At 45.1% G+C, this 72,089-nt stretch overlaps 1 protein-coding gene across 1 annotated transcript; it reads right to left on the bottom strand.

Moving 5' to 3' along the window:
- Positions 1-12,118: 12,118 nt before the first annotated feature.
- SPMIP7 (sperm microtubule inner protein 7) lies at positions 12,119-68,617 on the bottom strand. The gene is made up of 7 exons (XM_075589087.1): positions 67,925-68,617; positions 67,003-67,100; positions 64,633-64,709; positions 40,307-40,445; positions 36,565-36,632; positions 31,532-31,573; positions 12,119-13,417 (listed from the first exon to the last, which is right to left on the bottom strand). The coding sequence occupies exons 1-7, from the start codon at positions 68,331-68,333 to the stop codon at positions 13,306-13,308; spliced, it is 945 nt and encodes a 314-aa protein (XP_075445202.1). The 5' UTR covers positions 68,334-68,617; the 3' UTR covers positions 12,119-13,305.
- Between the last annotated feature and the right edge of the window lie 3,472 nt (positions 68,618-72,089).

The raw sequence follows: 72,089 nt of genomic DNA, 5'->3' as shown, positions 1-72,089 counted from the left end.
AGGGGAGGGGAGGGGAGGGGGGGGGGAGGGAAAGAGGGGAGGGGGGGGGGAATGGGGGGAGGGGGGGAGGGAGGGGGGGAAGGGGGGAAGGAGGGGGGGAGGGGGGGGGGGAGGGGGGGAGGGAGGGGGGGGAAGGGGGGGGAGAGGGGGGAGGGGAAGGGTTTGGAGGGGGGAGGGGGGGAAGGGGGGGAGGGGAGGGGAAAGGGGGGGAGGGGAGAGGGGTGGGGAGGGGGAGGAGGGTCTAGGTGCAATTAAAACATTTCAAATATTTCACTTCACATTTTTGTGTAACATAACTCTTATACAACTCTGCGCCGAAAACATATTTTATACAATTCTGTGACCATACAAGATAAGTTCGACTTTCTTTCGTATGTTTGTTTTCTCCTTAGTGTTTTTCCCTCTTATTTATCTTTGCGTTTAGGTGAGGTACTAGGTAGGCTTGTTAGCAGGGGTAGGAGGGGAGGGGCCTAGGTGCGGCTCAAGCATTTCACATTTCTGTATAGCACAACTATTATGTAACTCTACACAGGGAGTATAGGGAGGGGAGGGGGGGGGGAGGGAAAGAGGGGAGGGAGAGAGGGGAGGGGGGGGGGGTAGGAGGTGGGCCTGGTTGCAGTTCAAACATTTCAGACATCTCCCATTTCTGTATAACACAGCTATTATGTAACTCTGCGCTAAAGATATATTGTGAATCGTTTTGTGACTAAATAAGATTAATACAACTTTATTTTATATATTCGTTTCCTCTTAGTATGTTTCTCCCATTGTTTTTGTGCTTAAGTAGGGTGCTAGGTGGGTTTGCTAGTAAGGGTGGGGAGGGGAGGTGGAAGAGAAGGGGAGATGAGGGGGGGGTGGGGGAATAGGGGGGAGAGGGAGGGGGAGAAAAAGGGGGGGGGGAGGGGGGGAAAAGAGGGGGGGGACACGTGGGACATGCGAGTGTGTGGGGGGAGGGGTGGAAGAGGGGGGGGTATGCATGGGGAAGGGGGGAAGGGGGAGGGGGGGGGCGATTGCGTGTCTGGGTTACAGGGGGGGGGGGGGAAGGATAGAGGGGAAGCAAGGTGTTAATTGAGATATAACAGTTATATTATTTTAATCTACTCACGACCTCCGGATCATCACTATTAACTTATGATTTTAAGTTCTTTGATTCAGTCTGGGTGGTCCGTCTTCCTGGTATCCTAGCCGCCCCTAGTCCCACAGACTGGGGAGTCCTCTGTGGCAACGGGGTCCATGGATCGTTGGCGGAAAGGCTGGATGCCGACACCGACTCCCCCCCTCCCCCCAATCCAGAGCCCCGCTCCACGGGACCGGAGAAACCGGCAAAAGGAGGGGGAGGGAGATCATATTTAAAGCGGGACCGAAAAGCCGGAGATTGAGGCTGGTGGGGGCAAAACCGGGATCTAAATTCCTCTTATGCTCCGGAGTTAGAAGATCAGCGATCCTACTGCTCCGGGTTGAGTCAGTCGGTTTCCCGGTCTTACCGTCGGCGGACGGGATCCTCTTCTGAGTCATCGCAGGAGTAGGCGGTGTTCTGTGTCAGCTCATCCTAGAAGTTGGCGGCTTACTTCTTGGTGCTGTTCTGGTCTGGTAAGATGATTTTAACGATGAGCAGAGGCGTCCCCCCTCCTCGAAGTCTCCTCAGAGCCATCTCGAGAACAGGCGCCTCGTGACTTCACATTGGGAGTGGAGGTTGGCGCCGGATTACCATGGGGGTCCGCAGCCCGCGCTCCAGTGCGGCCCCGGACCAACAAGGTAAGTGGGGGCACTCTTCCCCCTCCGGGTCTGTCCGGGGGGATTTCTCTGAGTGCCGCGGCGGTTGTCATTTTTCTCTAGGGTGTTGGGCCGCAATTCTCTCCGATGTTCGGGGGGGGTCTCCTGATGTATTTTCAGCGGTAGGATTGGTCGTTATCCACGTTTGAGGTGGAGTTAGACCTAATGCTTTTGCGAAGGGGGCCATGTCCACGGGGTATTTCATGGACAGGAACTTTCCATTCCTGTTAACTGTGAGTTTGAAAGGGAATCCCCATCTGTATTGGATTCCTTTCTCGCGGAGTAGGTTGGTTAAAGGTTTTAATTCACGTCTGCGGTCTCTCGTTGCCTTTGACAAGTCGTTATAGACTTGGAGAGTTTCGTTTTGAAAGGTTATTTCCCCCAGGTCCCGGCAGGCCGCAATTATTTTTTCTTTTGATGTGTATTTATGCATCTTTATTATAATGTCCCTACGCCGCCTCGGGTCGTCTGATTTAGGTCCTAGGGCACGATGAGCCCTATCCATTTCGAGCTCTTTCTCCTCCAGCTCCCCGCATACTAAGTTAAAGAGCTCCATGAGGTATGGTCGGAGTTGATCCTGTGCGACCGACTCCGGTACGTTCCGGACGCGGATGTTTTGGCGCCGGTCACGATTTTCTTGCTCCTCCATAGCTTCTTTAAGGAGGGTGATCTCTTCTCCTAGACGGCCTATCTCTTCCTCCGCTTCACTCTGTCTTTGTTGAGACTCAGTGAGTTTTTTCTCCAGGGTAGTTGTTTTCTCTGTCAGCCCTGAGATTTCCTTCCTTATGTCGCTCACTGCGGTTCTGAGCTCAGTCTGAAAGGAGGATTGGAGCGTCGTTGCCATAGCCCCCAGGAGTTCTTCCAAGTATGCCCTGGTTATGGGTTGATCAGGGCTTGCTGGGGTGCGATCTTTTGGCTGGGTTTTTTTCCCTGAAAGCGCCGTGGCGCCATGCGGTCCGCCGCCATCTTGAGGCTCCATCGTGCTGTCCCTGGCCCGTTGCGACGGAGAAAAGTATTTGGCAACTCCCTGATTGCTCGCTTTTTTGGTTTTTGACATCGCCTAGTTCTTTAGCTATCCGGGGGTGTAAGTGTTACCCGGCAATTTTGGGGAAAAATGTGGGTTTTTGCGTCTTTTAATGCGCGGGTCTATGGAGCTCCTCTTCTACCCGTCCATACCGGGTGACGTCTCCGGAAGTCCCCCCATTAGGTTTTATTTTAAATCATGCATGTCCCCTTTAATTATGGGGGGGGGGGTGGGCTGTGTACATTTGTTAAAGCCCTCTCCTCTGTAGGCTCTTTGTGCACTTCTGCAAAAGTGCTCTTTCCCCAGGGGATGTCTCTTCTGGGTCTTCCCAATCTCCTGGAGTCCCTGGTCTGTGGTTTTTGGGGAGTGGGGAGGGGGGAGGGGGGTGGAGGGGGCCGGGGTAGTCCGCACACTCTGCAGGCACTTCTGCAGAGTGCCGGGTCAAAATGGCCGCCCCCGCTCCTCTCAACTCTCTGCCCCACCAACCTCCAGTCGCACACTTGCAGCCGCGCGGGGACTAACGGCAGACAGCCTCTCGTCCCGCTTCTTACCCGGCCACCCACGCACTGTGGGGTCAAGGAGGAGCGCCGCTCTCAGCCGCGTCCGGGCCGTCCCCTGGGGAAAATGGCTGCTGCACCGCGTCTCCCGGCTCCTACTTGCTCTCCGCCGGCTGGTTGGTGTTTTTTTTTAAATATTTTATTATTTATTTAATAGCTCCGCCGCCCGCGCCTTCCGCTGGTATAATTCCCTGTGGGTTTGCAGGGGAAAGGCTGCTTTACGGGGCTTTGGGGCCCGGAGCTCTTGAGCTGCACGTCTTCTCGGCTCTGCAGTTGGCCACGCCCCTATTTCTTATAATATAGATTAGAGAAGCCATAGGGCCCCGGCGCCTTGGCCGGTTTTAATGCTTTGATGACTTCCAATATTTCCTCTAGAGTAAAGTCCGCCTGCAACGCCTCTCTCTCATCCCTTCCCAAGGTTGGTAAATTTGCCTCTTTTAGGAAGGTGTTCAGTAACTCTCCCGTTTTAGTGTTGTGAGTGACCTTATCTCCATTATATAGTTCTTCGTAGTAGGTTTTAAATTCCTCTACGATTTTCCCAGGTATGGAGGTAAGGTCCCCCTGTTGGTTCCGAATTGCGTGAATAGAGTAATTTTGAAGCTTCTTTTTTAGCTTATTGGCAAGTAGTGTATCAGGTTTGTTTGCTTTTTCATAAAATTTACGCTTAGACCAAGCCATTTCCTTCTCAGCCTGGGAGGTAAGGAGGAGGTTGAGTTTAATTTTGGTGTCTAAAAGTTGTTTAAGCGTACTTTCCTGCTTATTAGATTTGTGCAGAGCGGAGAGCTCAGCTATTTGAGTTTCTAGTTCCTTAGTTTTTTTTTCTCTTTCCCGTTTCCGTTTGGAGGCCAGATTCATCAATATTCCCCTGAGGGTTGCCTTATGGGCTTCCCACAGTGTGGCTTGTGATGCCACGCTTCCCTTGTTCTCCTCAAAATATTCTTTAATTTTTTCCCCCACTTCCCGCCCAAGGTCCGGGACCTTTAAAAGGATCTCATTTAGTTTCCAATTCGCTCTAGGTCTGTCCAGCGGAGCCAATGTGCACCGCAGCTCTATAGGTGCATGGTCAGACCATGAAATATCATGGATCTCTGATCGAGAGACCCCAGGGACCAGTCTATTGGACACTAGGAAGTAGTCTATCCGGCTGTATGTGTTATGGGGGTGGGAGTAGAACGTGTACTCGCGTACTCCTTGATGTTGCTCTCTCCAGATGTCTATAAGCTGACAACCTGTGAGGCTTTTCGTCAAAGTTAATACGTCCTGTCTGTGTGGCTTGTTAGTGGACGTGCATCGGTCTAGGCTAGGGTTAAGAACTCTGTTCAGGTCACCTGCTACTATGATGTTCCCCTTCGCGACTTTACTTAACTTCTCAAAGAAACTATTGAAAAAAGGTGTCGCGTTGTCATTCGGGGCATATATTGTGGCCAATGTTATTGGATTCTCTCTAATGGAGCCTGTAATTATCAGATATCTCCCCTCTCCATCTCTGTATGTATTGTCATGTCTGAATGGTATGTGATTGTGGATTAGGATGGCGACTCCTCTTTTTTTAACCCGAGCTGAGGCTAGGAAATGTGTCCGAAAGTCTTTATCAAAATACTTGGGGAAGTTGGTTTGGGAAAAGTGGGTCTCCTGTAAGAAGAGCACCTCTGCACCTTTGCGTCTGTAGTCTCTGAATGCGACCCTCCTTTTAGCAGGACTAGTAAGGCCCTTAACATTATGGGATACTAACACTATGTCCTTACTCATCAGTAGATCTGTGCCGGGCCGTCTGACGTAGCTTCATCATGTCTTTCCGGGTTTGTCTGTTCGTGGGTCTCCAGCTTTTTCCGCCCGCCCGACTCTCTCCGGGCCCCTCTGAAAGGACAAGGGAAAGGGAACATACACCAAGGGACGGGGGGTAGACAAATACACAACACAACACGCAGTAACAATTAACATTTCTCGACGCTCTCTTGCATCTCTCCTCTCGCCGAGACGTCCGCCTCTGGGTTCGTGGCTCTTGTGCCGGATGTCCAGTCTTGGGGCGTGGTGTTTAACACCCCTCCCTGACCATCTAACCCAAAGGGTTGCGCCAGTGCGCCTCGGGGCTTTTCTCCCCCACCCTAGCGCCAGGCCCATGCAGACTTCGGAGTAGGCTTCCCCCCGCCGCTCCCCCCTGCTTCCCTTTAACAACTAAAACTTCCTACCCACCGAATTTTGGCTAAACCAACCAGGTCCCATTCGTCCCATTGCCTCTTCTATAGTAGCTTCGTTGTTGCCCTCTTGAAGAGACCCCCTGATGTGTCTCTAATTTGTCTCTCCCCATAACGTCCCCTTTTGATACTCCTCTATACTATTGCTCCTCCCAGCTTCGGGCCCTACATCTGTCTTTCTCCACTTCCTAGTCACGTTTCTCTCTTTGTCACATTTTCCTCCTTAGCTCACGCTTCCTTAGCCACTCTATCACTTACTTTGTTCCCACCGCTCCTGGTTCCACCCTCTCTACCTTTCCTTATACTACCTGCTTGTACCTTCCGCTTCCCTCCATCCCTCTGCGTCTCTCTTATCTACCTCCCCCTTCCTGCTCTATCACTTTCATCCCTCCTTCCTCCTTTGGTGCCCCCCTCGGATGTCTCCCCCCTCTACCCACGTGCTTTATCCTTCTACTCCCTTCGTTATCCTAATCACTTCCCTAGGCTCCATCTATTCCTCTTCCTTTCTCCCTGCTCCCTCCATCTATCCCATCTCATCCCACCTAATTCCTACCTTCCTCTTCCCCTCTATTATCTTGTAACCTCCTGTCTTCCCTTTCTGATCCCACCTACTTCCACCTTCTTCTCCGCTGCCTCTGTACTGCCCTCCTCATCTCCCCCCTTCCTTGAGTCGAACTGGGACCTCCATCTTCCACTCCTTCCCTTTCCCCTTAGGCCCCTGTCCCCTTCTCCACCCTCCTACTTCGCCCCGCTACCTCGCAGACCTTCTCCTCCTGCCTGTTGCCGTCTGTACCTCTCCTCCGCAACCGAGTCCCGTTTGAATTTGCCCGCCGTTAGATAATGCTGTCCGATTCATGCCGGCGACGGCCTTTTTGCGTGCCCCGCTCCAGCGCGCTTCGGCCACCTCTCGTATCCTTCCGTCGCTCATTGCCTCCTCCAAGATGGCGTCTGTTTTGCCGGTTCCGCCCCCTTCCTGCTGACGTCTTTCCGGGCCGCCGCCATTTTGGATCCAGCTTTCTCCCTAGGCGGAGGTGCGTGCGCGCTCTCCCGGCTCCTGCCCGAACCTGCCATCCGGCTCCTGCGTGTCACCTTGGGCTCCATCTGCCTCGTGCTTCGCCGCCATCTTTCGCATCGGGATCCATCTTGAACGCCATGGGGGAATCAGCTATTCCTTCTTCGCCGTGATCTGGACTCTCAGGGGGTAAGTGAGTTCAATATTCATTGACTAGCAACTTTGATCAGTCTATTAGGGCACAGTTCCGCGAAGTCTCCTTCGTCAGTGAACGTTGGGACCTGGTATACTTAACTTAGCAGCACAACCAAACAGCTGCTTAACTTGTAACTTTATCTCCCTTTCCTCGGCTTTATCCTTCTGCGTTCGGGGGGACTTTGGGGTCTGTGACCATATGGGGTCCGGGGTTGGGCTCGCAGGGTCAGCAGCTACGGGGTCTTCTCCAAGTCCCAGCTTGCTCAGGAAAGAAGGTCCATCTTCCAGGACCTTGATGGTGAAGGTTCTGCCTCCCCGAGCTACTAGTAAGCCGAAGGGGAAGGTCCACCGGTACCTGACTCCCTTCTCCCTCAGGGTTCTGGTAATGGGCAGCAGGTTTCTCCGGCGGGCCAGCGTCATTGGGGACAGGTCCTGGAACACCGAGAGCCGCACTCCTTCATGCTCCACTACAGGTAGGGGCCTGGTTTTATTAAGGATAGACTCTTTTGTTCTATAGTAATGTAGACGTATTACTATGTCTCTCGGTTGCTCATTTTGTAGTGGTTTAGCCCTGAGCGCCCTGTGGCATCTGTCCATTGCCAGGGTGTCTTTAGGGGTCTCAGGGAGCAGTGTCTCCATCCAGTGCATGATGTACTCCTCACAGTCCAATACACTCTCCGGGACCCCTCTTATCCTGAGGTTATTCCGCCTTTTGCGGTTTTCAGCGTCTTCTTGACGCTCTTTTAGTTCATTTATTTGCTCTTGTAGGTCTGTAGATTTTTTGTCTTGTCTCCGAATGGCTCTTATGGATTGGTCCACTTTTGTTTCCAAAACTGCTGTCCTTTCTCCCAGCCCGGACACTTCCCTTTTCAGCTCTCTTATTTCTGCTTGAAAGAATGCTTTAAGTTCCATGCAAAGTCTGGTTATGTCACATTGCCTTGCCGGCAATTGTTCCTGCAGGGTTAATTCCTCCTCCTCTCCGTCGGGCTCAGTCTCTGCGCCATTTCTGAGCCTGCACCGCGCGGTCCTGTTCTGCCAAAATATTCCGGTAGCCCTCGTTTTTTCATCGTTTTGGGGGTCTTCTGCGACATCCTGGGTATCTGCTTAATCTTTGTATGTGTTTGTGTGCTGTTTGGTGGGAAATTCGGTGGGTTTTGCGCGATATACTGGGAAGCGAGGCAGGGAGCTATCAGACTAGGCTGCCATACTCCTTGCCATCGTGCATGCCAAAGTCTCTCCTCCTCACTTTTAAAGCTTTACATTCTTCTGCCCCTCCTTACATCTCAGCCCTAATTTCTCGCTATGCACCATCCCGACTCTTGCGTTCTTCTCAAGGATGTCTTCTTTCTACCCCCTTTGTATCTAAAGCTCTCTCCCGCCTTAAACCTTTCTCACTTTCTGCCCCACACCTCTGGAATGCCCTTCCCCTCAATACCCGACTAGCACCCTCTCTATCCACCTTTAAGACCCACCTCAAGACACATCTGCTCAAAGAAGCATATGAATAGCACTGGATAATCATGGACACATGATACATAAAGCTTGGCCCCCAGCAGACGCACTTACTAGAATTCCCTCCTACTGTCTCTGTACGTTCTCCATATCTACCAATTAGATTGTAAGCTCCTCAGAGCAGAGACTCCTCTTCCTTAATGTTACTTTTATGTCTGAAGCACTTATTCCCATGATCTGTTATTTATATTATTTGTTATTTATATGATATGTATAAATAAAGACATACAATACAATACAATACTTAGGTTCTACTTCGATCTTTATTATATTATCTATGTATCAATATTTGTGTATATATATATTTTTATTATATAAATCTTATGTACATGTACCACTATACCTTATTTGTACCATTTGTGTCCATTTTATATTTGGCTGCTATCTATATGTTTACAGTTCTGCATAGTGGGCATGGCCTGTGCTATGATGTTATTGCACCGCCCCTTCCCCTCCCCTTTTGGGGACTATTTAATGTTGTGAGATTAGTCTGTATCCATACACCCCTGAAGAAGTCCGAATACCCGGATGAAACGCGTAGGGTTATTTGTAATTGCGCAGTGATTCGTGAGCTGTGTGGAGCCGTGTGGAGCCTCTTGCCGTTTCCTGTGAACCAGCTGTTCTCCCGCTGTGAACACCACAATGCTGACGGTGACTCCATAGCCTGCTACCTCCCTTACCATTGGAGGAGAGCCGAGGAAGTCCCGTGACGTCAGACGCTGTTCGGATGCGGAGGAGACTGTTCCTATCCAGAGGATTCGTTTGTAGCTGTGTGTGCTGTATTCCCGGCGTCGCTCCTAACCCTGAGTTGGTTAAACCGCTTTTTATGATCGTGGAGCATGCGAGTGTACTGGAGCTCACTGCTCTAAGGATATTTTGTTTATTAAATTGTATTGTACCATGATTTTCTCTTTTCTTTTAACACATGTTGATCTGATTCCTGTGAACTACCATTCACCTACGAGAGGAGTTCTTGCGCTCTGTGTACTCCTCCGATCATCCACCACTGTTGTCTTCCATGGACATCCAGGCCTTATTGTGTTGCAGAGCTCACCAGTGCGTTCTTTTTTTTCTCAGAATGTACCAAACTGTTGATTTGGCCACACCTAATGTTCCTGCTATCTCTCTGATGGATTTTCTTTTTTTTTGCAGCCTAAGGATGCCCTGTTTCACTTGCATTGAGAGCTCCTTTGACCGTATGTTGTGGGTTCACAGCAACAGCTTCCAAATGTGAATGCCACACCTGGAATCAACTCCAGACCTTTTACCTGCTTAATTGATCATGAAATAACCAAGGAATAGCCCACACCTGTCCATGAAACAGCTTTTGAGTCAATTGTCCAATTACTTTTGGTCCCTTGAAAAAGAGGGGGCTACATATTAAAGAGATGTAATTCATAAACCCTCAAATTAAAGCTGATAGACTGCACTTTAAGCCCATATTCATTATTTAACTGTAACTGGAATTTATTTTGGTACACAGCCGAAATAACAAAAGTTATTATTATTATTTCTGAACCCCACTGTGTGTGTGTGTGTGTGTGTGTGTGTGTGTGTGTGTGTGTGTGTGTGTGTGTGTGTGTGTGTGTGTGTGTGTGTGTGTGTGTGTGTGTGTGTGTGTGTGTGTGTGTGTGTATATATATATATATAGCCTATAGGGAACCATGTTAAAAATGGTTTTTGAAGCAAAAAGTGGCACTGTGTGCTCATTTGCATGTCATTTCCCAGAATCCCTTGCTGCAGTGGAAGTGCTGTGTGCTGAGTGATAATGGGGAAAGGTGGGGTTGCAGACCTGCCTAAAACATGCAGATGAGCATACAGTTATATTTACATTTGCATATATATATATATATAGTGCAGAATAAATGAGTTCTTCAGTATTAGGTGATACCTTTTTTATTGGACTAACAATTTATGTCATAGGACAAGCTTTCGAGAGTTATCCTCTCTTCTTCAGGTCAAGCAGAGGATAACTCTCGAAAGCTTGTCCTATGACATAAATTGTTAGTCCAATAAAAAAGGTATCACCGAATACTGAAGAACTAATTTATTCTGCACTATCGCAACTGGACTAACACGGCTATTTAGGTGATAACTTTTTTATTTGGACTAACAATTTATGTCATAGGACAAGCTTTCGAAAGTTCTCCGCTCTTCTTCAGGTCAACAATACTGATATACAAAGGTTTCTACGACTTAGACAGGGATTGGGGGAAGAAAAAAAAAAGGAAGAATAAAGAACAGAGAGGCACTGGAAGGGTGTTAAAACTGAGATAAGGAAGGTGAGAATTAGGGATGGTTGGGCTGTACATCCACAGCAGCACAGCGGGGAAGAGCATGCTGGGAGGGGGGGGGGGGGGTTGGGGGAGAAGGTATGGGATGGCACAATGGCAGGGCGGTCCATTACAAAAAGTTATGGTAGTGTGTTAGAAATATATATATTAGTCTACTGTATGTGCAATGATCTCTACAGTATATGTCTAACTAGTGGCATCTTGTGGTAAAAGGTGGTAACTGCATTGTATGTTTGATAAATTGACTATACAGTATGCTTTCAAGGCACATGGTTGGTTTATACTGTAAACATTGTAATCCCTTCTCGAGCAAAGTAGCCTACAACATACTGTATTTCAGAGCTGTTATTTCAAATAAGACACTGGTCCATTTCTTTAAGGGCTCTAAGCAAAATTATGTTTGATGACTTCTCAAATGTCCCTATTTATTTAGTAAGTAATGTAATGCTAATGATGACTCTGCACTATAAGTCTTGGTTTGTTGTGGAAAGGGAGCGATCCAGTCAGGGATACATCATGTAAATAAAAACATATAAAACAATAATTGTGCAGTATTGTGGTTATATATTGGCTTGTTTATGAATCTTGGCTCTAATAGAGAACCTACTTACAGCAACAGTAAAAAATATTCGCTTTTGTCTGACTCAGTCAGGTAGTGAGGAATTGGTGGTGTTTCTTTAAGGTAAACGTTAGCCTCATCCGGTCCTCGCACAGGTAGACTATTCCAGTGGATATTAATGCTTGAATCCCAGTATGGTATATGTGGACAGAAAGCCAGACCCTCTCCCAGCGCGTCATAATCTACCTCCACCGGATGCGGATAGACGCGAGAGGGAAGTGACGTCAGACGCCATTGCCGGCGGCACGTCTGGTGATAGAGGGAGACGGGGAGTCACCACTACAGTGAGCGCAACTCATCCAGCGCCAAAGAAACCTTTATGTACACGTTTTTATTGCACAAAGTGTGAGTACATGCCTTACCCTTACCGTTCATAAACCCTGTTTTTCTGCAACCTACACCATTGGGCTGTTTCTGCTTTCTGTCCACATATACCATACTGGGATTCAAGCATTAATATCCACTGGAATAGTCTACCTGTGCGAGGACCGGATGAGGCTAACGTTTACCTTAAAGAAACACCACCAATTCCTCACTACCTGACTGAGTCAGACAAAAGCGAATATTTTTTACTGTTGCTGTAAGTAGGTTCTCTATTAGAGCCACGATTCATAAACAAGCCAATATATAACCACAATACTGCACAATTATTGTTTTATATGTTTTTATTTACATGATGTATCCCTGACTGGATCGCTCCCTTTCCACAACAAACCAAGACTGCATCCGTGGAAAATCTTAGCACATTTTCCTGGAAAGGTTTGAGAAGTATCCTGTTGGGTAACATCTTTTCATTTTATTTTATTTTTTATTTTTTTATATAGAATTTATTATTTCAAAAGGAAATTGTGGCGCCTAGGCAAGTCTTATAAGTATATTCTGCACTATAAGTAACAGGGATTTGAGTTTAACCTTCATAACTCTACATAACTGGCCCAGAACTAAATGAACTGGTGCTATAATGCAGTGGTGCTCAACTGAGCAACTGATTGAGCCACCTGTGCTGATGCTGAGATTTCTTCAAAACCTGACCTGTTGGGGGGTCTTGAGGACGAGTTGAGCCCCCCTGCTCTAATCTATTGCCTTATTCATTTCTGCCCCAGCATTGCTCTTGATGCTGCGTTCTGTTACCCAATAGAATTCAATACCAAGGCCTTATTTTGAAATCTGTGGTTGTAGTACATTGCATTGTAATTCCATCCATTTTAACATTTACTGTGCCAGTGTCTGCGGCAACACATTGCCATGGGCTTTCTGGCACCAGAACCACATGATACAGCAGCTAGTGTAGCACAATGTTCCCACTCCCGTCCCCTAAGAACGCGTACAGGGTGAAGCTAAGCGTGCATGAGCGCTCGTGCTCAGCACGATCAAACACATTGCGACAATGTGTTTGTCCGGAGTGCGCGCGGGTGCCCGTGAGCGCTCTACGCTCAGCTGCTTGCCGAGACAAATGCTTTTGAAATTGTACACAATTTGCAAACGTGTGTAAGCGTAGGTCTTAGGGAATTTTAAAATTCGCCCGCTTGCCGGCGCGACAGGCCGGTCACGTGAGCGGTTCGCCCAATGAGGGCGAACCAGCTCCGTGACGCCACTGGCCCACCCCCAGCCTGCCCCCTGACGGCGCGCAGGGCAAGCAACCGCAAGGCCAGGGAAAGCACTAGCTTTCCCTGAGCCTCAGCGTGCCTCAGCACGCCAGCGGTAAGCATGTCCGAGGCCTAAGTCATCACTGGAAGAGGAAGTCCATCTCTTCCATACTTATCACTGTTGCATTTATCCCCAAACACACCCTAAAAAGAGAAAACACCCACTAAATATCATAAGGCTCCTAGATTGCTGGCCCAACATTCTTTTGACGTAAAAAAGGGCACAGTATGGCGGTTATAAATTATACTGTGATAGCGCTGATCTGGACTCTATCACACAGAAACTCCCACTCCCACATGTTCATTTCCACGCAATAGCGCCCCAATGAGCAATATCACATTTGAATAAATAACCCCCTATAGTTGTGCTGCACACAACACATTTGTGAATAATCCTTTGTATAGTATAATAGCCAATCAAGCTCTATCTTACTACTGTACTCCTCATGTCACTTTTTTCAAGAAAAGGTATGAAAACTTACTGTGCAGTATTTGTATAGCGAGGTTGTGAAGTTCGAACTTTGGTGAATGGAATGAAGTGTGCAGTGTGATTGTCCACATCCTCTATATTCACGGAGCCTGTACAGCCACTGTATAGGCGAAAAAAATAGGGAATCACAATCCTTAGCAATTTGTAAAATAAAGTATGTGTTACTAATTTTCACACAGAATGAAATAAGCAAGATGAGCCTTTGCACAGTAGGAGTAACGGTACTTCTACCCCATAGAGAAAATCCCATACTTACATAGCTCTTGCCAGTCAGTTATATCAAGTTTTTCAGGCACCAAAGCAGTATAATTGTGCTAACAGAAAAGCTGTGGTAAGTTTTATTTTCTGGAAAATAACAAAATTCCTAGAGGCCTTGGATTGGGAAATGTTTGTCAATCAAGTGTTTCCCACCATATCCTTATCAAACTTTCAATAAGAGAGGGGGGAGGGCTCTAGCTGTGTAAATACTTCCTGAACACACAGTGACATCAGACAGAACAGACTAGCTATATTAAATCAACTTTCACCCCCCGTCCCCCAAGTCTTAGCTCCCTATGTTAAGCTTGCTGCATGGTCACAGCTTTGAGCACAAACAGGGTTAAGATGCATAGCCAGAAAACCCACCCACAGACAGCCGTTTCGACCTTAATGGGTCTCATCAGTGTGGGGTTGGTTAACTGACTATGCAATGGAGCAATGAGGATGGGGTTTACCATACTTAGTTAAGTTATGGTGAGAAAAAAAAGTGACAAAAACCCTCAACAGCTCAAAGCTGTGACCATGCAGCAAGCTTAAGCCTATAGGGAACCATGTTAAAAATGGTTTTTGAAGCAAAAAGTGGCACTGTGTGCTCATTTGCATGTCATTTCCCAGAATCCCTTGCTGCAGTGGAAGTGCTGTGTGCTGGGTGACAATGGTGAAAGGTGGGGTTGCAGACCTGCCTAAGACATGCAAATGAGCATACAGTTGTATTTCCATTTGCTATATGCTTTGCTGTGGAGGGTTTTTGTCACTTTTTTTACTCACCAAAACTCACCATAACTTAACTAAGTATATATATATATATATATATATATATATATATATATATATGTGCTTCCCTTGTACCACCCTTTAACCTTCCTCCTGATATCCTGGCCACCCTATATGCTCCCTGGCGTCACATGGTCTCGCTGTGCCTACTGGGACTCGTAGTCCCGAACGCTCCACCCTATAGGAGCCGTCCCTCCTTCGCGGGCTTTGCAACCTGTGGCCACGCATGCACGACCTCGGCTTCCTAGCCACCTCCGCGACCCACTGCGCCTGCGCGAGCATTAAACATGGCGGTGCCCAGATCACGTTCTGATACTGCGGAGCCTCCAGTACGCCGGAGCGCTCACTGCACGGCTGCAACCTTCCAACACATATACAATAGAGTGAGTCATGGGATGTGACTTCCCGGTGTTGAGCTGCTGGATCTCCAGGGACACCGTCACGATACCATCGATGGGGTAGTCTTCATTGCTCAGGCACCTCACTTTAATGTGTTCGGCCGACTTCAGTGGCCTATTCTGAAGATGTTGATCATAGAACCCTCGATATATGATGGTCACTTGGGATCCCGTGTCCAGTAAGGCGGATGAGTAGATGCCGTCCACCAGTACACATATAAGAGCCACCGGTCCCACCCGATTGTTCCAGTCCCGGGGACATTCACCACCTTGGTTAGAGGTCAGGTCTGGATCAGTGACCTCCTGGGGTCCGGTTAGAGTTGGTGTCGCTCCGGCTTCTCCGTTTGCGGCGTAGACTCCACAGACCATGGCGTTAGGCGTGAACTTCTTAGGGGAGGGGCTCCGGTCCCGAGGTTCTCCCATCCGGCAAAAATATGATATGTGCTCTTTCTTCCCACATTTATAACAGGACAGGTCCCGCAGCGGGGTGCGGCGGTTGTAAAGAGGCGAGGTTCGCCCAGAGTACTTCGACCGCTCGGGCCCGGGTTTATCCGGAGGGTCTTCCTTCTTCTCACTAATTCCCTTACTCTTGGGAGTGACGGTTCCTTTTATTTTCTGCGGAGAATGAAGCATTAGGTGAGCCTCATGTTCCTTGACTTGCTGTAAAAACTTGGTGAACGAGGGGGGGCTCCCCCGGGTGAGGTTATCGCAGATCATGTTGGCAATGGGATGGTTGGGGCTGGACCCTCGCAGATATTGTTTACGGAGGTACTCATCCATTTGAGAAGCCATAACATACTTGTGGTGAAGTAAGGGGCCTAATGCTATCTGTACCCGATGGATCAACAGAGAAGGGAAAATCCCTAATTGGGTGCTCTAAAAATCACCTGTAAATGCTATGCAACGTTAATACTGTTGCACTGTGACATAGTTATTGGTCCGATATTTTAAATGTAATCAATGAGCCTGGTTTCTTATCCCCATAAGGCAAGATAGTCCACAATAAAGTAACAGCTTCAGACATTGAGAACGCTGTGGAATATCAGTCACTATGGGGAGAGGGGTCTTCTAACCTGTCCGGTGCACTGTTGATGCACCCGGTGGTCCCTCCTTGGGTGGGCCTCACACTCCCAGTGACTCTTCATGGCGGCAGGTGAGCATACTCACAAACTTGCTCCAACTCAGGTATGCTGTAGTGGGGGAGAAACTCTGCTGCTCCGTCGCGTGCGTCCGTCCCGGCGGCAGGATCCAGGTAAGCAAGTGAAAGGGCTCAGAGCAAGTGAAAGGGCTCAGAACACTGCTGGATAATATCAGGCTGGAGGCACTGTGCAGTAAAAAAAAGCAGTGCTCTGAGCCCTTTCACTTGTGTACCCGATGGATGTAGGCGGCTAAGTCTTCTCCGTCCTTTTGATTGATGGCATAATACAGCTGTACCCCGTTATAGCGCGCCCCTATATAACGCGAAACCGCATATAACGCGGTTTTCACGTGGCTCCCGTTTTTTTTGTACATTTTTTTTTATATTTTTTTTGCACACTGCACACTGCACACACTGCTCACTGCACACACTCTCACTGCACACACTCTCACTGCACACTGCACAATCACTGCACACTGCTCACAGCACACACTGCACACTGCACACACTCTCATTGCACACACTACCAGCACTCACTGCACACACTCCCAGCACTCACTGCTCACAGCACACAGCACACTCTCACAGCACTCACAGCACTCACAGCACACTCACAGCACTCACTTCACACTGCTCACAGCACACACTCTCACTGCACACACTCTCACTGCACACACTCCCAGCACTCACTGCACACTGCTCACAGCACACACTCACACTACACACTGTACACACTACCAGCACACACTACCAGCACTCACTGCACACTGCTCACAGCACACACTCACACTGCACACACTCACTGCACACACTACCAGCACTCACTGCACACACTCCCAGCACTCACTGCTCACAGCACACAGAACTCACAGCACACAGCACTCACAGCACTCACTGCACACTGCTCACAGCACACACTCACACTGCACACTGCACACACTCACTGCATAAATATATATATTTATTTATTTACAGTATTTTGATCCAGAGGAAGACAAACAAAAACCCCCAGTGAAACATTATCAAATGAAGTCGCATAAGGGAAAAATATATTCATTTCTGAGTCCAAATAATGGCAATCAGATTCCCCCTGGATCAACATCCGTCCCATGTTTACTTATTTGGAATATCCCTGTATACTCTTTCTTACTAAAAAAGATGTCCAACCTTTTTCGAAGAAATTTTTTGTATCTGTCATTACATTCTCCATGGGTAATGAATTCCACATTTTAACTGCCCTTACTGTAAAGAACCCTTTCCTTTCCTCCAACCTTAAGGGATGACCCCGAGTCCTTTGTACTGCCCTTGGGACGAATAGATTTTTTGAAAGCTCCTTGTATTGTCCCTGAATATATTTGTATATAGTTATCATATCCCCTCTTAGATGCCTCTTTTCTAATGTAAACAAATCAAAATTAGCTAGACTCTCCTCATAAGTCAGATTTTCCATCCCCTTTATTCATTTTGCTGGCTCTTCTCTGCACTTTTTCTAGTTCCATAATGTCTTTTTATGAAGTGGTACCCAAAACTGTACTTCATATTCAAGGTGTGATCTTACTAATGCCTTATAGAGGGGCACAATTATGCTTACTTCCCTTCCATCCATTCCTTGTTTAATGCAAGATAAGATCTTCTTTGCCTTTGCAGCTACTGCATGACATTGGGCACTATTGCTTGGTATCAAAAGTCAATTGATCCAATTCCTTGAAGGCTTTAATAATCTTTGCCTTATCATTGAAATTGAGGATCTTTGCTATTATCGGTCTGTGTTTACTTTCTTGGTCTTGCCTTGAAGCTCCCATTGTGTGTACTCTTTCGATCTTTATTGGATGCTCTGTGGAGAACTCGAGGTGCTCGGGGATCCATTTTTCACAGAAATCTATCAGTTGATTCTATTTTATTGATTCAGGCACCCCAATAAGTCTGCTATTATTGTGTCTGGACCTGTTTTCAAGGTCATCCACTTTTCCCTCTAGTATGGAGATTTTTTTCCTCAGTTCTTCTACTTATTGGTGTGTGACATTTCATCCTCCACAGTGCTGATTCTAGCTTCTGCCACTTCTACCCTTGAGGTGTGTGCTATAAGTTCGTTTTTCAGCTCATCTATAGACTTTTTTTTATCTTGTCAGTATTTTGCTCTAATTGTGGAAGGAGCTCCCTAGCTACAGCCTTAGCAATGTAATCATAGTCTGACCTTGTATGTAGCTGATTGTCTGCTTCTTCGTTCTGGGCTGATTCTCCTGCAGCTGCCTCATGGCTGTCGGCCATTTTGGGAGTTTCTTTCCTTTTCTCTCCCTTGTCCTGCCGCTGCTGCTGTTTTGGAGCCATCTACCTGGTCCTGGAGAGGAATTTCTCCATGCACTGGGCACCGCTTGGTAAGAGGCTTCTCCCTTTAAAGTTTGAAGGTGTTTTTTTTGGTTGGCTATGGCGATTTTCCCCGTCGGACAAACGGAGCTCCTGTCAGTGGGACTTCACTGCACTAGCACCATACCGGAAATCGGGCACTATTGCTAAGCCTGCTATCTACAAGCACTCCTAAACTCGTCTCCGTCAAAGATTCACCTATTCTTTCCCCATTTAATTTGTAAGTCGCCTGTATATTCATGTTACCCAAATGCATAACCTGATATTTATCTGTTTTAAACCTCTTCTGCCATTTACCTGTCCAAGTTTTCAGTCTATCCAAGTCTGGAGAGAAATTACATCCTGCTCTGATTCTACTACCTTTACACAATTTAATATCATCAGCAAAGATGGAGATTTTGCTCTCGGTGTCAACCTCAAGGTCATTAATAAACAAGTTAAAAAGCAAGGGTCCCAGTACCGATCCATGAGGTACTCCACTCACAACTTTAGTCCAACCTGAAAAGATTGAATTTATGACAACTCTGCTGTCTGTCCTTCAACCAGTTTTCAATCCTGGTGCAAATATTTTTACTGAGTCCAATTTTCTTTATTTTGTACATTAACCTCTTGTGTGCATTGTATGAAAAGACTTTGCAAAATAGACCACATCTACTGCATTACCCTGATCTAAATTCCTACTTACCTCCTCAAAGAAACTAATAAGGTTAGTTTGGCACAACCTATCCTTCATTAATCCATGCTGACTATTACTTATAATTGTATTATCCATTAGGAATTCCTGAATATTATTCCATACAATACCTTCAAGTAGCTTCCCCACTATTGATGTTAGGCTTACAGGTCTGTAATTCCCTGGTTGTGATCTAGCTCCCTTTTAAAACTAGACCACCTATCTACTCTATGCCAATCTTGTGGTACTGAGCCAGTGGAAATGGAGTACTTGAATATTAAATGTAATGTTTGAGCTATTACTGAACTTAGCTGCTTAAGAACACTTGAGTGCATGCCTTCGGGCCACGTGCCTTATTTACTTTAATTTTTTTTTTTTTCAACAAAAAAGGTTTTTTTATTGGGACAAGGTACAGTTCACAAAATAGCTGACAACCCATTATCTTATATGAGTGCCCTCGTGCCCAACATTTTGTTTTACAGTATCGACTGCAAGAAAAATAAAATTAACTGACTTACAAGACGTACAAGACAAACTCAGGGGGAGAGGGGGGGGGAGGGGGGGAGGGCAGCTAGGTAAGACGGCCAGGTAAGACGGCCAGGTGAGACGTGTCTCCAGACTGTGTTCTTGAACCACCGGCACTCTGTTTGTTCTGAGGGAGCCGACTGCCAGTCCCTTCGCGATCATCGTGGGTCTGCCCTATCGGTGCTCTAACCTGTCATTGTCCGTGCCGCTGCCCCGGAGGAGCATTATCTATTATCACAGCAGAATGTTGGTGGCATTCACCCCAGGGATGTCAGATTGGTCTAGCCAAGGGGCCCATGTTTTTAGGAAATTTGTGCCGGTGTCATTGACCAGACTCGTCAATTGTTCCATCCGCCAAACGTACCAGATTCTGTTCCGAATTTTCATCATTGTGGGTAAGTCTGGTTGCTTCCACAGTGCTGCGAGTTCGCACCTCATGGCTGTTGCAAAGTGTGCAATTAATTTTTGCGCCGGTCTGCCTAGCCCCCGCCTGCGCCTGCCCAGCAGGAACAGCCAGGGGTCCAGGGGGACCGGCTGTCCAAGAATTCTCTCTAGCCAATTTTGGATTTCCTCCCATAAAGGTGCCACTTTGGTGCAACCTCACAGCATGTGCAGCAAGTCTGCTTGTTCCCCACACTGTTTGGGACACAGTGGGGGGTAGCCTTTCACAAACTTTGCTAATCGTGTTGGGGTGAGGTACCACCTCATGAGGACTTTATATGCGTTCTCCTTCAGGGTCGTGCAGATCGAGCTTTTAGCCGCTGCCAGCACTATAGAGTCCCAGTCTTTGTCTTCTAAGGTCTCCCCTAAGTCCGTTTCCCACGCCCGTCTATAGTTCAGTTTGGTATCGTCTGTGGTCTCAGGGCAGACTACCGCTCTGTAGATCGTAGAAGTAAGTCCCGAGGTGTCCGTTCCTCTAGAACACAGCTGCTCGAAATTGGTACGCTTCGGGCGTTTAGGGATTTTATTGTAGAAGGCTCTAATCTGAAGGTATCTAAATTCGGAATTTGGTATCCCCGTTTCAGATTTAATTTGGTCGAATGATTTTAATAGTGGGCTACCTTTCAGATGTAGAAGCCTCGTGAGGCCCTTTGTTTTCCAGGCCCCCAGGTGTCCACCCGGCATGCCCGGAGCGAAATCAGGGTTCCCTACAAACGGGGTCATATATGTGTGCTGGGTGGTAAGCGCACATCTGAGTCTGGTGTCCCTCCAAACTGCCAACGAGCTCCTCATAGTCGCAAGCGGTATCCCTAAGGATTTTTCTACTCTCTGCGGAAGCCAGATTAAGTCCTGTAACTCCACCGGGAAGCTACATTCACGTTCCAGTTCTACCCACCTTCGGAGAACCGTCGGCAAGTGCCACTGTACGATTTGAGTCAATTGTGCTGCTCGGAAGTAGGCCATCAAGCAAGGTACCCCTAGTCCTCCTCTTAGTGTTGGGCGGATTAATATACTAGCTTTGATACGGGGCTTCTTATTACCCCAGACGAATTTCACCATTGAGGACTGCAAGCGGAGGATGTCAGCCCTGACCACCTGCACCGGAAGTGTCTGAAATAGGTACAGGATTCTGGGGAGGAGGTTCATTTTAAGGCATTGGATCCTGCCGATCCAGGAGATTGCATAGCCTGACCAGAGTCTGAGATCCTCCACTAGGGTCCTTATCAGTCTGGGGTAGTTAGCTTTGTATAGGGCGCTATATTCTTTGGTGATATTAACCCCTAGGTATTTAATCGAGGAGGCTTGCCAGTTGAAGTTAAAATTTAGTTCTATCAATTTTGCGGTAGCCTTTGGCAGGTTTAAATTTAGAGCTTCTGACTTAGTTTGGTTAATTTTGAACCCCGAGATCTTATTAAATTTATCTAGCAGGCTGAAGACGTTTGGCAGGGAGGTAAGGGGCTTTGTTAACATTAAGATAATGTCGTCCGCATACAGGGCCACCTTGTGTGACTGGTCGTGAATTTGGATTCCTGTTATATCTGGGTTATTACGGATATGTGCCGCCAAGGGCTCGATGCATAGAGCGAATAGTAGTGGGGACAGGGGGCAACCCTGTCTGGTGCCACTCTGTATCGGGAATTCCTCCGAGGGGAAGCCCTGGTGCCGGACCCTCGCCCTCGGTTCATGATACAGAGCTAGAATGGCGCTCAGCATTCTCCCTCCCACACCGAACTCCCCAAGCGTCTCTTTGAGGTAGGGCCAATCAATTCGATCAAAGGCTTTTTCGGCATCTAAGCTAAGTGCCATAGACGGGCTGTTTTGATTCTGGGCCAAATCGATTAAGTCTATGATCCGTCTAGTATTATCTGCCGCTTGCCTCCCGCAGATGAACCCTACTTGATCTGGGTGGACCAGCTTGGGCATCACCGTGTTTAAGCGGTTTGCCAATAGTTTGGAAAAAAATTTAGTATCGGAATTGATCAGCGATATCGGTCGTTAGCTTTTACAATCAGCTGGGTCCTTCCCTGGTTTGGGGATCACTGATATGGACGCTTGGAGCATTTGGCCCGGGATAGGGGCACCGTCTAAGAATGAGTTATATAGCCTAGTCAGGTGAGGGACTAACAATTTCCGGAATTTTTTGTAATATAGGTTAGAGAAACCATCGGGGCCTGGGGCCTTCGATGACTTCAGCGATTTGATTACCTCAGATATTTCCTCACCTGAGAAATCCGCCTGTAGCGCTTCCCTTTCCATTCTGCTCAGTTTGGGCAGATTTGCCTATTTCAGAAACGTCTTCAGCTGCCTATGAGTGGTCTCGCAATGGGAGACAATCGCCCCATCATATAGGGTCTCATAGTATGTTTTGAACTCTTCAACAATTTGTTTAGGGTCAGAAGTGAGGCCACCTTTATTAGTTCGAATTGACTGTATGTGGAAATTACTACTCCTGTTCTGGAGTTTACGGGCAAGTGGGGTACCTGGCTTGTTGGCACGTTCATAGAATTTCCGTTTAGACCAGGTCAGCTCCTTCTCAGCTCGGGAGGCCATCAGCAAATTTAGTTGCATTTTGGTATCTAGCCATGCCTTAAGGGTTTGAGCTTGTTTATTTTGTTTGTGTAGAGCGGAGAGGGTTTTTAGGTCTGATTGTAAAGTGTGAATCTTTTTTTCCCTTTCTTTCTTCCGCCTACTAGCGATCCCTATGAGTTCTCCTCTGAGTGTCGCCTTATGGGCCTCCCATAGGATAGACTGAGATGCCACGCTACCCGTGTTCTCGTCAAAATATGCCTGATCTTTCCCTCTATTGATTGTGCCACCTCAGGGATTTTAATTAGATACTCATTGAGTTTCCATGTCGCTCCGGGCCTGTCAAGTACATAATCTGTGCACCGCAGCTCTACTGGTGCATGATCCGACCATGAAATATCATGGATTCCCGTGTGGGCGATCTGCGAAACCATTCTGTTGGTCACAAAGAGGTAGTCTATCCTGCTATATCGGTCATGTGGGTGGGAGTAAAATGTATATTCTCTTTCCCCTGGGTGTTGCTCGCGCCAGATATCAACCAGGTTGTTGGCCCGGAGGCCCCTGATCCAGGCAGCTCTACCCTGTGGATTTTTTAGTCCGCCTACAGTGCATCTGTCAGTGTGAGGGTCGAGAGTGTGATTAAAGTCCCCTCCTAAGATTACAGCGCCCTGTGCTATTTTATGAAGGGTTGCGAAAAACCGATCAAAGAAAGAGTCTGCGCAGTCGCTGGGGGCATATACGTTTGCTATGGTGAGTGGCTGGCCGCGGATGGTCCCGACCACTATTATGAACCGACCGTTAGCATCTTTCTTTGTGGTGTTTATATCCATTGATAGGCGGTTGTGCAATAGAATTGCGACTCCTCTCTTTTTCTTATTGGCTGCGGCTGACACCCAGGTCTGATATCTACTGTCGATTTTATTGTGTCCCCATTTCCCGTTGGTTTGGGGTAGCCAGTGTATACTTATCTATGTATGTTACTGGTTTGTTAGTATTGTTATTATTATGTGTTTTTTTTTTTTTTGGGGGGGGGTGGGGGAGGGGGGAGGGGGGGGGGAGTGGGGGTGGGAGGGGGGGAGGGGGTGGGTGGGAGTGGGGGGGGGTGGGAGGGGGGTGGGGGGTGGGAGGGGGGGGGAGGGGGTGGGGGGGGTGGAGGGAGGGGGGAGGGTGGGGGGGGGAGGAGGGGGGGTGGTGAGGGGGAGGGAGGGGGGTGGGGGGGGGGTGGTAGTGGGGGGAAGGGAGGGGGGGGAGGGGGGTGGAAAGGGGTGGGGGGTGGAGGGGGGGGAGGGGGGTGGGGTGGTGGGGGGGGAGGGAGGGGGTAGTGGGGGGTGGGTGGGGGGGGGGGGGGTGGAGGGAGGCGGGGGGGGTGGGGGGGAGGGCAGGGGGGGGGGCGAACTATAGATATGCTTGATGGGAGTTGGGTAAGGGTGTGTTTGTTACCTGTGTTATGTCTCTCTAGGCCACAACCCTGCTCTGTATGTCCAAGTCGCATGTCTAAGTGTGTTAGGGAGCTGGGTGTTCCTGTGTCTTGCATTGACTTAATGCACAGGGGGGGGAAGCAGGTGGGGGGGAGGGGTGCGTGTGGGCGAGTTGCCGGTAAGTTTGAGCGTGGGGGGGGGGGGGGAAGCCTGTGGGTCTGTCCCGCCTGCTTAAGCGCCGCCACGGGCCAAACGCTCCTAGCCTTGTCATTAGCATTGAGCATGCGCCTGGGGGGGCGATACGTGAGGGGGGCTGCTGGCGTGGGTGGGTGTCCGACCCGGTCCTGAGGGTGCACCCTGTGAGGTGTCCTGTGGAGACGTCCCCGCTTATATCTGTCCGTGGGGGCTCCTTTTTCTCGGCCGGGGGAAGGAAGAGAACAGGAGGGGGGGGGGGGGGGGGGAGATCCGGCTATTGCCGATACTGCCTTAACTCGTCCATTGCCGGAGAGATGCCTCTGGTCCCGGTGGAAGCCGGCATCCGGAAGCTGAAGCCTCGCGGGATTTCCTGTGCCCGACGAGATGTGCCCCATCCAAGATGGCCGACTCACTGCTTCCGGTGACGTCCTTCCGGATGCCATCATTGAGTCGCCGGACATCGGGAGAAGCGGATGTCTCCTTGCGATCTCTTCCCGCCGAAAAGACCTCAGCATCCGGTAGGTGTTGATGATCCCTCCATGCGGTCTGGCGTCGCCATCTTCTGGGTCCTGCGTGTCACGGGGATTTCCGGGTATCTGTTTTTCCTCACTGCTACTGGCTCAACAGGTAAGTTTAGGCCGCTTCAGCCCTACGACCATTGTTCATTTAGCAGTGGTTTTCTAGGAGTCTCCGGTCCTTGCTGGGAAGCCTGCTGTACATTTTATACCATTTTTTAGGGTAGGTCTGGCGAGAGTTTGGGAGAAACTAGGGCCCAACTGTGGCCAACTCAACTGTTAGGGCGCCGATTTACACCTCATCCTCCGTCGCCCGGGTCTTGCGTTTTTTTTGGCTGGGGGCTTTTTGCCACTCTGCAGGTGGACTCCGCTCACCACTATTGTTTGATGCGGGACCTTCCTCCAGTCCAAGTTTGCGGAGGAACTCTGGGGCTTCCTCTGGCTCCTTCATAGAGATGGCCCTCCCATTGCGCAGGACCAGCAGTCCAAATGGGAAGGTCCATCTGTATCTTACTGCCTTGTCCCGCAATATTTTCGTGACAGGCTGGAGTTTCTTTCGGTGGGCCAGGGTAATAGGGGAAAGGTCTTGGTACAATTGGATGGAGGTTCCTTCAAAACTGCATGTCCCGGGGCCCCGGGCTGATTGGAGCGCGGCTTCTCGGGTGCTATAAAAGTGCATCCGAGCAATTATGTCTCTTGGGAGGTCAGAGGCCACTGACCTACTCCGGAGGGCCCGGTGGCAACGTTCCATTGCCAGCTCTGTCGCAGGCACCTCCGGCAACAAAACAGACAACCAGCGGGTGATATAATCTTTAATGTCCGCCACATCCTCAGAGATGCCCTGATGCGGAGGTTGCTTCTGCGGTCTCTGTTTTTAGAGTCTTCTTGCCCTCTCCGCCAGCTCTGATATTTGGGCTTGCAGGTGATTAGCTCTCTTCTCCGCCTTTTTCGCCGCGGTGTTGGAGGCCGCCATGTTATCCTCCAGTGTTCCTGTGCGTTCACCCAGGCCCTGAACTTCTTTTCTGAGCTCCTGGATTTCGGGGCGCAGAAGAGCGACTTCATGTTGTTATAGAGCCGGTCGAAATCGCATCTTCGTACCGGGAGCTGGCCTGCTGCGTCCTCCCTCTCCTCCTCCCGTTCGGACTCGGATCCCGCTGTGGAGCCCGGCGCCATTTCTGCCTCGGTCCCTTGCGTTGCGGCTCGGCTCACGTATTTGCGCATATCGCCGGTTGATTTTTTTTTTGTGGGTTGCGGGGCCATCCTGGTTTATTCCCCCGTTGCTGAGTAGTATTTTTTTCGGGCAAAAGTGAATTTTAGATGCTATGTCGTTGTTGTTTTATGCGGCGGGTGCGGGAGCTCTCAGCTTAGGCTGCTACTCTCCTCACCATCGCGCATGCGCCTCTCTATTTACTTTAATTTTATCAAGCCACCTGTGCACTTCTTCATCAGTTAACCAATTATTCGTTAATATAGAACTTGTGGATTCTACCTGTGGCACTATTTTTGCACTTGATTCCCCCCATGTAAATACAAAGGCAATGAATTCCCTTACTATTTGGTCCTGTGAGGGGTTATCCAACTGTGCTAGGATCCCTCCCAGGTGGAGGCGCTGTCACCAGAAAGAACGCGATCACCCCAGGCTCCCAGTGCGGAGGATCAGGCCTCTTGTACGGCAGACTGGTATCCAGCACGCGTAGTTCCCATAGTCATGGGGAAAGGGAGCTACATAATTCTGACATGATCTCAACATCCCTTCTGACTTTAAGGGACCTATTCTAGTAGGTTTGATAACTTTGCTGCCATCTCGAACGGTGTGGCATGTTCCCACCAAACGGTTTGTCATTTGTGTTATCACGGTATTCAGAAAGAATCTGAAACCAATTCCAAAAGTCTCAAACCGTGAGGTAGGAAAATTCCAATACTGCTCGGCAAAGCAGCGATGGTATCTCATCCTCTCTCAAAGTTCTCCCCCATACGATTGGGCTGCAGTCTGTAAAAGCTGCATAGAGAGCTTCACAGAGAGAGCCGCCTCTCCCTGCACAGCTCTCACAGGCGATCGCAGTGTTTTTATTAACATTTTAATATTAGTGTACATGAGCAGGGGGTCTTGGGAGCAGAACCACATTGATTTTAGCCCCAAGGACCCCCTGCTTCCTGAGTTGCAGGCCACGGTATGGGATGCCGGTATCTCCTAAGCGTTTAAATATCCCACGTCACGTGATGCGGGAGATTTAAAAATTGCAGGGGGATACCGGCACCCCATTCCGGGTCCTGTAACTCGAGATGCAAAGGGTCCCCGAGGCTGAAATCAATGCTGTTCAGCCCAGGAGACCCCCTGCTCCTGCACACTAGTATTAAAATGTAAATAAAAAAAGCTTCATAATATTACCAATGAAGCGGTTAAACCTGAGTACCCTGTTTATTGGGGGCAGAGGGGGTGGATGAAGGGGTAGTTGCTCCAGGGTGGGTGGTTAGACCTGCCGGGAAGGTTGCGGGAGGCGTTAACCCCCATCACTACCATAGCTGTGGAAACCGTTATTGTAATGAAGGGGTTAGAAACTCCCGCTACCCAACCGAGGCCTAAACACCCACCCTTGGGGCAACTATCCCCTTCACCCAATCCCTCTACCCCCAAGAAACATAAAAAAAATACAATAACCCTACACTACCCACCTCCTCTAACCCTCAAAAACCCCTCAACACATACAGTACACTAATGGGCAAAATTATTATTATCCAGACATGGATAATAGCTCATTTGCCCATTAAAAATAAAACATTATCCAGCCAGCATAAAGTAAATAAAAGTTCTACTTACCCCTGCCTGGATGAAGGCCGTCCTCATCACTGTCCTCCGTGGCCAGCAACAGTACAATACAAATCAAACTAATGACCACAAACCCCTTAATCACCTTAGCGGTTAGTAACCGCTATAGTAATTAAGGGGTGAACCTCCTCCCCACGCTACCCACCCGGACACCTAACCACCCTCCCCGTGGCAACTACTCCCATCCTCTATCCATTGATTGGCAAAGTGGTACACCATGCCCATATAATATGAGCACGATTTGGCAGTCAATGGGCAGTCTAAAACCATTCACAAAAAATACAAAGCAACATAAAAAAAACAATCACCAAAAATAGAAATAAATAAAAAAAATCACCAAAAACACACAATTAAACAAACCAATCACTAAAAAAAAACAATAAAACAAAGCAAGCAACAAAAAATACAATTAGAAAAAAACATATTTCCTAGCAAAAACATCATTACAATTTATTCTTCGTAGATTATTCTTCAGTTTATTAAAATCTGCTTTTCTAAAATGTAGTTTTTGTTGAACCCATAAAAAATGTTTTTGATAATTTATTTCAAATGAGACCTTGTTATGATCCCAAATGTTCTGTGAATTGAATATTTGTTATTAATTCTACATTGTTTGATATTACCAAATCTATTAATGCCCCTCCCCTGGTTGGTTCCTAAATAACTTGTAATTGTCTTTTAGCATCTCCAAAAACCTGTTTCCTTTACTTGTAATGTTTATCTCATTGCTCCAGTCTATGTTCGGATAGTTAAAATCACCCATTATGTAAACATGGCCTTGTTTTGATGCCTTCTCCATTTGCAAAATTATTTTGGTATTCCTCAAACTCAGATATTTGGTGGTTTATAGCATATCCCTACAAAAACATGTTCTTTGTCATGTTACCTCCACTGCTAATTTCTATCCACAAGGTCTCTACATTTTCATTATTCCCTTGATAAACATATTCCCTTATAATAGGTTTTAAATCCGCTTTAACATATATACATACTCCACCACCTCTTCTATTTGCTCGATCCTTCCGAAAAAAGGATTATCCCTCTAAATTAACGGTCCAGTCATGAGTTTCATCCCACTACGTTCCAGTAATGCCTATAATATCATATTGCTCCCTTGTAGCAATTAATTCAAGCACCCCCATTTTACTTGTCAGGCATGCATTTAAGTTTTTTTCCCCGTCTGTGCTACTGTTATCGTATCTGCTGCTGCTGCTGCCTTTCTACTCCTATTGAAGTTATGCTTAAGAAGTTTACTAGTATTATCTTTATTTAATATGGGTGCCTCCCTGCTTGCCAAACTACCACTTTCCCTCACTCAACATCCATGACCCCTAGCTACTGTATTTTCCCATTCATATCAAGTTCATTATGTTTCTTGTCCCTTCCCCTCTTTCCTAGTTTAAAATCTTCTCCAACCTTTTTAACATCCTCCCCCCTAGCACAGACAAGCCCTCTTCATTGAGGTGCAATCTCAGAAAAGGAGTCCCAGTGCTCTATAAACTCCAAACCCTCCTTCCTGCACAACCTTCTTAGCGCATGGCATGGGTAGTATTTCATAAAATACTACCTACGAGGTCTTTGTCTTAAGCTTGCGCTCTAGATCCCTGAAATAATTTTTTAGGACCCCCCGTCTAACTTTGTTATTGGTGCCAACGTGTACCTTGACACTTAGATTGGACAAGGTTTGGGAGGGCGGCGAGGCTAAAATAAAAGACACAAACCGTCACCACACTTCCCTAAAGTTCGAATGCGGTTTTATTTTCTACAAAGTGAGTGCAATACTATTTTGGGCATTATTAAATTAGAATTACACTATGGGTGATTAGCACTTTCTCTTCTTTTTCCATTTGTTTACATGTAGTGAGTACATGAGTATCTCCATCTGAGAGCTACATACTGTACGTACCACGGCTGAGAGGCTACCATGCTGAAGTGACTATACAAGTGGTGAACATTTGCATTCATAGGCAATGTTTGCCTCTGCTTTCTGAGTCTTTAGGCTTTTTTTGCTGCTTTTCTGGTCTTTTACTCTTTGATAATTGGCTTTTAATACAATACTTTTTTTGGTGTACCTTTTAATATACCATAAATCACAAGTTTATAATACATTTTTAAGCTAATTTTGCCATTATATAATTGTATACGTTTTTGTATTGACTTGTGATTGATTTTGCGAATAACAGTTAGAGATTGATTCTGTGAACAATAGCTAGAGATTTTTTATGTAATCTCTTTTCACATATTTATAGCATTACATTTATATTGCATTTGCTTAACAGAAAATATTGATATAAGTTATTCACTTTATTCATTTATAAATGTATCTTTTTCTCACAAATTCTTTACTATTCACAAATTATATGATTTATATTAGGTTTTATGCACTTTTTAAAGAGCCCCTTTGTTCACTTTATTCAAACGTATGTATATGGATGTCTCTGTAGCCAGTATATTTTAATTGTTGATTGATTTCTGGGTACTGCAATACAAATTTTTCTTTCGTTCATTTATACCCTTTACATCTATATAGGTATAATTTAAAACCTATACAGTAATCAAAGTCCCTCAAAAAAGGTGAAAACATACATTTTTAGTCCGTATCACACTAAAACGGAATAAAATAAAATAAAAAACACAAACACAAAATATTTGATGATGTCTTTTAAGTTTCTCTAGTTGTATCATTATTTTTTTTGTGCCTCTCATTACAAGCTGTACCACAATGTATGAGTCTTTTAATGCCCTACAGCAGTGATTCCTAAGAGGGGGTTCTGGAACCTCTAGGGGATCGTGAGGTGTCTCCAAGGGATCTGGCAAAAATAATATGCATATAATGACAGATCCCAGGCAGTATATAGTGGATTCCTGAGCCAGTTTGGGGACTGCACACTAAGTAAGGCCCCAAATGTAGGGTGACCAGATGTCCTGGTTTAGCTGGGACAGTCCCGTTTTTTGTCCCCTGTCCCGGTATCCCGAAATGTCTGTAAATCCCAGCATGCTGACCGCGCATGCGCAATTGGAGCTTGCCGGCTGGCATATGCACGATGGGAGCTTGCCGGCTGGTGCATGCTCAGTTGGTAAGTGCTAACAAGCGCCTACCACTCATGCAATCGCTGACCAGCAAGTTCTGTTACACATGGGCGGGTAGCGAGCTAAAATCGCGTATGAGCGACCGGCAAGCTCCGTTTGCGCATGCGCAGTTGAAGCTCACTGTTCGTGCATGTGCAGCTGGCAAGCTCTGTTCACACATGCGCGGCCGGGAAGCTCAGATTACGCATGCGCTGTTGGCGCTTGCCTTTTGCGCATGCGTGACATGCGTCCTGGTTACCCTACACAAATAGCACCTTTGCGTGGGTGGTATAGCTGCAAAGTACAGCAGGAGCTTCACATTTTGCACCACACAATGCTTTGCATCTATAGCAGCAAGGCATTGTGGGGAGATGGTTTAGAAGCTCCTGCTGTGATTGACAGCTATACAACACATGCTGTTTGCACACACTGAGGTGTAGTTTGGGCATTTGTCCAACCCACAAATTGAGGACACAATACTGTCTGGGATCAGTCAAACAGTTTTGTTAGCAATAGTGTGAGGGGTAGGCAAGAAGATGTATTAATTAGGGGTTCGCGGAACAAATATTTTCTAGCTGGAGGAGGGGGGCACAATGTAAAAAAGGTTGGGATCCACTACCCTAGAGCAGTGGTTCTCAAACCTCTGTTGGGGGCCATTAGCAATTAACATCCTCTTCCTTTGCAAATTAAGTGCATTCATAGAGTATGTGTGAATATGCATTGGTTATCCCTAAAATCTCGTGTGAATGTGGTGTCTGAGCAGGAGTTTAAGAACCACTGAAGTGAAGTACAGAATTGATGTGGTGTGAGAAGTACAGTGCCAATTCTTCAGTTTTGTCAGCAGAAATTGGTGCTGATGGCCATTTTTTACATTGCATTTTTATACTATAAGAGTTATTGTCATGCCCTTTCCAAAGCTGTTTTTTTTTAATCTGATATTTCATTGGGGAGATACAATCATTTGAAATATTAAGTGTTCAGGAGGTTTACATGAAGATTTCCACAGAACCCATTGCAGTCTAAAAGTTACCATGGCACCCTAAGAAGCTAGAGAAAATCATGTTTTGTAACACTCATTGAAACAAATACTCACCTATAACGAGGAATGTGGTCCATATGAGGGAATGGTGATACACTGTTTAAGAAAAGATAGTGATATTAATATGTAACTATATGCTAGTACAATGTGAGCAGTTGCATAGTTTTAGTGTAGTCATTGCTCAGTGTGATTACAAGAGGCACACAAAAAATGAGAGCCTAACAATATTCCAGCTAATTCCCAATATTCTGTTATTTTGAAATATTTAAACGTTTCATCAAGTATAAAAGGAATAACATTAAAATTAATTTGATCAATAAACAACTTGTACGACCAAGACCCAGACATACGACACAGTGCTAACACTTAAAGGCAAGTTACACCAACAATGTGTATTTTCTCTCTCTCTCTCTCTGTATATATATATATATATATATATATATATATATATATATATATATATATATATATATATATATATATATATATATATACAGTTAGGTCTGGAAATAATTGGACACTGACACAATTTTCATAATTTTGGCTCTGTACGCCATCACAATGGATTTGAAATGAAACAACTGAAATGCAATAGAAGTGCAGGCTTTCAGCTTTAATTCAAAGGGTTGAACAAAAAAATCGTATGAAACGTTTAGGAATTGCAATCATTTTCATACACAGTCCCCTTATTTCAGGGGCTCAAATGTAATTGGACAAATGAACACAATCATAAATAAAATGTTCATTTTTAATACTTTGTCAAGAATTCTTTGCATGCAATGACTGCTTGAAGTCTGGAACGCATGGACATCACCAAACGCTGGGTTTCCTCCTTTATGATGCTTTGCCAGGCCTTTACTGCAGCTGTCTTCAGTTGTTGTTTGTTCATGGGTCTTTCTGCCTTAAGTTTTGTCTTCAGCAAGTGAAATGCATGCTCGATCGGGTTGAGGTCAGGTGATTTACTCGCCCATTGCAGAATATTCCACTTCTTTGCCTTAAAAAACTCCTGGGTTGCTTTCGCAGTATGTTTTGGGTCACTGTCCATCTGTAAAGTGAAGCGCCGTCCAATCAATTTTGCTGAATTTGGCTGAATCTGAGCAGACAATATATCCCTATACACTTCAGAATTCATCCGGCTGCTTCTGTCTTCTGTCACATCATCAATAAACACTAGTGACCCAATGCCATTGTAAGCCATGCATGCCCATGCCATCACGCTGCCTCCACCGTGCTTAACAGATGATGTGGTATGCTTCGGCTCATGAGCCGTTCCAAGCCTTCTCCATACATTTTTCTTCCCATCATTTTGGTACAGGTTGATCTTAGTTTCATCTGTCCAAAGAATGGTGTTCCAGAACTGGCCTGGCTTTTTTAGATATTGTTTGGCAAAGTCTAGTCTGGACTTTTTATTCTTGAGACTTATGAATGGTTTGCACATTGTGGTGAAGGTGAACCCTCTGTATTTGCTCTCGTGAAGTCTTCTCTTTACGTAGACTTGGATAATGATATGCCTACCTCCTGGAGAGTGTTCTTCACTTGGCTGGATGTTGTAAAGGGGTTGTTCTTTACCATGGAAAGGACCCTACGATCTTCCACCACTTTTGTTTTCCATGGACGTCCAGGCCTTTTTGTGTTGCAGAGCTCACCAGTGCGTTCTTTTTTTCTTAGAATGTACCAAACTGTTGATTTGGCCACTCCTAATGTTCTTGCTATCTCTCTGATGGATTTTCTTTTTTTTTTGCAGCCTAAGGATGCCCTGTTTCACTTGCATTGAGAGCTCCTTTGACCGCATGTTGTGGGTTCACAGCAACAGCATCCAAATGCGAATGCCACACCTGGAATCAACTTCAGACCTTTTACCTGCTTAATTGATGATGAAATAATGAAGGAATAGCCCACACCTGTCCATGAAACAGCTTTTGAGTCAATTGTCCAATTATTTTTGGTCCCTTGAAAAAGAGGGGGCTACATATTAAAGAGATGTAATTCCTAAACCCTTCCTCCAATTTGGATGTGAATACCCTCAAATTAAAGCTGATAGACTGCACTTTAAGCCCATATTCATTATTTAACTGTAACTTGAATATATTTTGGTACACAGCCAAAATAAGAAAACTTGTATCAGTGTCCAATTATTTCCGGACCTAACTGTATATATATATATATATATATATATATATATATATATATATATATATATATATATATATATACACATGAAGGTCAGTCAGCACACTGTAGTAGAAAAGGTTGTAATAGCAGATGCTAGTCCCATAGAGAATAAGTATGATACGAACCAATCCAAAGACCAGTAAAGAGACAGCAGACCGCACGGGGTTAATCCAAAAATCTATATTCACAACATGAAATACACGTAAGCCAACGTTTCGGTCCCATAGAGAGACCTTCCACGGCCCTGAGGAAGGTCTCTCTGTGGGACCGAAACGTTGGCTTACGTGTATTTCATGTTGTGAATATAGATTTTTGGATTAACCCCGTGCGGTCTGCTGTCTCTTTACTGGTCTTTGGATTGGTTCGTATCATATATATATATATATATATATATATATATATATATAGTCAGAAAATGATGAAATAATTATACTGTTCAGGACTAAAAAAGGTAAAAAACAAATAAATAGTGTCCAGATAAAAAATGAATACAATACAAATCAAAGTCCAGCTCCACACACTGTCCAACTGGGTCTTTCAAGCCTGAGTAAAAGGGGAACACCACTCCCTCCAAGATATCTACAAGAAAAACAAACAAAAAACAGGCGCACTCATAGCGTAGTAAAGTTACAAAAATGTATGTAGAACTGGATATGTAAAAATGCACAAATGCATATATATATATGCCGCAGCTTGTCCGGAGAACCCAGTGACGTCATCAGGATCTCGCAATACTACTACCAGAGACCCATTGTAGTGACGGATGGTTTGGAGTGGAGAGACGCTCCTCATCACATCCGGTACACGGAGTACACTGCAGGAGCTGCTGCTTCTAGTCTACATCAAACGGTTACTTCAAGGAGCGGTGGGTATCCTGTGCATTGGCTGACGATTGAGTATTACTCATAAATACTTTAATTCCTGTTATGTTTGTGAGTGTGCATTTTTACATATCCAGTTCTACATACATTTTTGTAACTTTACTACGCTATGAGTGCGCCTGTTTTTTGTTTGTTTTTCTTGTAGATATCTTGGAGGGAGTGGTGTTCCCCTTTTACTCAGGCTTGAAAGACCCAGTTGGACAGTGTGTGGAGCTGGACTTTGATTTGTATTGTATTCATTTTTTATCTGGACACTATTTATTTGTTTTTTTCCTTTTTTAGTCCTGAACAGCATAATTATTTCATAATTTTCTGACCATTTTATGCTAGGTAGATTTAGGTTGGCGCCACCTCTTGTTTTTCCTTTTTCTTATATATATATATATATTTATATATCAGCTGAAACCCGTTATAACGCGGTACTCCATGTCCACGTAATGAGACCGCGTTATAACCTGGATCGTGTAAAAAAAATGGCCACCACGATCAGGGGTTCCGCGAGGATTTACCCGCATCTGCAGCTCTCTCCCTGCTTCATCAGCTTCGGGCAATTGTGTGTGTTTTGTTTAAATAGGGCTCTTGTTGCCTGTCTTTTCCCCTATAGCTTTTGACACCCAAAGACTACATCTCCCAGCATGCTCGCTGCCTGACAGAGCCTCGTGATTTGTTATTAAAGTTTGTCCCCAAAAAATGTATAGTGTGTGTGTGTGTGTATGTGTGTGTGTGTATGTATATATATATATATACACATACACATACACACACACTATACTGATATATATATATATATAAATATATATATATAAAATCTTGCATACACACCCATATGCAGCATACATAGATATTCATGCACATCAATACAAATGCAGAAATAAACACAGAAGCGCACCAAGGGTCAAGGTACATGTAATTTACAAATAAAGTAATAACAAGTAAAAGCTTACATATAAAATATAGTAAGTCCAGTAGAGGCCAGTACACGGTTTTCCAGTCCAGTCAGATGTTAGGCGCAGGGGGTGTGAGTGCTGAGGCTCATAAATCAGTCCCGCGCGCTGGGACCAACCGGCTCGGCAACACACAGATGTTACTTCCGGGTTGTTATTACTTTATTTGTAAATTACATGTACCTTGACCCTTGGTGCGCTTCTGTGTTTATTTCTGCATTGTTGCCCGGCGTTGGAGTCTTCCCATGACGGTTAACGGTGAAGGAGGGGTGCCTTCATACCACAGCAGCAGCAAGAGGGGAGAGCAGATCTACTTCAAGATCCTTTTTAGGAAGCATGAGCGCGGTTTGATTGTTTCATCATCAATACAAATGCCTATACATACACGCAAATATACACAGGGATTAATACATACACCTACATACATCCTGTATAGGTGTCATGCATACACGCTCATATAGACACATGAATGTATATACAAAAAATAATATAGACACTATCAATCACATATACAGTATCTCCTGAGGTAGAAAAGTGCTTGGGAGTAGGGAATAGGGGCACAAAGAAGAAGATGATGGTAGCAACAGAAGTATTACTACGCCTGCAAGCACTGCAGGGAGGACAGTAGGAAGAGGTTTGGAGTGTACTCTCAAGCAGCAATGGCTCCCCACAATGGCTAGGTTTGCAGTATTATGAAGCATTATGTGAAATGCTAACTTCTGGTAAACTACAGTACAGTACAAGCCACATTTTCCATCAATAGAAAAAAAACTCTCAGTAAGTTAATAAAGACATGTATGCTACTGTATGTAACACCAATCCAATTTTCCCATGAGTAGTTGAGTGAATCTGAGTGAGATCCTGAGCTGTCAAGTTCTATTTCTCCTTCACAAACAGGACATTAATGCGGACAAGAGGGAGAAGAGAAAACATGGCATTAAACGTGGAAAATTGCTTCTACTATATCGGTCAAAAACATGTCGTTTTTAAATATTAAAATTCATAAAACAAATACAAAAGGAAGATACTACTACAAAATGCGTAATAATTCAAAGGTTACACTGTGGTTAAAATAAGTAATCCAACTTACAAAGTAACAGGTTTGTTAACTGTATGGAGTATCCTTGTTTGGAATCTGTCCCACATTCCACCAGCTACCTACAGTAGTAAAAAAACAAAGAAGGAAAACAAGAAGGGGAAAACTGGAATTGAAAGCTTCCACTGGAAGACAGAAATCTAAGCACTTTAAAAATTCTCAAGTAGGAGGACCTCCACATTGTAAGTAGCCTACATTGAAAGGCTGCGTTTATAGTCCCGGCGCATCGCCGTAGCCAGGACTATAAGCGCGGCCAAGAAAAACAGATGATAAAATAATTACAGGTGATACAATATGTATCAAGGGTTCTAAATGCGGTATTATAATTTTAAAATTATACTGAGAGTAAATTTCATGTTATGTGCTTGTATATCAATGAATGAAGGTGCCTAGCTCTGTTTGCAACAGTGAGTGATTTGGCTATAAGAGCTTTTATGGTAGGGGGATGAGTGGGTAATCTATGTCATCATAAGGAAAATTGACAGACTAGGTGGGTCAAAAATTCCTGATCATCCATTGATTTCCAGAAATTATTATTATTATAGTTTGTAGTATTTATAGCTGCCTTTCAATGTAAATTTTTTACTCCTAACAAGGTGTAGCCATGGAGCCCATGGCTACTAATTTCTCTGCCAAACATGTAAATCCTGGTACCAGTGCAGGCAATGTTAGGGTTAAATCTGCTCTTGCTGTAGTAAGCAGCTCCCTTGAGTGACAGGGGAGGTGGCTTATGGCCTGAGTACTGCCAATACTGGGCTGACCTGGAGCCCCTCCCCTGGTAACAAAAATGAGCTGCAGTTCCAAATTTAGTGTGTGTGGAAGTGTGGAGCCAGGGCTCTGGTTCACCTTCCTTCCTCTCCCTCAAGGGAGTGGTATCATCTACCCCAGGGGAGTACAAACTTTTGGAGCTGGGCCCCCATGACTGCTCCCCCTCGCGCCCCCCTTACTTTGTCAGCGTCAAATGATGCCGTGGGGTCACGTGACATGACGTCACGTGATCCCGTCGCCATAGAGACAGATGTGTGACGTCACTCCGCATGACACCGTGGCATCATTTGACGCCGTGTTGCCATGGCGATGCGTCACAGCAACTCTTCTGAATCCAGGTAAGTGAGTTGCACAGGCCTCATGTGATCCCCCGGCATTTAATTTAAATGCCTCGGGGAAGACTGCGGGGCCTCTGCAACCGCTGCGCCCCCACTTTGTGCACCGTTGATCTACCCCATACTGCCAGGGAGTGTGGGAGACAGGGATAGACCTTTGGGGCCTCAAGCTCTGATGGTTGAGTTTAGGGACCAAGAAAAGAGCAAGCTGCGAGGTGACACTCCACTGGGTTATGTAGGGTCCAGTGGGGGATACTCTCTCTTGCTGTGGTCAGAGAAAAGAGTGTACATGTTGGTATGCCGTTGCTGTACTATCCAGAATAAAGAACTAGTTATTGTTTGTGACGGTGAAGGGGTAACCAGGCCATCAATAAAGGTATAATGCCCGGCTTGTTACCTCTGAGCCCTATTTCCGGTTTTAGAGTGTCAGCTGTTCAACCTGTGTATTGTGCCTGCAATGAATGTAATTGTATGACAATAAAAAAATGTTATGTGTGTTTAACCTTTCCAGGAGTGCTAACCAGTGGAGATTCTCAGGCTATGAGTTTCAAGGGGGGTTTTGCGGTAAAAGTGTTGTCAGATTGTGTCTAGATAGCCGGGGTCCAGAGTTGCTGGTTACCCCAAAAATGTGCCTGGGAATCAGGTCAGATTCCCGGGGACAAATAGACACATCACTCCGGTCAAAATCCTCCCTTGAAAACAGTTACGCGACTCACCGCCAGGTTTCCCTGCTTCAGCATAGCCTAGAAAGGTAAATGATGGCATAGGGATTTATGTATCCTGGGTACAGTCAAGGTTCCCCAACTACAGTCAGGGTCCCCCCGTATATACCCAGGTACCCCAGAATCAGTATAGAGGTTCTGGGGGGTTTCTCCAACTGTATATTAAGTTGCGAGAGGTTTTGTGAACCCGTAGTCCTAGTTTCAGTAAAGAAAGAGATACAGTCCTGAGAGTGTGCTTAAGCGTTTTTTGGTTCTAAATAAAATTACAGTAGGTTTTCTTAAGGGAAGAAGCTATAGTTCTGGGATTGAAGCTAAGCATCTTTTTATTTCATTGTGGGAAATTAGAAGAAAAATGGGAAATATAATAGGAAAATAATAGCCAATGTGGCTATAAGGTACTTACAGTCTAAGTCAGGTTTAGAGTGTGTGGGGGTTATGGCAAGTAGGAATAAAACTATATAGTCCCATTCTACCCCTCATAGCCCAAAAGACTTAGACAAGGTAAAAGTGTAAAAGTATATTTTTATTAAAGTGAGATGTTTGTAAATGTATTATACTTATAAGACGGTACTCTGACTGGGGCTAGTGGGCTACCAATTTGTGGTGCCACTAAGTCTGCCCTAGGTCCGTACTTGAAAGCCACAGATGCTGCCAGAGGTGTTAAAGCCATTCGGGCAGGCAGGTTAGGTGGAGTACCCACGTCCGGGAAACAATGCAAGCCATCGCGGCTAGCATTTGCCTTCCCAGACTTGGAGGCACCTAACCCAGCGATTGGCTTCTGAATAACAATGGCTTCTATTTGTCCATGAAATATCTGTGAATTCACTGTCTAACCCTGTTGTTTTACTGAAACCATGTATTTTTTTATAACCCTGTGCCCAGGACATAATTGAAAACGAGAGATAACTCTCAATGTATTACTTCCTGGTAAAAGATTTTATAAATAAAATAAATAAATAACAAGTGGCTAAGGTGGCAAACTCACGCATGCCCTTGTTACATTCAGAAGAACCGCTTGCCCGGCTTCGGAAGACTGGTAGCCCTCTGATTGGCTGGTTGTAAAGTTCCTAGGCTCGGATTGGTTGTAGTATTTCAGGAATTAATCTGAAATACTATAAGAAACTCAGCAGGCAATCCGGTCCTCAGATTCTAAGCGCTAAAAACAGCAGAGGCAAATTTGAATTCACCAAAAGATGCTCTTGGAGAAATAGTAGCGGCTTCAGAGATTTTCAAGTCAAGAAATTTTCTAAGTCCCACTTTTCGGGGCCAAGTTCTGAGAAGAGAACGTAGCGGTCGCGGCTGCAAATACACGCCGAAAAGAGTACCAGGACGTTTGGTACTATCTCCCAGTCAAGGGATTTTGGCATCTCCGGAAGAGATAGAGCGGTGCCATCTGGAAACTCATGCCGATTTGAGTTCCAGGACTTTTCGGTCAACCTAAAGACTTTGTTTTATGGATTATTTCGACTAGGAAAGTTTAGTTTTGTATCCCAGACCCCCAGTAAGTATGTTTTCTCCTGTATATTGGAATAAATCACAATTTGTTTTACTTCTTGGTTTTGCTCAGTGACATGATCCCGGTATAGAGGTGTAAATACCTAGTCTCCCGTGACACTGTTTTATACTCCTGCCTGAGGCTGCAGTTCTTCAGGGAGAGGGTGAGAGTGTTTTCCACAGGGGACTGCAACTATCTGCGATAGGCCCTGTGGGAATGGAGGCGCTGCAACACCGAGAGAAGAACTATCTAAGCCCCAAAAGCCTGTCCTGTCTATCCCCACTACCACCTGCGGATGCTCAGGGCCTTCTGTGAGCCTAACAGGTAGCACCAACAGCAGTGAATCTCCCTTAGGGTGGGGGAACATGTGTTACAAAGGTATGGTAAAAAATAAATTGGAAACAAACATTGCTTACCTGCCAGGGTTCAGGCTGTGACTCGTTTCTCTTTAATGTAAAATGTTGTGAGATAGGATCTGGCATGTTTTCTAATGTTGAGTCAGGAGGCATGACCTTTGCTGGTAGTTTAATGTCCCAAGGGACTTCTTCATAAGCCCTGTGTATAAAAATCCTGGTTGTATGAGGTTGCATCAACAACAAAAAAATATAATGCACAGTACAATACTCTCATAAATCACTGAAATGCCCAACATGACATGTATATGTATCAAAACTACCAATACACAACAATACAATAATAATGAAATGTAGCTTTGCAAATGAAGATATACACAAAGATGATAATAAATACTCTATATTAATAAGGTAGTGTACATTTACAACACGTTTAAATCTAATTACATTTTTTTTATAAAATACAGCAAATCCTCAACACATTCTGTTTATGTTTTTGGAAAATCATCCTAAAAAATAATTTCATACACATTTAATAAAAAGATTACTACATATAAGAACAGTCATTTTTACACTGTCAAAATTAACATGTATAAAATTAGATGACAGACTATTAAAAGGTTTGTTAAAAAGCATTAGCAGCAAAATATGGTGTCTATAAATAAAAATTATTTTGGCATTAAAGCAATTTAAAAAAAGTACTATTTGGGGTACTGATCTCTTTTTACAGCGTTCAAACCAGGGTTCTCCCTGAGTTGAACCGCATTATTTTAAACTGCAGGACATCTTCCTTTCTTCGGTTTTCTAGATACTTATTAGTGTGGTTGCGGTTATTCTTCCTGGATATTGAAAGATGGCTGCCGACAGTTGTCCAATAGGAAGCTGCAACCTCATCCTTCCAATGACACTGCGGTTTCCTAGTGGCCTGCGTAACCCGCGGGATGTGGCAGTTATTTCCATTTTTCTAAAGGGAGAGAAAACTTCAGCAACAAAACTGGTAAATATCTCACGAGCTGGGCTGGCCCCGGAGTTAAAAATAATGCAGTTCAGCTCTGGAGGACCCAATAGTTCCTTTAAATTCCTTCTGTCATAGCGGCTAAGCTATTTTGTGCCTTTTTTGACCCTTGTGTTTCAGGTTGGGAACTGTGTAGTATAAATATGAAGCGCTAGGAAGGAATATGGTGGTGCTAATATTGTAATAGAATGTCTACAATTCAAGAGCCAAGACAGCGGTGACATTAAAAACAAAGCACACGTTACAATAGTGAAGTAAGATTGAAGCACAAAACAAAGTATTGTAAATGTACTTAGCATCATATTGTATGTTGGGCTGCCATGAAATGAAAAGGCATGTAACTCTACTATTTTAAAGAATTGTTTAACAATAAAAGATGAGTAACAACTTTTCAATGACCCAATGACCTTCTTAGCATTTTTTTTTTTACTCTTCTTTCCAACTCCAAAGCAGTTTTTATTTTTAGAATCCGATGCTTTGTTCAGGAGATATAAGCATTGAGGAGTACAGTATTAAGTGCCTGGGGAGTTAAAATGAAGCTCTCGCCAGAATCCAGCGCAGTCTACAGGTTATCATGGTAACCTCAAAAGCTAGAGATTACAAATCAAGACGTTTGAACACTTGAAATAAACATTGTTTTCAAGACAAAAAGAGTAGGATGTGATTAGGGGGCAAGATACTTCCATATGAGTTATATTCATATAAGCTTCTAGGAAGTGGGTGGCCGGGTGGGGGGGGGGGGGGGGGGATTGGTGCTTTAATGCTGAATATTACTTTTGTAAGGAGCTTGTTTATTTCTTTAGTGCCAAGAGAGGTAGTTATGCATTCCTTTGCAATGTTTTGCAGGGCATCTGGCACTCAAGGAGTTAAGGACTGAAGGCTACTTGGGATCCAAGGATCAGTTTATATTGCTGAATTAAAATTTGGCATCCGCCCCCCCCCTCCTCAAATGGGTTTGTGGCAATCATTTATAGAATTACCATCATATTCGTGCAAATAATTTTTGTATACGCTAATGATACAAATAAGCTTTCATTCATAGAGATCTGCGTAAGGCCTTGGTCCCGCTGCGGCCGGCGGCGCGCGCGGCCGCGGGCCACCAGCTGCTTGCCCCCGTTTTAGATGCTCCCGCTGGCTCCTTCGGCGTGGCTGACTGCGTGCTGTGACGCGTCAGCCAGCCGGAGCTACAAGGAGCTTGTGGTTTTGGCGAGTGTCACGTGACATCCCAGCAGCCAATCCGATTCCCCCCTCTGCTCCGATCCCCCTTCCGATTTCCCCCTTCAGCTCCGATCCCCCTTCCGATTCCCCCCCTGCTCCAATCCCCCCGTTCCGATTTCCCCCTTCAGCGCCGATCCCCCCCTGCTCTGATCCCCCCGTTCCGATTCACCCCCCCATGTGTATTTGCCTGTGTGTGTATGAGTGCCTGTGTGTGTGAGTGTGTGACTGCCTGTGTGTGTATGAGTGGCTGTGTGTGTTTGAGTGCCTGTGTGTGTGTGTGAGTGCCTGTGTGTGTCCTTCCCTCTGTGCCTGGCTTCAGAGTGCGAGGGGCTCCGGGAGTGAGAGAGGGATCGACGGGGGGAGGGGGTACGACAGATCGAAAGCCCCCCGCCCAAACCACGCTCCCCCGCTCCGGCTCCCTACAGACCGCAGGTAGCGGTCAATTGCCTGTCAGCGCGCTGCCTGCATGCAGTGCAGGCGCGCTGACTGAGGGAGCGGGGCCTTAGCCTTAGATGCAATTGTGTGTGTGTGGTGGGAGAGATACCACACTTTTCTAGCATAGGATTATGTAACAGGATTTGTTACAAAACCCTATGGCAGAAAACGGTTTAACTCCTTTGATACCTGCGGCTACCAGTAAAAGAATGCCTTCAGGCACCAAATGAGTTAACATACAACATAAACACTGTACAAAACAACAATATTAAGCCTTCAGTAGCCCAAGCGGCCAGCTAGCCACGTCTTGACCCCCATGGAGAGACAATCCAAGCAGGCGATTTTTTCTTCTTTTTAATATAGGATTGAAGCAGGGGGTCTTCGAATCTGAATCCCTGCTTGTGGAGATACTTACCTCTGTAGAGGGTGCCGTTAGCCGCTCACCTAGCAGGAATCCCGTAATGGCTGCTTTTCAAAACTCCCACGCTATGTGAGCCAATAGGAAGCCATTAACGTCATCCGGTGAAGCTCATGCGACGGGGAGCTTTAAACTTTGTTGAAAAACCGGGACCCCCTTCAGAGGTCCGTATTTCGGGAAGCAAGGGGTCCCCTGAGCTGAAATCAATGGGGTTCAGTTCTGGGGAACTCTTCTTCAAACCTATGCTAAAAAAAAATATGTAAGAAGTGCATGAATTGCTCCTTTAATATACTGTACTAATGTTCTACATGTTCATTTTTTGTATTTCTATCACCTTACCTTGCCTCTAGTGGCCGTTATATACAGTACGTAGGTCAGATACTGAAGGCATTACACCAGCCTGACTGACGTAGGTGAAGAAATTGGAAGTGGTTTGATGTTAGCCCAATATCGCCAGGTATCAGAGTTTAGCGAAAAGCACATGAATGCACAATTAACCGTTAATCCGTCATTTGCATACACTACCATTAAAATAATGTTGACACATCGCCACAGTAAAAAGCTTATTGAATACCGATAATGCCATTTATTGACCTTAAAGGAATTTTCCAAACAGCGTTAATGGCAGTGGCATGTTCAATAGGTTAAATAGAGATGACCAACTTATTTTTGGGTCCCCAATGGTTTTCATGGCATTTATATACTGTACTTTACTAGCCATGTTAAGATATGCACTAACTTAAGTTAAATTATGTTTTTCATAATAAAACCCACAAATGTTAATCCATTAATTCAGTTATGACTGAGATCTCTGATGATTAAGAATGTACAACTGATGTACAGTATATGAGAGTGTAATCTTGTATTTTAAGTGTGGGAAACTGATGTGTTTTACCTGATCCTGAGTTTGCAGATAACTATTTAATTCACAGAGATTTGTGACTATTGGGAGGGTGCAAATGGTATGTAAAAGAGGTTGATCATGATTACGACAAGGATACAAATATAGACTATATCTTTTGAAACAGTTCCTCGGTGCGATTTTTGCCTTTTTTTTCTTTGTGTGCCTCTGTGAGTTCCTTTCTGGGTGACCTTGGAGCACTGCTCCGGACGGCTGCACGAGGAAAATAATTTTGCATCAAATTTATGGGACAAGCGCGGATAGAGGAGAATGAATAGATCAAGGATATTGCCGCTCCGATTAAAAAATCAGGAAACTCGCCAACAAAAATAAACTAAAATCAATTTAACGAAACTACATAAAAAACATGAACAAAAACAGAAGACCCTCCACCCACACATTTCACGCTCCCAGAGGATGATATTATAGAATCTGATCCTGGTTTTGCAGAGATTGATACTGTTGATCCCTAATTGGAAAACTGATCTTTAATTGAGCAGTTGTTCCTGTGTTTTTTGTTCGCTTTTCCCCTTTTTTAATTTGCATGATTAGAAAAATGGGTGGTCTCTGTTCCCCTGGTTCCAGAGATGCTTACTGGTGAAGGTGCCACAGTTAGCATCTCTCAAAGGAAATAAAATGGAGGTTTAAATCTCCTGTGTCACGCTGTCCAATAGGAAGCCGTAGCATCATGCGCTGGGGTTTATTATTGCCCCCCCCATGCTGCTGGGGATTTAAAGCTCTAGGAAGTATCAGCGGCACCTTCTCCGGTAAGTATCTCGGGAATGGTGGGTCCCCGGAGCTGAAATTAATGTGGTTCAGCTCCAAAGACCCCTTGCTTCTTATTTTAAAAAGTGGGGTATCAGGGAGGAACTGCTCCATTAAAAGAGCAATTTGCTAACATAATGCACAGCAACAATATCCATATGTATGAAGTTGGTTAAACTTGCTTCCTACATTGAGCACTAATTTCCTAGGAACAGAGGTTGATGCCATCTCAGACCTAGTGGGTTTATTTCACGCAAAATTGGAGCAAAGTATCTTGACGCAAAAGGAGCTATGTATCAAAGTCTCCCGATGGCAAAACTGGAGCAGGACAGTGGCACCATATTAACTAAAGCAAAAATCCCACTGTATCCTATAGTACCTTTATCTTTATGTTTGGTGCAATGTTTTTGCTCAAGCTTTACCCGTTTTGCAGACAGAGACTTTGACACATAACCCACAAAGTGACGAGATTGCACTAGTTTTTGGAGCAATATCCAATTTGCTCTGCTTAATACATATGGCCCCAAGCCTTTCTATGCAATATTTAATATTTTTAAAGGTGCTGTAAAATTTATTTTAGAAGCAATGACACCATTTTGTAGATTTTGGTAATGTCAAGAGTTTTTAAGTCTCATTATTTGATGAAAGCACTACAATTTTGCTTATAGATTTTCTTAGCATTTCAAGAGAGGGTTACCAATGTAAGAAGTCATCTTTTCTCACAGAATTTATGGAGGAAGATAATCATTTTGTTAATCACCTGTGAAATTGGTTTCTGAAAGTTTTTCATCTTCTCTTTACAAAATTACGGTGTTTATGCAATTGATGCATCTTTTCCCTCACCAACGTTTAAAATTCAAGGTGAGTGTAACAGGGACTTATCCCTGTTTAAATAAAGCAGCCTCAGAGCTCTGAGAATCCAGCAGAGAGATAGTTAATTGAAGCCACTCAGTTAACTAGTCTCCACGTGGACTAATGAGAGCACTGTAAAAAGCTTCATGTGAGACACAGGAGAGAGATTGCTTAGCTCACATTTGGGCTGACAGAAGGAGAGCAAAGAAGCTTGCACACAGACACTTTCTTGAGCACAAAGGCTGTGCTGAGATCAAGATGTCCAGAGACCTATATTTCATGGATACAGAGGACTCAGGAACCTGCCAGACACTGACACGGAGGGCCACCTGCTTAAGGTACCTCCTGAGACTTTGGGGGGATAGGCTGGTAACGGGAATATCCCCCCAGTCCTGCATATAGGGTCTGGGGAAGTAAGTTAGCCCTTACAAAGGGGGTGCTTGTTATTTTGTTGTTTATGTATGTTTTGCCTGGATAAAGGAATAGGCTCAACAAAGCCAAGATATAATTGCACCCAAATTGTTCTCCATTATATGTACCTCTGCACACATCTCTTACAGTGAGCATAAGGACACAAGTTTGAATACACATTGATCATTCATAAGAATGCTTCTAACAAGAATTTGCCGTAGAGACTATACCCATTTCTCTGTAATGAGCATGCACCTGTATCTCCAATTGGCCTTTGTATAGTACTATATCATGACTCTGTACATAATTCACCATACTTATCAAAGATGATGTACCTATAAAGTTAATAGAATTGTATAAATAAATTCATTGCGCCATGCTCCCTTCCCCATTTCCCCTTCTTTTTATTTTCTGTATCCCCTCCTACTTTATTTTGAAAATATTCTGAAAAAAGTTAGTTTAAAAAAAAGTCAGTGATTCATTATATTACAAGATGTCAAAATTAGAACATCCATTGGTTTATCTCCAATTAGACCATCAAAATAAAAAATGTTAATTTTGATGGTTGTTCCATCCTGTACAGTACACCATGGATTGTAATTACAGCACATGTATAGACTCGCTTAAGACATGAGTAGACTTTAAAGTCTCAATTTACATTGACTAAAATATCTTGGATTTCGTAATACTTCTATTGTTTGAAAATGTGCGGGAATTAGGGATGTAGACATAGACATGCATTGTTTTACCAACTACACCTGTTATGTTTGATCAGACAAAATGACATGAAGATGTTTTTAGACTACTGTATCTCTGATTGGTAAAATGACAAGTCTGAATAAAGTGACAGAAATATGCAATATTTGCAAAATGGGTGGCGCAGTGATAAAGGCAATAGCTGTGAATACATATAAAGTGAATACAAATAAGTAAATAGTGAACAAAAATTGCAGCTCGAAAAACCCTTTAGTGGACGATCTGTAACCTCCACTTCTATTGTAGCACGTCTTGGAAAAACAGGGGCGCGCAGGTATCAATATGCAAAAAATAGAAAAGCACACATAGTGCAAATAAGGTTAATTCAAACAATATAATGTGGTTGTATCAAGTGAATGGAGACTCACGTGGTGTCAAATATAATCAATCATGTCAGCGATCAGTGACAATTGCTTGACTCTGTAAAGGTAGATGAACCCCACAGCTGGATATCTGGTGCAATGTGAACAGCATACACGGTAACCTCGGCTAATTGTGCACTTTTCACACCCAAATTTCAAGTTTTGAAAGCTTGTGGATGTTGGCAACTTTGCAAAAATGTTGCAAGCAGAAAAAGTCTAATATCCGTCCGTTTCGGAAACTTGCGTGAGTTTCGCACATCTCTAATCAGTAGTTTCGTTTCACAGGACTGCTCCTTTAAGAGTGACTTTGCTAACCCAGAATGTTAAGGCTAGAGTCATTCCACAATTACTTTCTCTTTTCACAAAAAAACAATCTATAAATTCATGTTTTAAGTGATGATATATTTATTTTTATGATTCTTTCTTAAAGATGGAGACTTTTTTTGGCCACTAATCCTCTCACAATATTGCACAAACTAAACTCAAACTTATAACTACTGTATTTAATGGCATGCCCCTTTTGAAGAAACACTTGTGTTTCTTAGGCCTGGGATATGGTACAGCAGGCCGTGCTGAGCAGATGCACTTACCCCCTGCATCTGTGATCAGCGCGGCTTTACCAGCCACTTCCGCATGCGTGCGGACGCTCAGAAATTGACCAGACAAGCAAGTTTAAATTTCGGCGCTGAGGGGAGCGGAGGAGCGGTCATGTGACTGAAAACAGCCAATGGGAGCGAGGGACTAGCCCCGCCTCTGCTCCGCCTCCGCCACGCCTCCCGTCACGCCTTCTCCCCGCCCCCAAAGCACGCTCACTGTCTCGCTTGCCAGGACGCAAAAAAGCTCCTGCTTGAGCAGGCGAGGCAGAACAGGAGCGCGGATCAGCGCGGCCCGAGGCACCATGCCCGAGGCCTAAGAATTGCTCAAACTTCACCCATACTGTACATCAACTCCCTTTGTTGATATCTGCTACAAGGATCAGTGAATTTGCTGCTGACCATATTACTCCAGACAGAAACTAAAAGGATTACATGAAGTCTGTTGAAGCAATGTACTGTATTCCAGTGAATGCGGCCTGACTTTAAAAGATTTTCATTTTTGCCTAACCACAGCTAAATTCTTGGTATACTGTAATAAGTAATTTTATCCTTTAGGTTAAGTCAGTCAAGAAGGTAATTTATAGTATCTACAGCTGAATCTTGTTTTTAGAGTTTGCTCAGGAGAAGTAGTAATAGCCCTCTTTAGGATTAAAATGACCTGCTACAGTATTTAGGTAAAAACCATGGTGGATGTTAGAAAGTCTTTCTTCCATTTGCCACAAACACAAACAGAAAGCAGGGTTGCAGACTTGTCTGAGACATGTGAATGTGTTAACAAGGGATATTTTTATTTGCTGTGCTCTAGTAGAGTAACAATACTTACAAGTAAAATTGTTTATGTCAGATTTTTTTAAATTTTTATTTTTAAACAAAATGAAGTTTGTATTTGTAACTGAACACTCTTTATTATATGCTTTGGTCAATTTTGATTTTGGGTGGGATTGCATTTTTAAATGTTTGACAATGTACAGTATGCTCAGCTGTGCAGGACATTCCTAAATATATTCGGAACATTTTAAAATATGAAAGTATAGAATAAAAGTAAACCGTCTATGATGAATAGAAAAAAATGAAAGGTATTATATTATACAGTATACCCATTTACTGAGTTTTATGGTAGTATCATAAAACCAGGTAATAAAAGATCCTGTGAAAATGCACCCACCCATGTTGAGCAGATGTAGTCTCTTGACATATCTACTATCCCATCCCCCAAAATAGTTACCAAATAAGTCAGCATACCGGGGACCACAGTGCTGCAAATTAAAAATAAAATGGCTAAGTTATGAATACTGTATTGAATAAAACAAGAACGGCGTTAAAAATAAAGTGACAACAATATTGAGAATACGATTAAAACATTGCTGCAAGTCTGACTCCTGTTTGTTGGTGAAAAGACCGACAACCTTCAGAACATTGATGAATAAATTGAAAGTAAGTGGACCAAGGAACAGCAAACAAATTGTAAGATACAGTATATCTGAAAGAAAAAAGAATTCACTTACAGTACAATATGGATATTAGTATAATAAAAGCATGACAAAGTACTGGTTAAAAACAGTGGGCTTTATCTGCCTGTTGAAACCTGTACCAGGACATGTATGGCATATCCACCGAATCTGCAAGATTACTGACACAATCCAAATGCCTTGCATTGTGCAAATAAGGCTGCGGCCATGCTGCTGCTGAGCGTACTCATGCTTGAGAGCGGTGACGTCACCAACTCTCCAAGCATGAGCGCAGGCTGCCCTGCAGAATTTTGCAAGCGCGAGCGGGGGGCGTGGCCGGGGGCGTCGTTGGCTGGATCAGGGCTATTTCTGTGTGTAGTGTGTGTGTGTGGCTATGTGCATTGACTCGTGCTGATTGATTGCTTAAGGGTCACGTGTCCCTTCAGCATGCTCGAAAATCAATTTTCTCTGTCTCCCCAAGCGCCTAGCTTTGGAAAGCGCATGTGCACGAGCGCGCCGCGTGAGTTTGGCCGTACAGATTGACTTTAATTTAAGTGAGTGCGCCAAGCACGCTCAGCGGCAGCGTGGACGCAGCCTAAGGGTAGCTCAAAGGGGTCACTGGTAGGGTGTCGACCGATAGAGGCTCCCAATTTCGTGGTGGATGCTGATTGGTGGGTATGGATATATAAGAGGAATACCTGTTATCTAGGTAGGGAACAGCTTCTGACTGGCTGAGATCTTCACTGGCTTTATGGGAAAAGGTGTTTAAAAGGGGGAACATATCCTCAGCTCCTCTAGTCATATCTACATGTTCTCCGGAGTACCCTTGCTTCACTTCTCAGTCCTCTGCAAATGTCATGGAGCCTAGTTCTGCTGGTCAGGGTTCACTAGAGGAGATGTTGCACTTAGTGAAACAGCAGGCCTTCCGCAGTTGCAAGGGCTGGATCACGGACTGCCTCAGAGTCACGGTGCCCCAGTTCAGCATGCCTTGGCAGGGCCAAGCGTGGTGGTGGTGTGTGTTATCAAGCTTTCGCGAGATGTACCACCGTCAGCCCAACCGCCCTCTAAGTGAGTTTCTTGGTAGACGCGGCCTTGCATGCGGAGGAAGGAGGATGATTAGATTCTCCATGTGGTATTGCGCTTCAGTGGGGGACAAGAGGGCAGAAGGATACCACAATGCACACAGCAGGACAGCCCAGGAGCACTGATGCACAAGCCACGGGGCACTGCTAGAAACCTGAAATCCGTTGAAGGCAAGGTAGATTTGGTGTGGGCAATGTTAAAGAAGGAAATTAAATTGTAATTGATAGAGGGTACCCTTTCTTCTTTATGTATTTCCAAATTTGATGGCTTCCTAATCATGCATTGTGCCCAAGAGGGATCAGGGTGCTTATCATCCGATCCACCAGCCTTCACGTTCATCAGTGAATGATGATATCAACAAGACTATGTACAGTTTTATGTGCTTCTTTGGACAACGCTTTGGCAGCGTGGCAGGGGTGTCTGATTGGAAAAAACTGACAGAGTCTGCTTTTAAGATGATTATTTATTTACCCATCATATTTTCCCTTTCTTGGCTGCCACTTAGAGGATGATTGCTATTTTCATAAGTACATTTTAATGGGCTGCTCAATTCACTGTGCCTATTTTTAAGCTTTTGCCACGCTTCTGGAATGGGTGCTTAAAAAAGAATCAGGTTGTAAAATGGTAATACATCTTGCTCCAAATAAGACAGAAAGCCCAGCTAAAGTTCTGGCTTTTCCCGGTACTGAGATTGATAACAAGTTGATGGTTTTCTTCTTGCACTCAAACACAAATGCCAGCTGTACAAATTGATGGATGTTTGGGCTGGAATGAAATCCTCTTGCCTGTTTTTGGTGTCTGGCAATTTATGGGTATTCTTATATCATGTTTAGAATGGTTAATTTTAAAAATTACAGAGTAACAAATTAAATGGCCTTTACTGGTACAGTAAAGTACAGTCTAATCCTGCTGTCTGTGATTTATTTGAGGGTAGTGAGAAGGGGTACATTTAGGGGAGGATTCGGCCCTCAGGGTGTCAAATGCAGTACTATATATAATACTAAAAAAAAAAGCTGGAGCTATATTTCAACCCACAATACCATATTAAACATTTGTTTTTTTTACAGCAAACACGTCTGTCCCATTCTAATCCCATTTCCACTAAGAATGTATTTTAACAAGGTTTCAATGACATCAATAAAATAGCTATGAGGACTCTTGGTTGTTCCAGGTCTACATGTTCTACTCTTTAAATCTGCCCCAAACCAGGAGATACACACAAGGGGAGAGGGTGGGGTGGAGGGATTACTGACAGGTAGACACACGCCTTACAGCTGCCCCTTCCCTCTTCCGCCTGAAAGACACCCCTCCCCTCTTCTGCTTGACAGACTCTCCTTCTTTCCCCTCTTCCCGATAGATTCCTTTCCCTCCCTTGACAGATGCCCCTCTTCCTCCTTAGGTCGTGACTATACCGAAAAAGGCGCGTGGCGTTGCGCGTAGCGGTGGCGACAAAAAACGTAGCACAAATCCAAGGAAAGTGCTCATATCGATGGCGACGGTCACGGCGCACCATACTGCAAAGCGGGCGGCTAAGGAAGAGACTGACACATTTGTTTTTTTCCTGCGACGACCATGTCACGGGAGTGGTTCAGCAAATGAGGGTGAAACCCTGCATGGCCATACCCCTGCCACGCCTCCTCTGCCCTGTCTCCCTGGCAAGATGCTACTTGGTGGCAGCGCAGGGTGACAATCACAGAATAGCGCTTCCGCCCTGCAGTTCTTGGTATAATCTCAGCCTTACAGCCGCTCCGTCTCTTCCCTTCTCTTACCCACCTCTTCTCCTCATGCCGTGTGTAGTCTGACAGATCAATGGGGATGGAGTTGGTGGGGGCTGGGGGAGGAGAGAGCCCCAGACAGCATGCATTATTATACCAGTAACATTGGTGATCAGTGAAGCAGCCTAGCTCTGCTGCAAACATAAACCTCCACCTCGATTCTATCCTGCACCAGAGGGACAAGCCATACAGTCTGCTCTCCCCCCCTCCCAAACAAAAACTATTAAGAGGGTGAGCCAATACCGATACCAATACAGGCATACCCCGTATTAACGTACGCAGTTTGTCCAGAGCATGTATGTAAAGTGAAAATGTGCTTAAAGTGAAGCACTACCTTTCCCCACTTATCGATGTATGTACTGTACTGCAATCGTCATATACGTGCATAACAGATGTAAATAAGACATTTGTAACAGGCTCTATAGTCTCTCCGCTTGCGCACAGCTTCGGTACAGGTAGGGAGTCAGTATTGCTGTTCAGGACATGCTGACCGGCGCATGCATGCGCAAGCTGCCGTTTGCCTATTGGGCGACATGTCCTTACTCGTGAGTGTACTTAAAGTTTGTATCCTTAAAGCTGCAGTTCAGTCTTTTTTATTTATTTTTTTACTTCAATAGTTTCATGTGTGCAATCTCTAATTACCTAAAGAACTGTATAGCTGCCAGTCAATTTGTTCTCCATGTATTGATAGACGAAATTTGGTGACATAATTAGAGCTGGCATATGTTTTTATTTGCTTCTGTCAGTCAGTGGAAGCTCATGAATATTCATGAGCACTCCTGCACTGACATGTGCTAGAGGGAGGGCAGGGCTGACAAAGGGGTGTGCCAGAGCTTGTGACAGGACATGAAGGGGCAGTGCCTTAGCAAATGCCTGTTAAAATAGAATACAAGAAAATTGGTCTTTCAAAGTTGTTTTTTTAAAAACAGAAAATGCTAAAAGTATTTTTTCTTACTACAGAACTGATTTATTAAAAAAAACACACATGCAGGATATTGACTGAACTGCAGCTTTAAACCGTAGTATGCCTGTACAGCACTGCCAGTATCCCATTCTCACTGCTATAGTGCCTCCCAGCACGTTTCTTGTTCAGTCTAACCGTGGGCAAGTGTTATTCCATAACATACATTCTGCCACCGAAAGTCCAGTTTTCCTAAGCAATGTCACTGTGACAGGGTAAATAAAAGCCACCAGTTATACGCCTGGAAAACCTATGTCTAGTCTGCAGTGCAGCACTGACTAGGTTAACTTCAGCTGGGAACCTCAGGACAATTAGTTGAATCCCAGCTGCCTAATCAAGGTGTGTTAAAACCCAGGCTGTAGACACACGGAGCCTGGCTGTTGAGGAGAGAGGAGTAAGCTGCTAAAGAGATTACTGAAACAAGGTCTGAGTAGCAAAGTAGTTGAATTGTGAACTGTCTGTCCCCTGCATAGAAAAAGGGTAGCTACCTTATATATAAACTGTCTGCTAAAGAGAAACTGTTTTGTTTGGTTTGCTGAAGAAAAAGCCATTTTCGTTTGTTGCTGATGAAAAACTATTTTTGTTTTGTGTGCTGTATATCTTTTAAGGCTAAATAAATAAGCCTTGTCAAGAAACCCACGTGTGTAGTTGCATGTACCCTGCAACATATGGTGTCAAGAATTGGGAAGGATTTTTTTCAAAAGGCTCCTGCAGTTAAAGGGCCACACACACACACACACACACACACACAAGAATGGAAGAAATGTTGAAAGAGTTTCTGTGCGAGCAGACCAGACAGCAGGGACTGTTAATGCAGGAGCAGGCCCGGCTGCAAGCGGAGAGAGATGAAAGACTACAAGCAGCACAGGATGAGCGGATTGCCAAGCTGCTGACCCAATTCCAAGGGTTTGCCAGTGCAGAACTGTCAAGCAGACCCCCGATACTCCTGAGGAAAATGGCTCCGAACGAGGATCCAGAGGCTTTTTTACTGACATTTGAAAGAGTCGCCGAAGCTCAAGGCTGGGCTCCTCATAGGAGAAGCCCAGGCCTCATATCAGGGCCTCCCTACAGATCAGGCAATGGACTACCGACAAGTAAAAGCCGCCATACTGGATCGCTTAGGTCTGACCCCAGAGACCTACCGGCAACAGTTCCGGAACATGAAGTACACCGCTAAGATGAGACCCTGGGTCCTCGCTCAGTGATTATTGGACTTGTGTACACACTGGATACAACCCGAGGAGTGCACTAAGGAGGCAATTCTTGAGCAGGTGGTTTTGGAACAATTTCTACAAATAATACCCCCTTCCGCACGCTCGTGGGTAAAACGCCACGCTGCTGAAACCCTAGCTTTGGCGGTCCGACTCGTGGAGAACGTCCTTGGGGCTGAGCAGCAGGCGAGTGTCCTGGACCCGACTCCACCGGCACTTGCGGACGCCCAAAGAGGGACGTCGGATCAATGTGGAACCTACGGCCCGTCACGGAACCGCCAAGTCCAAAGGAAGGAGCAGTCGTTCCAGCAAGGACGGAGTCCAAATGCTGGTCTCCGCAGAGACCCTCATCTCCTTCCAGATGTCGGCTCGTCGCAAAATGGGAGGAACTTCCGAGGACGTCGCCCACAGGACCCACCAGATGCCTGGTCTCCAGTAACCGGTCCAGCGGAGCGCTATCCACAGCCCCCTCCTGCGAGGGAATCCTCTCCATGTTCTGCCTGCGGAGAACAAGGCCACCGGTATGTGGACTGTCCACTGATGGATTGTTCATTCAGCAGAACCGTCGCCTCAGCTTTTACTGGTGAAAATTACAAGTCCTGGCTACTTCCAGCCCTGATTGGGGGAAAAAAAGTCCAGGCCCTTGTAGATTCGGGCTCTGGGAAAACTCTGGTCCTCCAGGAACTGTTACCGCCCAATGTGTGTTCTTTTGACTCCCCATGGAGCATAGAATGTATACACGGCGATGTAAAACGCTATCCAACGGCCAAAATCCGGCTACAGGTAAAAGATCAGGAGGCTTACCTCAAAGTAGGAGTCGCTCCTTGGCTCCCTGCCCCCGTTGTGCTCGGTCGGGACTGGCCTTTCTTTTCGGACCTAATGGCCCCAGTCTTTCACGAGGAGCCTCCTTCTAGGGCTCAGGAGAACCCTGGCAAACTGTTCCTCTTCTCTGCAGACCTTTTTCCCAGTAGACACCGGGATCAAAAGACTCGGAAGCAAAGACGCTTGGACAAACAGGACTGGTTGCAAATCTGGGTCTCAAGGTGACCATTCTAGTAGTCAGAGGTCACAAGTGATGGCTGGGGATGGCCAAAGGGACAGGGATATGGGCCCTGGAGATTTACCAGACCTGTACCTCCCTGACTTTCGCCAGAAGCAAAAGGAAGACCAAGTCCTTGCTAGACAGTATGACAAGGTGGTGAAAATTGATGAACAGATTTTAGATGCACAGGGGGTGATAGTATTCCCCCATTTTGAGCTATCAAAGGATATCCTATATAGGGTGAATAGGCAGACACAAACAGGGGAGGTCACCAGACAGATATTGGTTCCCAAGGCGTTTGTTAAATCTGTGTTCACTCTAGCCCATACTGTCCCTTGGGGTGGTCACCTGGGCAGGGATAATTCATTGGACCGTATTTCATCCTGATTCTATTGGCCAGGGATGCATAGTGATATTGCTAAGCTATGTGCAGCATGTCCGTAGTGCCAGCTAACAAGTCCAAAAGGACAAAAACCAGCCCCTTTGGTTCCTCTACCCTTGGTGTCAGTTCCCTTTGAGAGGATTGGGGTAGACTTGGTAGGACCTCTAGAACCTTCTGCGAAAGGACACAGGTTTATCCTTGTAATAGTTGATTATGCGACAAGATATCCTGAGGCGTTCCCCGAGAACAGCAACGGCGAAGCAAGTAGCCAACAAGTTGTTGGAACTATTCTCACGGGTTGGACTTCCCCAGGTTATGTTGACAGACCAAGGTACAAATTTCATGGCTAAACTGATGCAGGATGTCTTAAAGTTACTAGAGGTAAAGTCTGTTCGGACATCGGTCTACCATCCACAGACTGACGTATTGGTGGAAAGATTTAACCGAACTCTAAAAGGGATGTTGAGGAAATTTGTAGATTCAGAGAAGAGAGCATGGGATGAACTTCTCCCTTTTCTGCTGTTTGCAGTGCGGGAAGTTCCCCAGGCCTCCATGGGATTCTCTCCATTTGAATTGCTCTATGGCCGCCAACCCCGGGGTATCCTAAACCTCCTAAAGGAGTCCCGGGAGGAACAGCAGTCCCGTTCAAAGAATACCCTGCAATATGTACTAGACCTTAGGAAGCGCCTAGATGTGGTTGGCCATTTTGCCAGGGAAAATCTTAGATCAGCCCAGGACAGTCAGGAGAGACATTACAATCAGAATGCTCGCATGAGAGTGTTTCACCCAGGAGACCAGGTGATGTTATTGTTACCCAGTTGCGAGAGTAAACTCCTGGCCAAATGGCAGGGCGCATTCAAAGTACTCCGCCGTACGGGTGATGTGGATTACGAGATCGCTCAACAAGGGTCCAGGAAGGGTAAACAAATTTACCATGTAAACTTGCTGAAATCCTGGAAGATGCAGCGGTCTCTATTCATCCACCCGGTGGAAGAGGAAACGGACTTGGGTCCTCAGCCTCCACGGCAGAACATCGTGAGTGACGATAAAATCCCAATGGGTAAACAGTTGTCCTCTGAACAAAAATGGGACTTGTTAGCAATAATTACACAATTCCAGGATGTTTTTTCTGACTTACCAGGACAAACTAACTTACACTACCGACCAACTTTATTCTTACTTGGCTAGCTCCGCGAATTTCGGAATATCCCGGTGATGTGCGGTTTTGTATCGTTTTCTCCTGGGGTATATAGCGTTATATCGCGCCCGTGATTTAAGCATTTTATTCCCGCTGACTGCAATGCCGTGTAAAAACGCATGGGGGCGTTTGCGAGCTGTTGTCTTTGAAGCCGAGAAATTCATGAATTGTAATGCAGTATATACTGTATATATACAGTATATACTGTATAACAACAAACCCTATAACCCCTAACATACACATACAGTACTGTATATGCACATCAATGATACTATAGGCCGTCCCCTGGCGAGATGTGTTTGCAGCAGAGAGAGAACCGCTGCTCTCTCTGCGCAAACATCGGCACATTAAAAATTATTTAAAATACATTTTTATTCATAGTGTAGATGTGCGGGGGGTCTCCGGAGCTGAACCGCATTGGTTTCAGTTCCGGGGACCCCCTGCTCCCCGATATACAGGCCCCTTTATGAGGTGCCGGTATCCCTCTGCATTTAAAGGTCCCGATCACGTGACCGCGACATGTAAACCAAGCAGAGGGATACCGGCACCCCCTAAAGGGGCCTGTATCTCGGGAAGCAGGGGGTCCCCGGACCTAAAACAAAAACGTTTCTGCTCCGGAGACCCTCTGCACATGTACAGTATAAATAAAACACAAATATAAATAAACACTCGTTCCTTACCTTAGCGGCTATGTGCTATGGTAACGAAGCAGCATTTCTGTATTTTAATAATATTGTACAGTGAGCAGGGGGTTCCCTGAGCCAGAAATTAATGCTCAGGGGACCCCCTGCTCCTGCACAATATTATTAAAAATACAGAAATGCTGCTTCATTACCATAGCTGATAGCCGCTAAGGCAATGAAGGGGTTAACCCACCGTGCCCGCTTTATTGTGGGTAGCGGGGGTGGGTGAAGGGGGTATTTGGCCCTTGGTGTGAGTTTAGGACTTGCGGGGGGGTTGTGGGTGCACTTAACCCTTTCACGACCGTAGCAGTTAATACCGCTACGGTCATGAAGGGGTTAACCCCTACCGCTACCCCCCGCAAGCCCTAAAAAACCACCGTTGGGGCTAATACCCCCTTCACCCACCCCCGCTACCCACAATAAAAAACACTCACACACAGCAGCAGCACAAAAAATAAATAAATAAATCTAAATAAATAAATAAATAAATGAAAATAAATAAATACATTTAAAATACATTTTTATTCATAGTGTAAATGTGCAGAGGGTCTCCGGAGCTGAACCGCGTTGGTTTCAGGTCCGGGGACCCCCTGCTCCCCGAGATACAGCCCCCTTTATGAGGTGCCGGTATCCCTCTGCATTTAAAGGTCCCGATCACTTGACCGCGGCCTGTAAACCAAGCAGAGGGATACCGGCACCCCCTAAAGGTGCCTGTATCTCGGGGAGCAGGGGGTCCCCGGACCTAAAACAAAAATGTTTCTGCTCCGGAGACCCTCTGGACATCTACAGTATGAATAAAACACACACATCAATAAAGAATCGTTCTTTACCTTAGCAGCTATGTGCTATGGTAATGAAGCAGCATTTCTGTATTTTTAATAATATTGTACAGTGAGCAGGGGGTTCCCTGAGCCAGAAATTAATGCTCAGGGGACCCCCTGCTCCTGCACAATATTATTAAAAATACAGATATACAGCTTCATTACCATAGCTGATAGCCGCTAAGGCAATGACGGGTTAAGGCAGAATAAACAATAAATACATTAAATACATATTTTTAATGTGTGTGTTAAACCTCCCTGCCTTGACTGTAACCTGTGTAAGACCCCCTCCCCCTATTGTGTGTGTTAAACTTCCCTGCCTTGACTAATCTATGTAAAAAACCCTCCCCCTATTGTGTGTGTTAAACTTCCCTGCCTTGACTGTAATCTATGTAAAACCCCCTCCCCCTATTGTGTCGGTTAAATCTCCCTGCCTGTGTTTCTGAGTGCAGTGAACTGTATGTAAATGTGGGGAGGGGGATCCCGTGTAAATAACCACACCCACACCCACTACCCACTACCCACTATAAAAAAAATTCACAAACAGCAGCAGCACAATAAATAAATAAATCTAAATAAATAAAAATAAATACATTTAAAATACATTTTTATTCATAGTGTAGATGTGTAGGGGGTCTCCGGAGCTGAACCGTGTTGGTTTCAGGTCCGGGGACCCCCTGCTCCCCGAGATACAGCCCCCTTTATGAGGTGCCGGTATCCCTCTGCATTTAAAGGTCCCGATCACGTGACCGCGGCCTGTAAACCAAGCAGAGGGATACCGGCACCCCCTAAAGGGGCCTGTATCTCGGGGAGCAGGGGGTCCCCAGACCTAAAACCAAAGCGGTTCAGCTCCGGAGACCCCCTGCACATCTACACTATGAATAAAAATGTATTTTAAATGTATTTATTTCTATTCATTTATTTATTTAGATTTATTTATTAATTGTGCTGCTGCTGTGTGTGAATTTTTTTTATTGTAGGTAGTGGGGGTGGGTGAAGGGGGTATTAGCCCCATCGGTGGTTATTTAGGGCTTGCGGGGGGGTAGCGGGTGCACTTAACCCCTTCACGACCGTAGCGGTATTAACTGCTACGGTCGTGAAGGGGTTAAGTGCACCCGCTACCCCCCCCCCGCAAGTCCTAAACTCACACCAAGGGCCAAATACCCCCTTCACCCACCCCCGCTACCCACAATAAAAAAAATTCACGCACAGCAGCCCCACAATTAATAAATAAATCTAAATAAATAAATAAATACATGAAGATAAACAAATATATATATATATATATATATATATATATATATATATATATCAACAATCCCTATACATATATATATATATATATATATATATATATATATATATATATACAGTATACACACACACATGATGAACCATACTGTCCTACAAATAACACTTCTCCATACAGACACACTACATTACAATGAATTTCCTTTAATAAACCTAACTGATCTTACAATCTAAATCATCAAATGACAAAGAAAAACCTCACATTCCAATCAATACATTGCATTACCATATACATTCTGCAAATGAATGTGAACAATATCATTGCAAGCAAAATACAAACACTTCCAAACAAGTCAACTATTTTAACCAATCAAGTAAACAAAAATCAATTAGCAATCATTATTTACATCCCTAAACAATTGACAGTCCATCCCGAACAATGAAACGATTAACTAATTCACGCCTCGAGCAGAACAATTCAGCATGTGAAAAAATATACAAAGTACCAACCGGAATACAAACTTTAAAACCAAGGCTAGCCCTGACCTCCCTCAAACACACAATACAATATCAACAATGACATCTATCTAATTTTAAAATACTTTAAACTAACAATAAAGCATAGCTGCATAGTCAAATTAATTTAAAACACATCAAATCAAGCTTTTAAAACAACATCATTTCTTACCCTGTATGTATATATCTCTCTAGACATATATACATACATACCATACAGTGGCAAGAAATGATATACCAAAAAAAAAAAAAAAATACACATGTTAAAAAAGCTTTTAAAAAAATTAACAAGTTAAATAAAATACTTTTCTTTAGTTCACTTACCATTACTTGCCCCCACCGACTCCCGTTGCGCAGCTTACTCACGAACCAATCCACGACCTGGAACCCATAAAATAATAAACCATACAAAATAATAAACATTAAACTAAAAATCCAAATCAATCCACGGGTCTTCTATTTGTAATCCATCTTCATCTTCATCTGTATTCTTCTTTCTTCTATCTTCTTCCGGGCGGGGCGGGGTCTTCTTTCCATCTGCGGCCACGCCCTGTGCGTCTTCTTTCTTGTCCGGAGGTCCTTCCTCCGTGGCGTCTGGCTTCAAAATGAGACGACATAGGCTTTTAAAGGCCTATGACGTCACATTTTCGTCATATGGTTCCCAACGGCCCTGATTGGGCCGTGAAAACCATGTGTTTTGGCCGATAAAAATAAAAATGATGACGTCACTTAAAGGCAATGAAAGCACAGCCAATCAGAATGGCTTTGCTTCAATTGCCTTTAAGATGACGTCATGAAAAGACACATGGCCACCCTCACATGGTATGGTAGCCAATCAGAGTGTGGGAACTCCATCCCTACTCTGATTGGCTCTAGTATACCATGTGACAGAGGCTTGGGGGGAAAAAGGATGTGACGTACTACAGCCAATCAGAGTAGGGATGGAGTTCCCATGCTCTGATTGGCTCTAGTACCATGTGACAAGCTTTCAATGACGTCACATCCTTTTTCCCCCCAAGCCTCTGTCACAACGCGGTTCAGCTCCGGAGACCCGCTGCACATCTACACTATGAATAAAAATGTATTTTAAATGTTTTTATTTATATTCATGTATTTATTTAGATTTATTTATTTATTTTTTGTGCTGCTGCTGTGTGTGAATTTTTTTTATTGTGGGTAGCGGGGGTGGGTGAAGGGGGTATTAGCCCCAACGATGGTTGTTTAGGGCTTGCGGGGGGTAGCGGGAGGGGTTAACCCCTTCATGACCGTAGCGGTATTAACTGCTACAGCCGTGAAGGGGTTAAGTGCACCCGCAACCCCCCCGCAAGTCCTAAACTCACACCAAGGGCCAAATACCCCCTTCACCCACCCCCGCTACCCACAATAAAGCGGGCACGGTGGGTTAACCCCTTCATTGCCTTAGCGGCTATCAGCTATGGTAATGAAGCAGCATTTCTGTATTTTAATAATATTGTGCAGGAGCAGGGGGTCCCCTGAGCATTAATTTCTGGGAACCCCCTGCTCACTGTACAATATTATTAAAATACAGAAATGCTGCTTCGTTACCATAGCACATAGCCGCTAAGGTAAGGAACGAGTGTTTATTTATATATGTGTTTTATTTATACTGTACATGTGCAGAGGGTCTCCGGAGCTGAACCGCTGTGGTTTTAGGTCCGGGGACCCCCTGCTCCAGGAGATACAGGCCCCTTTAGGAGGTGCCGGTATCCCTCTGCTTTGTTTACATGCCGCAGTCACGTGATCGGGACCTTTAAATGCAGAGGGATACCGGCACCTCATAAAGGGGCCTGTATCTCGGGGAGCAGGGGGTCCCCGGACCTGAAACCAACGCGGTTCAGCTCCGGAGACCCCCTGCACATCTACACTATCAATAAAAATGTATTTTAAATAATTTTTAATGTGCCAATGTTTGCACAGAGAGAGCAGCGGTTTTCTCTCTGCTGCAAACACATCTCGCCCCCGCCGGCCTACAGTATCATTGATGTGCATATACAGTACTGTATGTGTACAGTACTGTATGTTAGGGGTTATAGGGGTTGTTGTTATACAGTATATATATATATATACATATATATACTGCATTACAATTCATGAATTTATGCCATCTGGCGGACACGCGAAGCATTGCAGCCTAGTAAATCCTGAACCATTATCAATTAACACATCAACCGCGCGTCAGCCGGGCATGCGCCTGGCTGGGAAGGCAAAAGGAGCCCGGCATGCTCCAGGTGAACAGCGTGGCATTCCAGGAACATGCCAGGTAAAAGCCGGTGATTAGTAAGAATAAAAGCTGCCGCAGCAGTAATTTCGCATGCAATCGAGACAGCACCTGGGGTAAAAGTACGTTCCCGTCCTTATAGGTTGCCTGAAAGTCATAGGGCTCTGGTAGAGAAGGAGGTACAAGAAATGTTACACTTAGGAGTGATTGAGGAATCATGCAGTGAGTGGTGTAGTCCACTAATTATGGTCCCTAAACCCGATGGAAAGGTAAGATTTTGTGTGGACCTCCGAAAGGTATCCAAGTTTGACGCATATCCGATGCCAAGGGTGGACGAATTAATTGACGCCCTTGGTAACGCGGAATATATATCCATGTTGGACTTGACAAAAGGATACTGGCAAATAACCTTAGAGGAAAAGTCCAAATGCAAAACAGCCTTTGCCACTCCCACGGGTTTATACCAGTTTGTGACAATGCCATTTGGACTGCATGGAGCCCCAGCCACATTTCAGAGACTCATGGATAAGGTACTGAGGCCCCATAGGACTTATGCCGCAGCCTACCTAGATGACATTGTCATTTATAGTAAACACTGGCGGGCCCATCTAAATAGGCTGAAAGCGGTCTTCAACTCTCTAATAGAGGCAGGGCTCACAGCCAACCCTAAGAAATGCGCCTTGGGTAAAGCGGAAACCAAATACTTAGGGTATGCAGTGGGAGGTGGAGAAGTAAGGCCCCTAGCCGACAAGGTAGCTGACCTGAAAGAAGTTCCGACCCCCTAAACAAAAACTCAGGTACGCTCTCTGCTGGGTTTAGCAGAGTACTGCCGGCGGTTCATCCCCAACTATTCGGAAGTGGCAGCCCCTTTAATGGACCTCACAAAAAAGTGTGCCCCTACACAAGTGGTGTGGTCAAGGGATTGTCAGAGAGCCTTTGAGGACATAAAAAGGTGTCTATCAGAGGGTCCCATCCTTAGAAGCCCAGACTTCAACAGACCTTTTATAGTGCAAACAGATGCATCAGAGATAGGGCTAGGGGCAGTGTTGTCACAACCGTTTGAGGGAGTTGAACATCCTATCCTTTTCCTGAGTAGGAAATTGTTCCCAAGGGAAAAAAACTACTCAGTGATTGAGAAAGAGTGCCTCGCAGTAAAGTGGGCAATCGAGGCTTTGAGGCATTACCTGGCAGGAGTCCATTTTACTTTGGTGACGGATCATGCTCCACTGAAGTGGTTAAATAGCATGAAGGATTCCAATGCTAGATTGACTAGGTGGTATATGGCCCTCCAACCCTTCTCATTTGAGATTCAGCATAGGCCGGGAAAAGAGAACGCAAATGCTGACTTCTTTTCTAGAGAAGGTGTGGATGGTCGGGCTTCAGCCGTGCGTAGCCCCAGCCACACACTAACAGGGGAGGAATGTGACAGGGTAAATAAAAGCCACCAGTTATATGCCTGGAAAACCTATGTCTAGTCTGCAGTGCAGCACTGACTAGGTTAACTTCAGCTGGGAACCTCAGGACAATTAGTTGGATCCCAGCTGCCTAATCAAGGTGTGTTAAAACCCAGGCTGTAGACACATGGAGCCTGGCTGTTGAGGAGAGAGGAGTAAGCTGCTAAAGAGATTACGGAAACAAGGTCTGAGTAGCAAAGTAGTTGAATTGTGAACTGTCTGTCCCCTGCATAGAAAAAGGGTAGCTACCTTCTATATAAACTGTCTGCTAAAGAGAAACTGTTTTGTTTGGTTTGCTGAAGAAAAAGCCATTTTCGTTTGTTGCTGATGAAAAGCTATTTTTGTTTTGTGTGCTGTATATCTTTTAAGGCTAAATAAATAAGCCTTGTCAAGAAACCCACGTGTGTAGTTGCACGTACCCTGCAACAGTCATCATAATCAAGAATTGGCATTACTAGTTGTTCTATGCATTTTCTAACCAAGACATATATCTATAGTGGTTTCTCAACATTACATTATATTATTGCAATATTAATATTAATAACCAATTGGCTTTTGAACTACAGGCCTCAGACTTCCCTAAAGCTTCTTCTCACCTTTGTGTAGATGATGTGTACATGAATTTTCTGGCTGTTTCATCTCTCCGGTTTATGTATGATGCATCACTTGAGTGCTGTTAGGAACAAAAAGTAATTGTTAGGAAGCAAAGCAGACAAAAATACAAAGCAACAATCCTACAATGGTTTTTCTACTACAGTATATGATTGTTTTCTACTATATGAATGAATTGTGTTAATTGCAGCTCTGGGAACCCACTGGTTCCCAAGATACATACCTGTAAATGTAGCACCGGTACTGTCCCCTCCAGGGGAAACAAAATGGCAGTTCAAATCTCCCACGATATGTGGACCAATAGCGAGCCGCAGCGGCTCCCTATTGGCCTTTGTGATGCAGGGGATTTTAACCACCCAGGAAGTACTGGTAGGTATGTAACTCAGGAACCAGACGAGCTTTAGCTCCAGGGACACCCTGCTTCTCCCCTATTGAAAAAAAGGGGTGAGGGGGGTGGGGGCCTAAGGGAAGGAACTGCTACTTTAAAAGTTGTTTTACTACATTTTTTAGAATTATGTTTATTTCAAGAATATGGACCTAAGCTAGCAAAACAATGTGGAGCATGTTTGCAATCTGCATTAAGTGATATAGGACAATATACAAGATATGCAACAGTTTTCAGAACCATACTACACTCCTGCACACAGTAAAATAAGAGCATTAGCAGGGGGTCCCCGCAGCTGAACCACGTTAATTTAAGCTCCAGGGAACCCCTGGTTCCTGAGATGTATACCGGGAAAGGTGTCACCGGTACTTCTACAAATTTAAATCCCCTAGGAATAGGAAGGCGCGACAGAGGACGTTGCCATTTCCTATTGGTCTCCATAACGCAGGAGATTTATACCGCCATGTTGGTATAAACACGGTTCAGCTAAAAAAACAAGCAATTGGGGACTGCTCCTTTAAGATGTCAGGGGAATACTGTTGTACTTATTCAAGGAAAATAAGCACAATAGCTAAATGTCTCAAAACAAAAAGCATATGCTAAAATCTTAAACGTTTAGCAAAAATAAAAACAGCAATATTAATACACTGATATACCTACTAACTTGCAAAAATATACATTTAAGTTCTCCTTAGAAAAATGTGTAAATAGACAATTTATAGAAGGAAAGTGCAACCATTTTATCCAACATTTTGTATATTTCCAAATAACATAGAAAGATACCAAATCTCTAAAGGGAGACTAAAAATGCTTACAATACACTTTCATAAATACTGTAAGTGTTTTTTTGTCGTAAAATGTTTTTGTTTTTAAACCAATGATTGTAGTTTGCTGATTGTTGGAAGGTGCAAGTTGGTCAGCAGAGAAGGACAATTAATCCGTCAGCTGATACCAAATACAAAGCAGCAACTGCGAATACTTTGCAGAAAAAAACAACATATACAGTTCTACTTTTTAATTGTGATATCAAAGTGAAATGTTTATTGTTTATACTATTTTCAGACCTTTCAATCACATTCCGCTAACATTCCAATTGCTTCTTCCGTTTCAAAATTCTTAACCAGTGCAGTATTTGTTTCTCAGTTTGAGTTTCTAACAAGCCCCTATTAAATATAGTATATAGTGTATATTCTGTAAAACTTGCTATTTTACTTGTTGCAGTTTGTCTTCTGGGTTTAAAAAGCTTGGCTATAATTAAGATGGCAGAGATTGTAATCAATTTCAGTCTTTCCACTTCTTTTAAATTGGGCCTTGCATCTCAAGGTAAATATTTTTTAAACCAGATAACGTGTTAATAAATGAATATGCTGTAAAATAAAGCCACAATCAGCTTGACTACACCAACCATGTAAAGTTTCTTCTACTTCTGTCTCCAAATCAACAGATGCCCTCAAACCCTGCAATAACAGTGATAGTGAAACCATTAACATAGAGAAGGAACCTCTAGTTCAGGGGTGGCCACCAACAGTCATTAAGTGAGCCACTGATTGGGCCACCTGTGCTAAAGCAGGGATATCCTGAAAACCTGACCTGTTGGTGGCCCTTGAGGGCTGGAGTTGGCCACCCCTGCACTAGTTGGTCATTCAAGGTTGATAAGGAGTAATGTTCAATTTAGAGGGTCAAAATATATGTTTGTTTTTTAAACAAACCATTAGCGTAAATGACATAAAAAATATTTTTTTTACATAATTGGAATCGGGCTATCCGCTTGAAATTAACTAATCGGTTTTCATCTCTGAGGACCCCGTAGGTTACTAAGATAGTACTGTAAGCGGTAAACGAACTGGTTTTAAAGCTCCCTCCTGGGGAAACGATATGGTCACTAAATCTTGCGGGGACCGTGGACCAACAGGAAGTCACAACATCAGTTGCTACCTCCTTCCTATTGGACGATACTGGTATCAATCACCTTTAAAGCTGGGTCTACATTAAATATAAATTTATGTGTTAAAGTTGTGCTGGGTCCCCGGGTCAGTTGAGGAATAACTTTCATTTTGCTTGTCCAACCTGCAAATACAAGAAGGTGTAGAAATGTGATACTGTACATTCAATTATTTATACTGTAAGTAACTGAAATGGTAAATCAACAATGCATTGCTGGGCCCTCTATTAGTGTAGGGGTTAAGATGTGTTTAATCACTAAATTTGGCACATAAATACATAAACATAAAAAGCACCAGAACAACAAAATCCTTGTACAGTACAAGTAGTATATGTATTTTAACGAGATAAGAAAGCTTTGGTGATTTTAGGTTTTTGATAAAGAATTTGAAAGAAACTCATAATTCCAGATATGTGAATGATAATCTACAAAAATGATTTTATGTTGTCATTTCTCAGTAATTGAAAATTCTTCAGCAATTAAGAAGTGCATAATGATAAAAATGGAAATGCTAAAGTATTTTGTAGAAGGAAATATTGCTTGTGATTACGGGGGAAGAACTGAGAGTGATGATTATTAGGTCAGAATTACTGAACAGTGCTAAGTAATCCTATATGGCCCATTGAATGAGCCTTAAGGCATAGAACTGTTTTAGTAAATACAACACTACATCTTTACAGTGAAAAGAACTTAAAAAGATAGTTTTAAAATGTGTTGAGACATAGGGGCTCATTCTATATCCACCAAAGTGACCGGGCTGTTTTTCGAACGAAATACCCCATTGAAGTCCGTAGAAAAAACAACCCTTTGGTGCATATAATAAGCCCCTTGGTGTTCTTCTAGTATAATAAAAACATATTAGATGTGTGTCATATTTAACGGCACTTCATGCAATGGGTTCTGATGCAGTACTTTTATGCGAGTGTTATTGAGTTTGTGTGTGTCTTACCTCCTAGCATTGCCCTGCGTGATGCATCTGATCTAGCTACAGAATTCCAGCTCCTGCCTCCCTGATGAATGAGCAAGTCTTTAACCTCCTGCATGCTCTCCTGTGACATGACAACTGCTTCTTTGGCAGGCATGCGCTTTTGTTGTGGATGAAGGATGACAGCTCTTTTAGGAAGTGCAGTCCTAGATCTGACCCGCCCCAACCATGGATCCGTGTTCTGGGGCTTCACGTAACTTTGATCCACCAGGCTCGGGATGGTTTTACCAGTCCCTGGTCTCAAGTCTGCATCTGCCCCGGAGCTCACAAAGCCCGAGCATGGATCCAACAACGGCACATTGTCCCTGTGAGGGTGCACACAATACCCTGTCATGCTAGGTGCCAACGATTGAGGGCCCATGTTGGATGGCATATAAATACGTCTGAGGAAATGGGTCGGTGGTTCCGCTCTACACCCAGCGGTGGCGGGGGCTGGGGCTGTGCACCAGGGTGCGGGTCACGCCTCCTCTGCACTCCTGCGATTGTTCAGGGCACTTTTTTCTCTCCGCTCTCCTGAGATCGCGAGTTGATCCCCCGCTTACTGGCCCCTCACAAAGCCGTGCTCTGTAACGCTGCCTTCCCCTATTCCATACTGTTTTGTCAAGAGCAGGCAGCCCATAACCTACCAAATGGTTACCGTTGCTAGGAGACGTGCTGTAACAATAGCACAAGCAAGAAGTCCCTGCTCTACAACGTCATTGTGATGTGTTAAAGGGGGAAGTTACCTATAAGACCAAAGTGAACCAAAAAGTCACATGTAGGCGATTCAGACCTTTTTCTTATATCGTATATTTGTGTCTGTATGTTTATGTATATATATATATATATGTGTGTGTACAGCATGTATGCATTTATGTAAGTATATGTGCATATATAATTGCATACATACATGAGTATATATACACACACACACACACACACACACACAGTGTTCGACAATCCTATACATTTACACACCCGGGGCGGGTGGATTTAACCCCCGGGCGAGTAAATATTGGCCCAAGCAGAACACGTGCTTGTTTTTTTAATGCTCGCGCTGGAAGAAAAAAAAAACCGCACCTACCTGACAGCTAATTGGCGCGCACTCCCAGGCTTTGTGGGCGCGCGGCCAAGCTCTATATCAGCCCGCCCCCAACGAGCGGCCATTCTTTCTGGCCGGAGATCTATTGGAGAGTAAGAACTCTCCAATCTCTGCATGCTGCGGCCCCTCTGCTCCTTCCCTGCCTCCTGCAAGCCCCCTTACTCCCCGCTTTCCACGCGGGGCAGGAGATGGTAGTGGGGTGTCCCCCCTTCTGTCCCCGCTTACCCCGACTTCCCGCCGATCCCCACGCGGGGTTGGAGATGGTCACGGGGGAGGGGGGGGCAAGCGGGGCAGTGGTGGTGGTGGTCGCGCGGCCTTTCCTCTTCTTCCCCCTGTCGTGTGTGTGTGTGTCTGTGTGTATGCATGGGTGTGTGTGTATGCATGGGTGTGTGTGTGTGTATGCATGTGTGTGTGTGTGTGTGTGTGTGTGCATGGGAGAGTGTGCCTCCCCCCCACCCTGTCGCCTCCCCAAAGATTACACTAAGCCCAGCTATCTTCATGACGGCGCAGCATGAGGTGTGAGGGAGGGGGATGCCGGTCTGCCCGCTCGACCACTAGCTTCATGCTGTCGAGTGGAGCAGGGCAGTGGCGGCCACGGCGGGGCTGACTGTCCCCTGGGGCGCCCGCTGGGGGACACCTCGCAACGTGCCTGCCACCTCCCCAAAGCTTCCACTACGCCCGCAGTGAGGTATGGGGGGGGGATGTCGGCCTGCCCCCCCCACGAGCGGGAGATGGGCGCGGGTGGGTGGGGGAGGAGCGTGGTGGTGGTAGTGCTGGTCGCGGCCTTTCCTCCCCCCCCCCTGTATGTGTAGAGTGTGTGTGTGTGTGTGTATGTGTATGGGAGAATGTGTATGGGAGTATGTGTGTGACACCAGAGGTACCCCCCCAATCAGTCACCCCCCCCCCCCCAGTCAGTCAGTCACCCAGTCAGTGTCAGTCACCCCCCACCCCCAGTCAGTGTCTGTCACCCCCCACCCCCAGTCAGTGTCAGTCACCCCCCACCCCCAGTCAGTGTCAGTCACCCCCCACCCCCAGTCAGTGTCAGTCACCCCCCACCCCCAGTCAGTGTCAGTCAACCCTGCCCCAGTCAGTGTCAGTCACCCCTGCCCCACCCAGCCAGTCACTTACCCAGCCAGTCACTCACTGTCATGATAGGGAGGATTTGGCCCAGGATTAAAGGGGTTAAACCCCCATTTGGCCACCCTCTACTCTCATCAGGGAAGCAAGGGGTTAACTGGACTGACGTCCAGTAATGCGTTTTGCCTTGCTTCAATGTCCAAATGTTTATTCCCCTGTGTAAATGTATTGTGTTATCCTGGTGTTTGCACTCACACATACACTAGGGTTGATGCGGGAGGGAAGGGGTTAATGTTAAAATAGTGATTATAGCCCTTTGTGTAATTTTCCCGCCTTTTCAGGCTCCATTTTGCAGCCGTCCATAGGTCGCCATTGAGCCTCCATGCTTTCTAATGGCAGAAGTAGCGGTTTTGGACCTGTTTTACAGCGACGACAAGCAGGTGGCGTCCGAGAGGAAGAGCGGCGGTTTCCCATTGTAAGTCAAACACAGCCTGGCCACGTTCCGTTGCATGCCGATCGCACAGGCACGTGTTTCAAACGGGCGGCAATAGGAACAAACTGTTATTGCAAATGGAAGCAAGACTCATATATAATCTTAATACGGTGACCCCAAAGGGTCTTAATGAGGACCTTAATTTGGGATGTTTTCTATAATTGGCCTTTTTTTATAATTGGCCTTTCATTTACTGTAGGTCTGCTGTTCGTTACTGCATGCACATGAAACGTGCCGTGCGCTGCTGCTGCAGTCATTGTTTGTATTATCTTCCTGCCTGCTGTCTCAGTCTCTCTGTGTGTGACTTTGGGATATAGGGTATTGTAGGGTAGTAGTATGTACAGATATCAGACACGGCGTGACTAAATTGTTTTTAGTTTTCTTTGTGTAAATATGTATATCCCTTGTGTGTTCACATATCCCTTTCCTTTTGTGTTTGAACAAACAACAACAACCGTGTAATAGCTCCAAGAGCCAGTGTGTCAAAGTAATAAGTGCCAAGCAGGGCAGATTATAGGAGCTAACACCGGTAAATGGGATGAACGGCTGGTGATAATAGCCCAGTTCACGGGTAATGAAGGAGAGGGCTAAAGGTAATTAGGACAAAAAGTACTCACTCAGTCCCAAGCCCTGGCCCGACCTGGCCCGGTGTGGAGTCCACGCGACTCACTAAAATCACCGCTCCGCTTCTCTCCCGGTCTGGCTCCAGTCTTGACGCTGAACAGTTGAGAGCGTCTCCCTCTGTGAGAACTGCAGCTGCTTCCGCATCCGGTGGTGGACACTGATCCTCACACGAAACGATACACAGAAAAAAGGATCCGGGGCCCATCTACTCCAAAAAATGTAAGTACTCACCAGCAGAGAAGTTAAAAATGTTATACTTTATTAAACTACATAAAATCAAAAAACGAACAGCACAAACACTCTCCCACGCGTTTCACGCCCACTATGGCGCTTTTTCCTTGAAAAAGCGCCATAGTGGGCGTGAAACGCGTGGGAGAGTGTTTGTGCTGTTCGTTTTTTGATTTTATGTAGTTTAATAAAGTATAACATTTTTAACTTCTCTGCTGGTGAGTACTTACATTTTTTGGAGTAGATGGGCCCCGGATCCTTTTTTCTGTGTATCCTTTTGTGTTTGTATGGATGGTTTCTATGTTACACTGTTATGTTTGATGAGCCTTGTCCCATAGGATTGATCCAGTTTATTTATGTGCTGTAAGGGGTATTTTGGCTACATTACCAATTGTTATTTATGGGAAGCATTGCTCCCTTTTTTTTTTCTCCCTATAGTTTGCTATATTATTATCTCCATTTTTTTGTTTGATTGGTGCTTTGTTGCTGCCTGTATAGACAGCCTATGGCTGTCCTTCACGCTTTCTGCATGCCCCATTGACTTTAGCTTGGGAATGGGCAGGTGCGCCATATAGTGGTCGTTCTGGCAGGCAGACAGGCTGCAAGACTGACCTAACTATAGGGTA

The sequence above is a fragment of the Ascaphus truei genome, chromosome 2, assembly GCF_040206685.1.
Source record: "Ascaphus truei isolate aAscTru1 chromosome 2, aAscTru1.hap1, whole genome shotgun sequence".
Classification (NCBI taxonomy): Eukaryota; Metazoa; Chordata; class Amphibia; order Anura; family Ascaphidae; genus Ascaphus; species Ascaphus truei.
The sequence above is the reverse complement of the archived record's forward strand: the minus strand, read 5'-3'. Positions and strand labels throughout refer to the sequence as shown.

Excerpts from the sequence above, each read along its gene's own strand:
- SPMIP7 (XM_075589087.1), bottom strand. The coding sequence starts at position 68,333 with ATGCCATCCAACATGGGCCCTCAATCGTTGGCACCTAGCATGACAGGG. Across the intron at positions 40,446-64,632 it reads TACACATCATCTACACAAAG|GGCTTATGAAGAAGTCCCTT; the intron begins GTGAGAAGAAGC and ends TTTTATACACAG. Across the intron at positions 13,418-31,531 it reads GACCACATTCCTCGTTATAG|TGGCTGTACAGGCTCCGTGA; the intron begins GTGAGTATTTGT and ends TCGCCTATACAG.